The following is a 71688-nucleotide window of genomic DNA, read 5'->3' on the forward strand; positions in this document are numbered from 1 at the left end:
TCTGCGATGGTGAAGTTTGAATCTTCATTGCTGCTAAAACAGGTTTGAATCCTGGTTGCGTCAGAAGTGGATCAGGTGTAAAAACTTTTTCAACTTAAAATTGTAATTGTTTGCTACTGTATCCATTAAAGAAGGAAGCAGCCAATAGGATTTACTGGCTGTACACTGTGTGCCTGAGCTGAGATGTTCAACATGGAAAAGAGAAGCTGTTCTGAAAAGTAATTTAGTTAACTGTGGTTAAAAAGACACACTCAAGAAAACAACATTTAAATTTGTTCTTTTATTTTCATACTTTGAGTCAACCCGTGACCATGTAATTCCAGATTACAATCAAAACTTGAGTTTGTTCATTTTAAAATTAAGACGAACATTTACAGAATTAAACAATGTATTATTCCCCCATTAACACATGGAAACACAATTTTTTTTTTTTTTACAATTATGTTTCGACATAATACTATAAAAGGACCAAAAAATATGATGTTACACAAAATGGCGTTTTGTAAATAGTACATCTGCTTCTGCCTAATATTATAAGTTAACAAATCCAAAGGAAAAACAATAAAAACAAAAAGCATTTAGCATATTAACATTATTACTATTACAAAATAGCACCAATTTATACATTTTACTGTTATCATTATTTCAAATGCTTAAGTATTTACAGAATACTTGTAAAAAAAATATTGATTATCAGCTTATTGCATTCATAGTTTTTAATTTTATAATAATTGGGTGAGAGGAGATGTATTTTATTTTTATTTTATTTTTTTTATTTAACCTTAATTTTACCAGGAAGTCCCTTGAGATAAAATCTCTTTTTCGAGGGAGACCTGGCCAAGAGGCAGCAGTACAATAAGACATATAAAAACACATAAAAACAACATAATAAAATCAATCGTATAAACGCACAAATATGTTAAAAGATTTATTTCAATTTCAAATTGCCTTCAAAGCTTCACTCTAATTCCCTTTTAGTAGTTATATTATATTTATCTGATTCTAAATATTGTTATGGTCAAGAACAGTGTTAAACAGTACAAAACGAGTGTTTCTGTGTAAATTGATGTGATAAAGGTGCACTGTGGTAAAAAATGTCCTCCTGTTTGGACATTTCTGGTTCTGTAAAGCTGTTTATGGCACTTTCTGGTATGAAAGGCTGGCGGTAGATTGAAGGATGTAGAACAGCAGGTAGATGTTTAAAGCAGTTACTATATGTAACATCTCAGTGTATTGCTCTTTACTCCCTCTGGGCTCAGAACCTCTCCTCTTTAATTATGTCCATGTCTGTTTTCCTGCTGATCGTGTCGATGTTGATCTGGTCGACCTTGAACCTCTTCCTCTGAACACTGTTACGGAGTCCGTAGCCAAAGTAGATAACTAATCCTAAAGAGAGTGGGGAGTTGAGATCAGCAGCAAGGTTGATACATTTTTTAAACGATTTAAGCTAAAGATAAAATTGGGATCTTACCGATTAACATCCAGATAGCATATCGGACCCATGTGGCAGAACCTAACTGCACCATCAGGTAGACGTTGATGAACGTGCTCAGTAAAGGTAGAGCGGGGAGAAAAGGCACCTAAGATTGAACAGAAAATGAGTTACAAGAAGCTTTTAATCATGCTCTTAACAAAACCTTGATTTTAAGCCTTGGCCTGCTACAGATTCTTATGCTGTTATAAGTTTGATCACAGATGAAACCATTTTGTTTTTTAAATCATATTCCTACTGAATATGAAGCACTAAATGGTTGTACTTTAGGTTTGCACCAAAAAGAAAAACAGTCATCAGATATTTGCAGAAACTGGTTGTGATTTTTTGGGATTGCTGTACAACTCTTGTTGACTTCATTTGAATATACATACTGTATCCTGCCTATGATCATTCCACTCCATCCAGAGTCCTGACTTTGACTAGGCCACCTTAAATCATGAATGTTGTATTTTGTTCCCTTGCATAACCAAAGAGCCTTTAGGTTCCAGGAAATTACATTTGGTGTTTCTCCTCTAAGAGGAGTCTGGAAATTAGGGTTTTTAGCATTGGAACCCTTTTACAGATGCAGCTACGATCTGTATTTTTCTCAATATGGAAACATTGCTGTGGATTTTGAATAACGCAAGTGAACTATGCTTGAGACCAAGAGGATTAGAAATGCCTTTGTTTCAGTTTAAAAAAAATTTAGTTTCATCTGCTGATTCCCATCTGTTCTTTAAAACTGAGTCTCACGTCTTTTACTCTACTTTTTGTTGTTACACAGATTGTAGGAACCAATTATTTTTTGTTAATAATTAAAAATGTTTTTGTGCATAATCTAGCTAAGTTTATTTTATGTTAGTGTTTAAAATCTTTTATGAGATTATGTTTTTTGGTTATAGTCATGTTCCATTGTTTTTGGTTAGTTATGATTATTTTGGTGAATAATTTTTTAGAAATAGGCAGTCAATCGTAGGACCAGCATGCATCTGGGTGGGCGTATGTTTTTTTTTTTTTTACCAGCGCAAGAGAAACATGGAGGAAAATGTTTGCCTTTTTTTGTTTGCTTGCCTGAGGAAAAATAAACTGACAAAACTAAAGGAGTTTACCTGGAACATTTTTTCTTTTGCCTGCGTAAAATAAATCCATGGTGCATCTGTGGCCTTTGTGGATTTCCACTTTTTTTTGTGTCGTCAAACTGGGCCACAACACAGATTACTACTGAAGCTTTTAATTAATCATCTATTGTAGTTCTGGGAGAAATCGGCTGGTGACGGTTCCCTCAACCCAAAGATGCGATCAACAGCCAATTTGGTCGTGTTTTTATACCAACAGGTTATTTTAGATGTGTTTTCCTGGTTATGAATCAAATACTCATTAAAATCTCCAGTTTCTCTGTACTCACATCCATCACCGTCTTAAATGTATTTCTCTGTAGCACTGGGTGGCAAAAACAACTATTTGTTGTTATAATTTTCTGCACCAATTAAGCTGAAGATATTGCAAACAAACCTTCGTAAAAGTGTTCTAGCAGTATTTGTCTGATATCTATTGCTGTGATGCTCTTGCTAACTACCTACCAGCCTGCAGTCTGCTGCTTAACAGACAAGGTAATTAGATTTTGCCTTTTCAACTCCACCAAGCAGTTGCAGTTAGCAGCATTATCTTAGTAAGATGCATGACTAACTCTTAGTCTCTAGGGATTGACTATATATAGTCTGTGTTTTGTAAAAGAGAGAACATTAAGTTCAGCAAAAGGTTGAGGGTAAACAGTGTTGTCTTCTCAATAGCTTTGTTTGCATGGACACAAATAATCAGGGAAGACCAGATAAGATAAACATTTTTCATGTAAACATGTCAGACTGAAGACTTTAATCCAATTCGGAGTGTCATAATCTTCCCTGGTAGCTGACCTTAATTATTCACGTCACTCACCTGCCTAACTCTCTCGGAGTCAGCCCAGGTATCGGGGCCAGATTATTGCTTGATGTTTGTATGTTTGTTTCGTTAGTCTGAGTTATTCCAAGGTTCATGTCCCTGTCCCTGTCCCTGAGGACCAGTGGATTGAGAGGGTTTGGTGTTTGTCTTGTCGTTTCCTGATCGTGTCTTTGCTCTTTCCCGCTGAGCAGTCTCTGTTCCTGTTTTTGCTCGGCAGAAGGAAAGCTAGTTTTAAGTCCAGTAATCCTGGCTCCTAGGTGGAGACCAGTTTAAAGTTTCTGCATTTATCCTGGTACCATGTCTTGTCTCTGTCCCTCAACCACTTAGCGTGCCTGTCTGCATCTGTTTGTTTCCATCTCAGCTTGTTGATTGACTCATCGAACTCTGAACCTGCCTTCACACTCTGGATTACTGGAACCCTGGATCAGTTTGTTCCTTTGTGGCTTGGAACAGACTGACTGGGCTGCGGACTAATGGATTCCAGAACTGTTCTGTCTGATCTATTTCCCCTGACCTGGATCGGTTTCCTCACTAAGGTTGCTGCATCGGGGACACTTTGGGCGGCTCCTCACTGCTGCTCCTTTGGCAGTCCATCAGCTGGATCCTGTCTTCCTCGGAGAGGATGGACTGAACTGTTAAACCAGAGTGTCAGTGTTGGGGGGTCCCCCGTCTCCCCCGTGCAGCCACTGCGGTTTGCAGACCCACAGAAGCCCTCTTCTGTTCCATTATGTGTCTTGAGTTGATAAATGTTTTGAACTTTCCCGCTGTCTGTGTTCATCTACTGTCTCCTGGTCCTTGGTGGGGGAGGTGGCTCTAAATGTAATGTGTGGATAAACATGCCAACCTGCCCTCTACCCCTATAGTGAAGAAGTTTTGGCATAAGGTATAATGTCACCAAGGTCCATAGTGAAAAAAACCCGACATCAATTGAAATGACTGAAGAACCAGAGAAAAATAAATGAGCGGCGCAGCACAAAGTAGCTAAAGATGAGGGTGAGCAGAGAAATATGGTTCTGTTTAAAGAAACAGGCTATTTCTTCTTTTACTATTACAGCGTTTGCGGAAAATGTGCAAAGTGATTGAACGCTTTGTACGTGTATAAAGATGTCATGATCGGATCATTTTACTCAGTGTCCATGTAAACAGAGCTAATATATTCTAAAAAGGAAAGACCCGTTCTCCCTGAGAGTCTGACTTAACTTTGAACCAGTATGATGAAACCAACCTTGAGTTCAGTTGCTCTTACCATAAAGGTTGCCTTTGTGGGATTCTGTGGATGAATCCATATAAAGGCTACAATGAGCAGCAGGATGAAGGAGAAGATGCAAACCAGGACCACGCTCCATGCCTCTGCATTAACCAGAGCGTCTATGGCTTGAGTCAGGGTGAGGCACAGTGCAAGCACACACACAACTGGAAAGATGAATAGGAGAATGATCAAACTTAAAACTAGAAAGGGTACGATACTCCTAAAGAACAGTACGTAAAGAAAAAAAAAGTTTCTTGCACCCCTTACCAGAACTGATAGTCAGGATTGTGACTCTTCTTGATGTGACAGAGTTAGGAGATGACTGACGCCTCAGGAATCCAAACTTGGAGTTGGATTCTTTGATCTGCAGATCTGTGTCCTCAGATGGACCTGCCTGGTACCTTTATATGAACGTAAAAGGAGCCATATGTTCAGAGTTTTAATATTATGCTTTAGCTCTGTACAGTGATCTCAGTGATTTCAGAAGCAGAGATGCACAGAAAAGTGCTCCTGTGATCTTAACTTGTAGTTTTAAAACTCACAAATCCAATTTTCTTGATCTGCACAGATGTTTTTGGAGTAGAAGTTGAACTCAAACTTGGTTATTTTCAGTATCAATCAGGTTTTTAACAATTACGTCAACGAAAGCTCCGGGAAGTAAGAGGCCAACCCTATTTTCTGAGACATGATAAATAATATCTGTGATTCATTCAGATCATGGGAATGAGAGTGCAGGACTCTCTTCCAGAGAGGCAGGTTCTTCTTCAGATCTAACCAAGAGCCTTGGCAGACAGGGGTGCTGCACAAGCTGTGATGAGCTCAGTTATTTCACCCAGACTGATAAGATGACAAATTCTAATGGCTGTGTATTAGTAGTTACTTGAAGTTTTGTAATCATATCTATTCAACAAGAAAAACTCAGCTTCATTCAGCCGGGAACAAGGCTATGCCCAACTGTTGTGTCACGTGACCAAATGAGCTAATTTCATTGGCTAGAAGCTGCTCAACTGCATCGAGGGTCTATTGCTTTGGCTTGAATTCACCAAAAGGATAACACATTTTTTGCAGTTTTTTGCAGGGGTATTTTTACTCGATATAAATACAGTGTAAGGATTTCAATGTGTAGAAAAAATTCAGTGTTTAAAATTCTGTGTTAAAAAAAAAATCTGTGTTTAATATTCGGTGTATAAAAAAAGGACGATTGCAATGAGTTTTTCTTCCATAGGTAAAAGACTTGTTTAGGACGTCTAAGGATAAGCCTACATGATAGCTGCATATGGGAATGTTGGCATACTTTTGGAAGTTTCAGAGAAAACAGAAAGACCTTTAACTAATTTACACATGATGTGAAATCGTATTTCATATCGATTTTAAATGATGAGCCGCCAACTGCAGTGATAAGCTCTGTTTATTTCTGTTAATATGCTTAGAACACCATTATTGTTCTAAAAGAGAAATTAAAAACAACTAAATGTGGTATCTACAGGTCAAACCTTTACAAAGACAAAAATATAAACTTCAAAACAAATAAACATACCTCAGTATCAGGATGCATATGGCTACAAGTGTGTAAGCAAACAGAGTACCAATGGACATCATTTCCACCAGAGCTTCCAGGTCGAACAGAAGAGCCATGATGGCTGAATATAGTAAAGGAAAGAGAAACATAATTTAAGTTGGAGTCATGGTGATAAAAATTGAATGTTTAAGAGCAGCCAGACTTTCTGTACCTGCCACGACTCCAGATGATATGGTAGCTATAGCAGGACTGCCCTTAGCAGTGACCTTGGTCAGAGGCTGGAAAAGCAGCCCGTCTCTTGCCATGGCGAAGAGGACCCGAGGCATGGGGAACATGGAGCCCAGCAGACTGCAGAGGACAGTGCAAACAGGGTCAAACAACAACATGACTCTGGCTGTTTGTGCCTCACAAACAGGCAAACAGAAAGACTGATTATTGGGATTGATCATGCTGGATTTACATAAAAGTTACTTAGTCAGCGTTCTTTATCTTGACCACTGAGGTGACTGATATGAACAGTGGCCCTCTTGCTTTGGATCCAAGGCCCAAAGTTGTTTAGACACTCGCTACGGGCCATTTTAGGGGTTCATTAGGTTTTTGATTTTGTGTTTTGTTGTTTTGAACTTTCTCCTTATTCACTGAAATGTTGCATTGTTTAGTTTACCTCTCAGGGCTCATCATTTACTGAGGTTTGTTTCCTGTTTGAGTAATTCTTTTAACTCTTTCATTATGAGTTATTCTTTTTAACTCCACTCTCAGCCACTGTCACCACGTTTTATTGTTTAACTGTTTTCACCTGGTTTTCATAAAGCTTTTAATCTACTACGTGTATCTATTGGCATAGGTTTTAGTTGGTTTTTCTAAAAGAGCTTTTAAGTTTATTTTGCAAAACTATTCTGTTCATATCTTCCCCAGCTAATGTTTTCTAAAGTTTATTTTTGCCCTTTTAATCAAAACTTTTTTTTTCTAATCTTGCTTGTCTGCATATTGATCTACAAGAACCACATTTTGACTTAATGTTTTTCTAATTTCTTTAGTATAATTTTCTATCTTCTGTCACTGTTAATAATATTCGAAAAACACTTTAAAAAAAAGCCTCGTAAATGCATAATATCAATCACTGAAATACCAAAAATATTCCACCTGTCTTCTGAAATCAGAGTTATGTCTTTGAATCTGCTCCTAAAATTAAAATTTGGAATCCCAGTCCAACAGGCTCACTAACATTAGCTAACTAGCAAGCTATAGACAGGGATGGTACTTTTCCGTCTCTTATTTTTTCCTTTCTTTCTGCATAAATCAGGGTGAGAAACAGATTTCTAATGTAAAAATTCTTCCGTTTTCTAACATGTTGAACTCATCTGGTCAGGTTTCCAAGGGCAGATTCATCACCATCAAACTAGGCTGTTGATGCATTTAATCAGCAACCGCTGCATGAATGTCTAACCTAAACATCTCCCTAATTTAGGAAAATTCTTGCCTATTTTGCAAACCCAAATGGAAAAGCAAATGACATAGGAACTGTGAGCCCAAATTACATGTGTGATACTTTATTTGAAAACAGCTTCTGGTTTCTGCATATATAAGTAAAAATTGGGTGAGTAACACAGCCCAACCGCATCAGTTCAACCATGACTCAAAGCTGATGTTTGTATTAAAAAATAATAGGCATTTTTTGAACACCAGTAATAAAAACATGCTTGCTTGTTGTGGCTGCTTTTTCATGTTTACATTTTGACATGCTGCTATATCTATTTTAATTGTACTTATGTATTCACTATGTTCAGAAGAGAATTAGGGCCACTGGGGAAAAAAATTAACTAATTTTTAAATTTTATTAGTAAGAGAGTTTAGTAAGAGAAAAAAGTCAGAATTCTGAGAAAACAGTCAGAATTCTGAGATTAAAGTCAGAATTCTTTTATCTTATTCTTTAATCTAAAAGCACAAACACTGCATTGCACTTAGTTTGCAATTTTGTAACACACATTTTGCAAAACTGTGGGCACAATCCACTGCACAACACTCTGTTACCAAATTTCCAACACACTCCTAGCAAAATTATACACATGTATGGCTATCATTAACACTATTTTGCCAACTGTCTGGCACACTTTTACATGTGAAAACTGTTTTAGATAATTAGTTCACTTTGCAATCAGCCTAAGCACTATAAATAATAATAATTGATAATGACACCATCTTTCAAAATAGGCAATAAGCATTTCTTCATGAAGTTGTGTACTTGCACGCCACAGAATAAGAATGAAACAAATTTACAGAGTTAGCTATAAGCCAAAATGGTGTTCTTCACCATCATGCAACCATAGGCCCATACAACACTGCACACGTTATTGCATTTCTGGACACATTACATGACATGCTCACTGTTCAGAGACCAGAGCATACCCGATATGTCATCATATGGGACAATGTTATCCTCATCAACAGGTAGCCCTTTTACAGACAATGGAGGAGGCATGTGGAGATATTGACCAGGCATCATGTCAGGCCTGGATATGGAATTCAAGGAGATATTTTCCCCGGTGCCTTGGACTGGAGGATGTCGCATGCGATGTGGACGGAATTTTGTGGCCGGACCCAGAAAGACGACATGATGTAGGCTGATTGTTTTTTGTGAAATTACTATTTTGTGTTCTGACTTTGTCTTGGTTTTGATAAGTGTGAATAAACAGCAATACTTGAAATTTGGATCCTTGTATGTTTACATGACACTATGACAAGAGTATGACCTCAAACTGACATCTGTACACAGAGAAAGGGAAAGCCAGATGTGTTTTGTATTCATACCATCAGTGTGTAGTTGGCACATTGTGTACTTAGTAGATGATGGTTTGTGTTTACTGTTTGATACAAAAACACCATTTTTACAAAGGTGTGAAGAGTTAATATAGCTGTGTTCGCTTTTGCAAGAGAACTGCAATGTTTTGATAATTGGGTGAAAGGTTTTCTTATTTGTGTGTAGAGTTTTGCAAAAATAGCCAATAGTTACAAAAAATGTGCTTACAGTTTTTTCTGAATGCTTAAGCGCTAATCGTGATTCTTGTAGCACAATTTCTAAAACTATTAATACGTATAGCAAAACCACTCACTGAGTTTGCAAAACTAAAAGCACAAACACTGCATTGCACTCAGTTTGCAATTTTGTACCACACATTTTGCAAAACTGTAGGCACAATTCACTGCACAACACTCTATTACCAAATTTCCAACACACTCCTAGTAAAATCATACACATGTATGGCTATCATTAACACTATTTTGCCAACTGTCTGGCACACTTTCACATGTGAAAACTGTTTTAGATAATTAGTTCACTTTGCAATCAGCCTAAGCACTATAAATAATAATAATTGATAATGACACCATCTTTCAAAAAAGGGCAATAAGCATTTCTTCATGAAGTCGTGTACTTGCACGCCACAGAATAAGAATGAAACAAATTTACAGAGTTTCTTTCGAGAGAAACATAGAACATGTAAAGCAACTGTGATATGACTATGTGCAGGTAAGCTATAGTGTCAATGGTTCTGAATTTGGAAGTGCATACTGTAGTGCTGTGCATGGGCCTGATGTGATGCATTTGTTTTGTCTTGTCCAGAGAATGATGGAACTAGAAGCAGATGCCATGGGACATGAGCTACTTTTTGTAGATGAAGCTGGTTTTAACCTCAGTAAAACCAGGAGACGTGACAGGAACATTATTGGACATAACCAATACATAACATAACCATGTGTGCAGCTATAAGCCAAAATGGTGTTGTTCACCATCATGCAACCGTAGGCCCATACAGCTCTGCACACATTATTGCATTCCTGGACACCTTACATGACATGCTCACTGTTCAGAGACCAGAGCATACCCAATATGTCATCATATGGGACAATGTTAATTTCCATAGGGCTGCTTTGGTCCGCAACTGGTTTACAGACCACCCATTCTTCATGGCACTCAACCTGCCTCCATACTCTCCATTCTTAAATCCCATTGAGGAGTTCTTCTCTGCCTGGCGCTGGAAAGTGTACGACCGTCATCCTCATCAACAGGTAGCCCTTTTACAGGCAATGGAGGAGGCATGTGGAGATATTGACCAGGCATCATGTCAGGCCTGCATACGGCATTCAAGGAGATATTTTCCCCGGTGCCTTGGACTGGAGGATATCGCATGCGATGTGGACGAAATTTTGTGGCCGGACCCAGGAAGACAACATGATGTAGGCTGATTGTTTTTTTTGTTTTTTGTGAAATTACTATTTTGTGTTCTGACTTTGTCTTGGTTTTGATGAGTGTGAATAAACAGCAATACTTGAAATTTGGAACCTTATATGTTTACATGACACTATGACAAAAGTATGACCTCAAATTGACATCTGTACACAGAGAAAGAGAAAGCCAGATGTGTTTTGTATTCATACCATCAGTGTGTAGTTGGCACATTGTGTGCTTAGTAGATGATGGCTTGTGTTTACTGTTTGATACGAAAACACCATTTTTACAAAGGTGTGAAGAGTTAATCTAGCTGTGTTCGCTTTTGCAAGAGAACTGCAATGTTTTGATAATTGGGTGAAAGGTTTTCTTATTTGTGTTACTTATCTGCTTACTGTTCAGAGACCAGAGCATACAGCACCCGATATGTCATCATATTGGACAATGTTATCCTCATCAACAGGTAGCCCTTTTACAGACAATGGAGGAGGCATGTGGAGATATTGACCAGGCATCATGTCAGGCCTGGATACGGCATTCAAGGAGATATTTTCCCTGGTGCCTTGGACTGGAGGATGTCGCATGCGATGTGGACGAAATTTTGTGGCCGGACCCAGAAAGACGACATTATGTAGGCTGATTGTTTTTTTGTTTTTTTGTGAAATTACTATTTTGTGTTCTGACTTTGTCAGTGTGAATAAACATCAATACTTGAAATTTGGATCCTTGTATGTTTACATGACACTATGACAAAAGTATGACCTCAAATTGACATCTGTACACAGAGAAAGGGAAAGCCAGATGTGTTTTGTATTCATACCATCAGTGTGTAGTTGGCACATTGTGTACTTAGTAGATGATGGTTTGTGTTTACTGTTTGATACGAAAACACCATTTTTACAAAGGTGTGAAGAGTTAATATAGCTGTGTTCACTTTTGCAAGAGAACTGCAATGTTTTGATAATTGGGTGAAAGGTTTTCTTATTTGTGTGTAGAGTTTTGCAAAAATAGCCAATAGTTACAAAAAATGTGCTTAAGCAATCAGAAAAAACTGTAAAATGTTACATGGATCAGACTATATCTTTAAAGATTCAGGGAGCTTAAATCTGTATAGATTTCCTCCAAACATTTGCACACTGCCTTGAAATGAAAACAAGTGTTTATAGTGCCAACAACACATGACCTGTAGATCTCACTGAGGTTTCAGACCTGGTGGACAGTGCACACAGCGATCCCACAGCCACGGCATATTTGGCCGGTCCCCAGCCGACGTACTCAAAGGCCACAGGCAGCGGGCTCTTCTCATTCAGCATGTAGTAAGGCATCATCAAGGTAAGGGCAGCAGACACCGCAAAGTAGGCCAGGAAGCAAATCAGAAGTGAAACCACAATGCCCACAGGGACAGATTTCTGAGGGTTCTTCACTTCCTCACCTAAAAAAAAAACAGGAAGAAACAAATGTTCATATTGATTTGAATAAAAATCAGTAAAATACGGAAGCTTCATGACGGCTGCAGCAATACCTATTTGCACTTATCTTCTGCAAATGAAACAGCTAACTCTGCAAAATGCTTTATAGTTTAAACATGTCATAAAGCCACTGTACAATCATGCAGGTCTACTAAACAATCCCCTAATTCACGTTATCACAGTTTTCATTACACAGTTTTGCTGATATATTTAACTACCCGGTTTGTTACCCTTTACAGCACCACTCAAGGTATCAGCAGTACAGATGGTAGTCGTAATACTTTGTTTTATTGTTTTGAATAGATCATTATCTGGTTTATTTGCTGTTTTTTATCCAAATGTTTGAATTAAATGATAATAAAAGGTCAAATCCTCCTCTTACCTGTTGTAGCAATGCAGTCAAACCCAACAAAGGCGTAGAAACATGTTGCAGCTCCAGCCAGGGTGCCGCTGAAGCCATAAGGAAAAAATCCTCCGACTCCATATATGCTTGTAACATTGACTGTGTCGCTCAGGTTGCTGCATGAACAGAAGGCAGAGTTTTATGTTCACTTACAGTCAGATAACCAGGGAGGCAATACTGCTCTTTTTACAGCCTAGTATTTTTGACTCTTCAATTATTTCTTTATTATTTATTCAAAGAGCCTCTGGGTTTTTGGAAGTGTTCTTTATCAATGCTCTTCATTATATTTATTCCCTTGGATTTTAGTTGCTCTCCTTTTATTTTTAATTGAAGATTTAATAATTTTTAGAGCAGAGTTGTTGTTTTACATAAGCTCAACATAAAAACTCATTTTAATTCAGATGTATTGTTTTTTGGGTTATCTTTTTGGTCACTACTAACTTGCCTAAAGACACAATTTGTGCTTTGTTTATTTTTATTGAATATTTAAAAAAGTATTTTTGCTCTGAAAAAAATTCTACTGGTTCTTTGGCTTTTTAAGTTAAAAAACAATTTAACTATCTGAATTTAAATGCAGGTCCAGTGTCATGTCTTTTTATTCGAAGTTACTCTTCCTGTTTAGCACCAAAAAAAAAAGTCAGACACGCTTTTTGTCCAATATGTTCCCTCTTTCTAATTTTTGCAAAAACAAACAATATGCTACTATGGTCGGGTAAAACAATCTGATTGAAAATTGGTGGAAAGAGTCTAAAAATACCTAAATAAGTGCAGATAGAGAACCTATGAGGAAAATGTTTGTCTGCTTTAGTACTTTACACCAAAACACACACAGACATTCATATTTTGTTATATTTATTATATTTTATCATTATATAAAGAAAACCCCAAAAATGTTTGAACTGTAAATCTACAGTCATATGTTTATATTACTGTTTTTATTTATTTATTTTTACTATTTCTCAAGGCTGCACTTTTAAAAAAGATGAAATTGTCCAGAGAGATGTTCTAAACAAAATTTCTTTTTGTTTTACACTTGTGTAAACAAAAGTCTAAGTCATGTACCAATCAACAGATTGTTAGACAACTTTAAGGTAAATGCCTTGCCAATGGGCACATCAACATGTGGCAGCAGGCAGTTGGAATTAAACTCAATTCTTTTGGGGATTTTTGTTGCTAAAAGGCTCATCCTGATGGACTGGAAATCAACCTCTCCTCCCTCCTTTCAAAGATGGCTGACTAATATGACCTCTGTCATACAAATGGAGAAACTCCGGTTTATGAGGGCTAATTCACCTGAAAAGTTCTCAGCTATTTGGGATCCATTTCTGACCCATCTGGATATGATCAGAACAAGGTGAGAGCCTCACCAGACCATTTACCTGGGACTTGGTTGAGACAATGTGTATATTCGGCTTATTTGTGACTGTCAGGTTTGTTATTCTTCCATTCATTTGCCTGTTGTAACCGTTTATTATTATTTATTTTTATGTCTGACCCTGATTGTTGATTGTTGTTTTTGTCTATTTCTACTGAAAATTGTAAAATAAAATATGTATATAAAAAAAACCTCAATTCTTTCAGATTGCAGGATGCCTACACTAACCAATAACCATAGTTTAGGAGTTAAATAATAGCGGACAAAGCAAATACATTGGAGCAAAAAAACTGAACATAACATTTAGATTCATGAATTGTAACATTTTCTTAAAATATTTAATGTATTTACAGAGCAAAATAAACTGAAGCACCTTGGTTGAAGTGCAGGGATTTGAAATGGTTTGAGATTTATGAAAGAAATGTAGACAAGGACTAACTGGCAAAGTTTGGATGGGGGCGAATAAAAAATGATTTATCTCAACCAGACACATTAAACATTACTTGTTTGTTAATTAGGTCTATAAATATTTTTTTTTTTTATAATCAAAGTTAAAATTTTTGGAGCTTTAACATTTGATATTAGTCATTCATAACCAAACACTGCTGAGTTTAGTCAAACTAAACTACAGCTGGACCTTACTGACCCAGGACTTTATTAGCAAAATAATGAAAATAGTTTTTGTTTTTTTTAACCCTGCGTTTTTTTTAGAGTAAAAGATCCGATTTGGAGGAGCCTCCAGATCCATGCTGGAATTCATTTGCATTTGGCTCTTACTTAAACTGCGCTGTGGCGTTTATCAAGTCGTCTTCACTGATCTGCCAGTTGGAGATGTTCCCTTTGATAAATCCAGAGATGATCACAAACAGCAGCACCAAGATGTTGATCGCCGTGAAGATCTTGTTGATGTTTGTCGACTCTTTCACGCCAAACGCCAGCACGCCTTCACGCAAAACAGATTTTTTTTTAAATATCTTTAAATGGATGTTTAATTTGCTTATATCAACTGAGCAACTTCAGTTTGTACCTGAGAGCAGCAGGACCAGACCAGCTGCAAAGACATCTGGATAAGGCGCCAATCCAGGGAGGCCCATGGCTGCATTTTTCTCAAAAAACTTGGAAATGACGCCTCCAATCAGGTCATCAAACGTCCCACTCCACGCCAGCGCAACACTTGATGTTCCTGAGCAGAAAAAAAGGCCATAAAATAATAATCCTGAGTCACCATTTTAGTGCTGTTGTAAATGGAAAACTTAGATGGGAACATTTCCTTCCAATAGTTCAGTTAAAGTCCTGTTGTCTAATCAGGTGGCAAAAAAATGATGTGCTTTTTCTGTAAGATAAGCTTTTAAGAATTTGCTTTTCAGGCAGTGAAGGGTCAAAGAGCAAAATCAGAGAGCTTCCCTGTTGATCATTTATCTGTTCTTAAGAATCACATTAAAAGAAATATCTGTTTTAAATTAGGAGTTAATTAGTCTTTATGAAAATCTAAAGTTTAACAATAATTAGAAGGGAGAGAATACTTGCCTATGACATAGGAGAGCAGCAGATTCCAGCCGGTGATAAAAGCCAGCAGCTCTCCAACAGTCACATAGCTGTAAAGGTAAGCTGAGCCCGTTTTGGGAACCCTGGATCCAAACTCTGCATAACACAGTCCGGCAAATATAGAAGCCAAGGCAGCGATGAAGAAGGAGATGATGATGCTTGGTCCTGAAGTGTCTCTGGCCACCTCTCCAGAAAGCACGTAGACCCCGGCTCCCAGGGTGCTCCCTACACCCAGGGCAATCAGATCCAGCGTGGTCAGGCATCGGTTAAAGGTTGACTCTTCGCCATCCGGCTCGATGGGCTTCCTCCGAGAGAGGCTCAACAAAAAGGACTTGACCACACCGCACGGCATGCTTCTGCCTGTTATTTGGACCAGGATGGAGAGGGGATTATATATGAAGCCACAGACAGGAGAGCAGGTTGATGTTGGGAAAGGAGAGGAACATTTGAGGAATACTGAGGGGAGATAAATCCCCTTATAGGAAGAGGAGATCAGAGGATATGTCAGTAAATGATTGTCAGCTCTTTCTATCTAGAAGCATCACTGATTTACTTGCATGATCTTTTTTAATGGAAAATGTTAAATTAATCTTAAAAAAATAAAAGCATCAAGAAGAAAACATGGAGAAAACAAGTAGATCCTTAACAGCAAACATAAAAGAGTAATTTAGAAAACAGCTCACTTACGTCTTTGTAGGTCTCTGTCTCACAGGTGTGCTCAGAGGACCCGACAGAATCCGTCATTCCCTTAAAACAATATATTTCTTTTATATGTGACCTCCTTTATCTGCAGAAGATATGATAGTGCTGATGCCTGGAGTTTTTCTTTGCTGTCCACAGGACCGAAAACAACGACCGTTCACCGATTGCCCTTTAATCAGTCATTGGTTATATACACTATTACTTCTCTGAGTGGCTTTGGGGGGGGGGGGGGGGGGGGGGGGGGGGTGTGCAGCCGTCTTGCAAAGTGGGCTCACTCCACTCATGCAACAATCACGTGAGAGATAGTGTAGCTTTTCAGAACACCATTTCCTGATCAATCACTGCTGAAATCAAATAAGGAAAGAAAAGCAAGCAGCAGAGTTAAAAAAAAAATTTTTTTTAGTGTTTTTATGTAAAATGCATTGGATCTGGAGTTAAAAAATTCAATAACAGCTCAGTCTGAGCATCACTGGGTTGAAAATATCAACAGAAATATGATTAATATCTTGGATCAGAATGTTTTTAGTTTTATTTTTCCACTTAATTATCCAGGAATAAACAAATGATCTAGAGATTAGATTCAATTCATTAAAAAAATATTTTCTCTCCTGTTTCCTGTTGGATATTCACAGTAAAACGGTTTAAGATCTGCAGCTTTGATTAGGTTCTGATGATAATGCATTCCAGCTAATTCAATACTTCAAGGTCCATATTTCTGTAAGACTTTGACGTTTCGCTCCCTGGAAAAGAACAAGAAAGCTGTGAAGGAACAGCACATTCCCAGCGTGTTCACTCCCCTTGATTAGATTTGCAAACCTACATTGTATCTTTCAATCATCTTGTTTGCTTCTTGCCTCTCAGGAGCCGTGCTTCCATCTCTAACCTAAAGAAACTTCTTTTTTCGTTTTTTTTTTCTGTGGAGGACAAAGCAGCTTTCATGGCTCATGTATGTGGCGCCTGCAGAGCTGCTCTCTAAGAGGTAGCATTTACCTTCTTGCCTCCTATCATGGGATTTCAGCTCACCTAATCCCTCCTGGCATCCGCTTCAACAGGCAGAAAGGAGGCGAGCAGGAAGGCAGCCGACGCAGATGGTCAAAGTACCTGTGACCGAATCTGCACTCAGGCCGGATCTCTCCAGCTGAGATACCGTTTTCAGAGAGACGAGGGGTAATGCTTAACTAAATAATAGCTGATCTGCACTTTTATGATCACAGGGTTAATCATGATCCCGTTGATCCTCAACTAATGTCCTCTAATGTAAAAGATATGGCTGCTTCTTGTGCATTAAAGGAAAATTAGATAAGATAAGAATTACCAGAAAAACATAATCATTTACAATGACGAAGTTTTAAATTTGACTTTCTTTACGTACTGTACATATAAGCTCTTTACCTTTATCTCAGATCCTAAGAGGAGAAACCAGTGCCCTGTGCTGTTGCGACATTGACAACACAAATATCCATGCTGATGCCTTGGATGAAGCAAATTGCTGCCATATATACAAGACTGGCCTGCGTGACCCTCCCACTCAACAGAGATACTCACAAAGTAGCCTTTGTGCTCATTATTGCATGAGGGCAGAGTGAGAACTGTGCACCGTAAACCGTTGGATAAATATGTATCTCGGATTTAATCACTTTAAGCCCTATTCATTGTGAAATAAACTTAACTTAAAGATGCAACAAAACAGATGTCTGAGGCAGTTTTAAGATTTCAAGACGAAGGTTTGTTTTTGATCTCGGTTATTATAATTTTTAATCAAATTACGTTTTGCCTTCTTCACATCTGGTAAATTTTCGAGTGCAGCGCAGTGTGAGAGCAGAAGAGGTCAGCAAACAACAAAAGCTTTTCTTCTCCATGCTTTCCTGCCTCAGTTAGTGTTTTCCTAAAATGGGCTTTTTTCTTTTACTCTAAAATAAATGATCAAGTAATTAAATACAATAAAATTGCAGAAAATATTTTATATCTTTTTTTATAACTTTACTTTTAGAAGCCACAAGAGAAAACAAAAGGCTAAATAATGTGTGGATAGTCTATGAGTTACATAATTCACCTCTGTTAACTTGTTGGGGTTTAATGTTTGGTAAAAAATGCAAATACTTTTCAATCAAAATGTAATTCTCCAGTGGAAAATCCATTTTTTTCAGATCTGTAGTTGAGAGGAAGCTACATCAGTGGCTTTGTTGCATTTTCCAACCCAAGTTGACCAATGTGAGGGGTCAGCTGTCATTACATGAGCAATACCTTTTGCAATTGGCTGCTAGACTTCCTCACAAACAGACCACAGTCAGTCCGGATTGGACAGAACTCCTCTGATGTCATCACCCTAAGCACAGGCTCCCCTCAGGGCTGTGTTCTGAGCCCCTTGCTGTTCACTATGACGTCAGACGACCGCGCCCCATGTCCACCACCAATTACATTGTGAAGTTTTCAGACGACATCACGGCGGTGGGCCCCATCAGAGACGACAACGACCAGGAGGAGGACTACTGAGAGGAGGTGGAGCAGCTGGTGGGCTGGTGCAGAGATAACAGACTGATCCTGAATGCGGAGAAGACGAAGGAGATCATCATCATTGACTATTAAAAAGAAAAATTGCCTTCACCACGCTCCACTGCTCATCAACAGCTCAGCTGTAGAGGTGGTCAGCAGCACCAAATTCCTGGGAGTGCACCTCCCAGACCACCTGGTGGGACCACTTGCCCCACCCATCCTCACGACCTTCTACAGAAGCACCATAGAGAGTGTTCTGACCAGCTGTCTCACTGTGTGGTGTGAAGGCTGCAGCACCTCAGACTGGAAGAAAGTGAAGAACAGCAAAGAGGATCATCGGGGCTCGTCTTCCCTTAATTAAGGACATTTCATCCCAGCGCTGTGTGTTCCGAGTCCGTAACATCATCAATGTCCCCTCACACCCCCACCATGAACTGTTCTCCCAGCTGCCCTCTGGGAGAATTCTCCGCAGCATACACTGCCGTCCAGCAGGTTCTGCAACAGCTTCTTTCCTGCTGCCATCAGACCAAGGGTGTAACTTTGTGAGGAAAGTTGGTGGGGACAGACACTCTTGGGGTGCTGGATGATTACTTCACAAAAACGCTTTCAAAAGGGTTTATATTTTCCAAAAATTTGCTCAAAAATGTATTTATTGAATGCTTTCCTATTGTTGAGAACACAAAATCATGAAAATACACTGATATTTTATTTATAGATAGTTAGACATTAATGTATAAGAAAAGGATGAATAACAGCCTATTCCAATGCCAACAGCAATATATCATTCCTCCATAGTATGCACACAATTTCAGTTTCATTCATCCATCAATCAATCCATCCAGAAAAATGTGGATTGATGGATGGATGTTTTCCCTTTCAGCTACATTAGTGAATATCCTCCTTGAAACACAGCAAAATCAAATTTAGAATTTGTCTCACATATTGCCAAACTCTATGTATTGAAATTATTGTGGGGACATGTCCACACCAGTCCTTCAGAAAGTTACGCCTGTGCATCAGACAGCTGAACTGTTACAATTCCAATCCAGACTTTGCATCACTACCAACATGGCTGATTTTTCATAATCCCTTTCAAGAGAACACAACCCAATTATCCACTGCATTTTGCAACACATTTATTTATTTGCATTGCACTGAACCGTTCCATATTAATGCATTTTGAACCATGACTTTAAACTGTTTTCCTTTTTCTCCCACACTGTTTACATTCTGATCAATACTGCACTTTTTTTTAAATAAATGGTAATGTTCATTTCACTGTTGAAAAGCTATACTCATCAAATTTTTGTTTTGTACACGCTAAAGTTAGTCTAAGTCTTTTTTTTGTGTATTTTCTGTGAAACTAGAGGATGCTTTATCACTGTCTCATCATACCCAATAAATGTGATGAATAAATTATGCTGCTTTCTTTTTATATCATAAAATTTCCCTTTGGGGTCAATAAACATAATTAGTCCATTTTAGTTGTGTTTTCCTATCTGTTTTTTCAATCTTTACTTGTTTTTATTTATTTACTTTCCTTCCATTTTACTGTTTAATTCATGTAAAGCACTTTGAATTATTTGTTTACAGAGTTGTGCAATACAAATAAACTTATTTTTCCTAAATCATTTTTGGAGTGAATTGAATTGAATGCTCAGCCTTCAAGATTTATTGAAGAACTAAGTGTAAAATATATTTGTGAACTTTTTACCTGCTGTATTTTTACATGTTATTACATTTGCGGTGCTGTAATATGTAACTATACCGTGTTTATATTTCTGTGGTAGCATTAAAGCAGAATCACAGTGGATGTTTTCAGACAAAAACAAGCAAAATTTTTAAAAATCTTTAGACAACTAGACTGTGTGTCTAAAGATCCATGTCAAATATAGAAAAAAAATACCATTATGGTGTACATGGCAATTTATATTTCATACAAAGATAAATTAGACATTTAAGTGGTTTTTGACAAAAATACAGTAGCCTAATGATTATACTTAGATAGATTTATTTTGTCATTTTGTATACACAAGTGTATACAAAAGGAAATTTTGTTTAAAACAGCTCAAGACAATTTCATTTTTTAAAGTGCAGCCTTGAAAACAGTAAAAAAAAAAGTTGCCATGGCAGTGCTCCAAAGCAGCGGCGAAGAACAGCTTCTCTTTGTCATAGTTCTGGTTCTGTTATGTTTTTTTTTTGAGTCCTCAGTTTTACTTTGCTCTATGTTTTCTGGTTTTAGTGGTTTAATTCTTATTTTGTTGTGTTGTCTGGTTATTTTTCAGTTACTGTCACAGTCTTGGTTCAGTTATGTTTTCTTTTGAGTCCTCAGTTTTACTTTGCTCCATGTTTTCAAGTTTTAATGGTTTAATTCTTATTTTGTTGTGTTTTCTGGTTATTTTCAGGTTTTTATTTGTTGCCCTCTGCTGCCCTCTTGTGTTCTCCTTTTTTCTCTAGCTTTTTTCCTGTCTGCTCTGTCCACACCTGCTCCCAATCTGCTCATTAATCCTCTCTTTGTTTCAGTCTCCCATAAATACACCCTCTGTTCAGTTCCTCAGTGCTGGTTCCCCGTCTAACTTACTTCCTGCAAATCCGTCTCTCTGAGTTTTCCTCCTCGTGATAGTACACCCCCCCCCCCCCACCCCCCCAACGCCTCCATGGTTTCTGGTTAGTTTGACTTTGTTTTCATGTTTGATTTTTTGGGGATTTTGGATTCCTGCCTCAGTTGATTGTTCACTCTTCATTAAATCATCAAGAAACTCACCTCTGCCTCCCTGTCTCTGCATTTGGGTCCTCACATCACACCCAAATCTTGACACTCTTAATGATTATAGCAGGTAATTATAGCTTTGTAAAAACTTTATTGACAACTGTCTCTTTTCTCATTGTGATTTGATTTTGCAGAGTCCTGCAGGGATCTGTTTTGGGGATTCTTTTATTAGTGTCTTTGTTTATTGTATATTTTATTTAAGACATTTGTTTTCTTGCTGAATTGTTACGTTACTAACAGAGAAAAAAAAGGAAAAATAATATGTGGAGCTTGAAATTATTCCCACTTCTAATGCTAATAGATTTTTCTTTGTCTGTTTATTTAGCAAATATTAAATTGGAGGGAAATGAGATCATCTGAGTACGATAATTTATCCCAATCAATTAATCATGTACATTTAACATTAAACGGTGCTTTTCTCTGGTTTACAGTCAGAACAATGCTTAGAGCAGTTGGGATATATAAAAAGATACATTCCTAGAAACTAACTTCTTTTTTATCTTCATTTTAATACTGTAGAAGAAAAAAGGTTTCTTTTGCATCTCTTGCATAGCAAATGTAAAAATGTATGATATAGGACAGGTAAATATACAGCACCTCTGGTTTACTTGCTATACCAGCTTTATCTAGTACAATATAAACAGTGCTGTGACTGAAAACAGCAACATAATTCATAATAATAACTGAGTAATTTCCCTCTGGGATTATTAAAGTATTTCTGATTCTGATAACTTGGCCATTAAGTTATTGGTATCTCTGGTTTGCCTTTATGTATATGGGTGTGTGGCCATGTTTTTGTTATGTTATACGGACGATTTCCCAGGCATTAGCTGCTCAGTGGAGGTTTTTAGAGCAGTGCTTGTGCTCTGAGAAGGTTGTGAGTACCTGGTTCGATCCCCACAACCGGCACTCTGGGTTCTTAAGCAAGACACTTAACCTCACACTGCTCCCCGGGCGCTGCACAGTGGCAGCCCACTGCTTCCCAAGGGCATGGGTTAAATGCAGAGAGGCATTATTTTGTTGCTTGTGACAGTGTAATGACAATAAAACGCTGGGGAAAAAAATACTTCATTTCAGGGACTTATAGGTACTTGTGGGGACTAAAGACTGGTCCCAATGAGGTAATGTTCTCTTCTTGGGGTAGGGGTTAGATGTGAATTGAGTTTAGATTAGGTTTAGTGTTAGGTATGTATCGGCAATGGGTAGGGTTAGGATCTGGGTTTGGCCATAGAAATGAGTGGGAAATGATTGATTTGAAGTGAATGGAAGTCAGTGGAAAGTACCCACAAAAATAGTGTGACACAACATTTGTGTGTGTGTTGGTGGGGGTGTGCGTTCATAGTTGTATGTATATATGTTGTCCTCAGTGTTGTATAAAGTACTGAAATGTCGGAGTCAAGTAAAGGTATAAGTACCTCTCCAAAATATGACTTTTGTAAAAGTCCAAGTCACTGACTGAAATGTTACTTGAGTAAAAGTCTTAAAGTATCTGAAATGTCTTGTAATTAAGTATAAGAATTACTGTAAAAAAAGATGTACTCAAGTAATGTAGTGAAAAGTATAAGTAAAAAGTAGTTCAGTTTGGATGACATTTTTTTTACATTTTGGTAAACTTAAATAAACTTAAACTGAATTCACTTAAAATAATATAAACAACCAAGTGTAGGATAAATTAAGACTGGCTTTGCGAAACAGGCGTATCCTATTGGTGTTGATGAACAAGCCCAGGCAAGACTCGACTTTGTAGTTAGTAGGTGGGGTCAAAACACTTGCGTTTCTCTGGCTCGTTTTTTTTTTCTTCTTTTTTACTTAGTAACTAAACCAAACATTGAAAATGTATCGGCGTAAAAGTATGCGATTAAGTTTGTGAATGTAGTGAAGTAATTGTGAACGTTCTCAAAAAAAATGTATACTCTTGGAAAGTATAAAGTACTCCAAAATATACTTAAGTACAGTAGTGAAGTATTTTTACTTCGTTACTATACAACACTGGTTGTCCTGTGATGGATTGGCGACCCGTCCAGGTTGCTTACTTTTCCTCCACAGACTGCTGGAGATAGGCACCAGCATTACCCTGACAAACATACAGCAGATGGAGGGATGGATGTTGGGCGTAATTAATGACTATATCAGATTTATCAACTCTTATGCACATCTGTTACTGGAAAACTACTGGTTCTTTGACATCTCTCTTTCCTAATTACGCAAATATTGGCAGCAAGATAACATCTGTAACAATCTGATGGCCTGTTGACAGTTAACTGACGCCGACTTTATCACTTGTAATCTCAAAATCACTACTGAGGAACAGAGGTGTTACATGTGCAAGAAAGGCAAAGTGCAAAGCGGTGGGATGCACAGGGGGGTGGCAGGCGAGGTGGTCGCCCCAGTGCTACAGTTCCCTCTCTGGAGCCGAAGCGGTACTAAAACGGCCTCTCTCGAGCCAAAACACTTGCACTGGACTGTGAAAATGTGCAATGAATCAACTCTTATTTGACACCATGTCCTCTGAGTAATTAAGCAAATTTCAAAGTAAAACAAAGTTTTACTCCATAAGAAAAACAAAAGAGAGGGAATTAAAGAACAGGAAATCACGTGGACAGTCATCTTCAGCATCATTTCATAAAGTGCCTTCTATCAGTCCTTTTGCTCCTCTAGAAGGATCGGATAGTAGTTACATTTTGGACACATTTTGCAGGGGTGGAGCTAGATGGGAGGCCAGGGCTGGCCATGGCCACCCTTAGCCAATCATTGGCCACCCCTACCATTTATTTCCCTCTAATACAGATGGTGGCAACAGTAATACTCTCAAGTGGAATATTTAACAGATTTAAATTTTTCTTATATTAACAATTACTTGACAAAAAAAAAACACTGTGGTTAATTATGCACATCAATATACTAACATTAAAGATGATAAGAACAGAATTTAAGCAGAAATAGATTTAGTGTTTTATGGGGTAAAGAGAAAATGATGTGTCTCTGCAAGTCATCCAGGAGTCTTCAGTAAAATCATAGATAACTAACTATTTTAATAAATATTTATCAAAAAATCTATTTATGTAGATATTATATTATTATTATTTGTAAATATCAAGTTTATGCAGAATGATTACTGATAAAAATAGGTAATGAAGGTGGAAAAGATGTTCACCCAAAACTCAAACCGAAAAGAATTTTATCCTTTATCTAGAAAGCACGGGTTTTTGAATAAAGGGAAAGTATAGTTTGTCTTTATTTAGAAAATATAATTGTTTTTCTTATGCGGAAGAAGATTCTCAGTCATCCGGGTCATAGTCATTCCGTAAAAGTTTAAAAAACAATCCACTGGACTTGGTTTCCAAGGTTTGAAGACGTTTTGCTTCCCCTCCAGGAAGGTATATACAGGTGCTGGTCATAAAATTAGAATATCATGAAAAAGTAGATTGATTTCAGTAATTCCATTTAAAAAGTGAAACTTGTATATTATATTCATACATTACATACAAACTCATATATTTCAGATGTTTATTTTGTTTAATTTTGATGATTACAAATGACAACAAATGAAAATCTCAAATTCATCATATCAGAAAATTAGAATATTGTGAAAAGGTTCAAAATTGATGGCCCCTGGTGCCACACTCTAATCAGCTAATTAACTCAAACCACCTGCAAAAGCCTTTAAATGGTCTTTCAGTCTAGTTCTATAGGCTACACAATCATGGGGAAGACTGCTGACTTGACAGTTGTCCAAAAGACGACCATCGACACCTTGCACAAGGAGGGCAAGACACAAAAGGTCATCGCTAAAGAGGCTGGCTGTTCACAGAGCTCAGTGTCCAAGCACATTAATAGAGAGGCGAAGGGAAGGAAAAGATGTGGTCGAAAAAAGTGTACAAGCAAGAGAGATAACCGCACCCTGGAGAGGATTGTGAAACAAAACCCATTCAAAAATGTGGGGGAGATTCACAAAGAGTGGACTGCAGCTGGAGTGAGTGCTTCAAGAACCACCACACACAGACGTATGAAAGACATGGATTTCTGCTGTCGCATTCCTTGTGTCAAGCCACTCTTGAACCACAGACAGCGTCAGAAGCGTCTTGCCTGGGCTAAAGAGAAACAGGACTGGACTGCTGGTGAGTGGTCCAAAGTCATGTTCTCTGATGAAAGTAAATTTTGCATTTCCTTTGGAAATCAAGGTCCCAGAGTCTGGAGGAAAAGAAGAGAGGCACTTCATCCACGTTGCTTGAAGTCCAGTGTAAAGTTTCCACAGTCAGTGATGGTTTGGGGTGCCATGTCATCTGCTGGTGTTGGTCCATTGTGTTTTCTGAGGTCCAGGGTCAACGCAGCCACATACCAGGAAGTTTTAGAGCACTTCATGCTTCCTGCAGCTGACCAACTTTTTGGAGATGCAGATTTCATTTTCCAACAGGACTTGGCAACTGCACACAGTGCCAAAGCTACCAGTACCTGGTTGAAGGACCATGGTATCCCTGTTCTTAATTGGCCAGCAAACTCTCCTGACCTTAACCCCATAGAAAATCTATGGGGTATTGTGAAGAAGAAGATGCAATACACCAGACCCAACAATTCAGAAGAGCTAAAAGCCACTATTAGAGCAACCTGGGCTATCATAACACCTGAGCAGTGCCACAGACTGATCGACTCCATGCCACGCCGCATTGCTGCAGTAATACAGGCCAAAGGAGGCCCAACTAAATACTGAGTGCTGTACATGCTCATACTTTTCATGTTCATACTTTTCAGTTGGCCAACATTTCTATAAAACCTTTGTTTTTATTGGTCTTCAGTAATATTCTAATTTTCTGATATGATGAATTTGAGATTTTCATTTGTTGTCATTTGTAATCATCAAAATTAAACAAAATAAACATCTGAAATATATGAGTTTGTATGTAATGTATGAATATAATATACAAGTTTCACTTTTTAAATGGAATTACTGAAATCAATCTACTTTTTCATGATATTCTAATTTTATGACCAGCACCTGTAATTAAAGGGTTGCTCCTTTAACGACCGACCCTTAACAATCATAGACAGGTTTCAGATATTAGAGGCTAACAATGGAACCAAACGACCCACGCGTCGGTTTCAATGCGCATGTTTCCAAGCAATAAGGCCTTGTCTATATAAAGCCTCAAACTCACTGCAGATCCAGACATTTGGATCGAGAAAGCTTCCTGGAGGGGAAGCGAAACGTCTTCAAACCTTAGAAACCAAGTCCAGCGGATTGTTTTTTAAACTTTTACGGATTGTTTTGCTTGTTAATTTTCCTGTAGGAACAGTGTAGATTGACCGTGAGGTTTTGGTGCCACCCCTCAGTGTACTTTGGTTATTGCCTGGCCACCCTTAACTATTCCTGCTAAGGCTCTGATTTTGGACACTTGTGTGTCTTCAGATTGTCTCTCTGTGTCTTTCTGCCCCCCCCCCCCCCTCCCACAGCTCTGCTGGCGTGTCTCCTGACGCGACAGAAATAGAGCAGAGCAGCTTCCACAGCTGCGCCGTGTCACAATCTGACTGCAGCTCCCACGCAAAGTTCACACCATGAAAGTCAAAGAGGAAACGTGTCGATCTTGACTTTTTTTTCCATCTTTTTTTATTCAGTTGAACTCTTGATGTCAAAATAAAACGCTTCCCATCCACCTTTGTGCGTAATATCTCCAAATGAGCACATCTAATCAGAAAATTCTTTTTTTTATTATTATTTCTTATTTAAAATTTAAATTCATTTATAAAAAAACGACATTGTTTTATTGCTCTTTTAAACCCCAGAACTGACAAATGAAGATTTTACGCACAGCGCGCCGCAGCCTCTGCGTCAGAGGAGGCGTAACGGGACCTGATGATCGGCCTGTGGGGGTGGGACCACAGCGTCTGTTTTTTTTTCTTTTTTCTTTTTTGAGGCATCAGGAGCACCGTAACCCAGGACCGACCGACCCTGCACCGCCAAGGTACTCCTCTCTGTCTAATCTGGAGTCTTTAATTAGGTCCGATCTGCACCGGTTTAGTTAAACTTGATATTTGCTGCGTCAGAAATCCAAGCTTAAAGTTTAGAGGCTTAATTTGTAGCTCGTGTTGGTGAGTCTGTGTCAGACCTGCTGCAGAAATGAAAACACTGGAGAAGCGAATATATAATAAGTTGACATTAGTTATAGGAGTGAGATGAAAGTAGGTGAGAAAACGGGACAGTTGAAGCTTATTCTGCAGTGTGGGGGGCAGAGAGGGTGGGGCCCTTTATTTATAGAGCCCCCCCCCAGAACCCCTTTCAGACACTGATTGTGATATTAAGTTAACGTTCCTTTCTATTTTGGGTGGAGCTTCACATAAAAACCCTCTTTAACAAAACTAAACAGGGATTTTATCAATTTTATGTAAAATAATTTCAGCTCATCTCTTGTTATTTTTATTTAAACATAAACGCATCAGCTTTTCTTGTTTAAGGTTTAAATTATTAATAGCAACATCATTTCCAGATGTTTAGTGACCAAGTCTGTTGTCTTTGAATGGCTTCTTTATAGGTGGATGTATGGTAGAGTGAAAAGTTTCCCTGCAGCCTATTTAATGTAGTTTCCATGCAGTGACTCGGTTTTGCTACAGACAGAGCCCTATTCTTTGCTTTTGGTCCAGCTGGGTTGATTTGCTTAATTAAAATGATTCTGGGAGTTACAAAAAAAAAAAAAGGCAGCACCCTAAAGGAGAGATTAAAACAGAGATTGATAGTTTGCATTAGTGTTGCACAGATACCACTACCAGTATCGGGCGGGGCCCCAATACAGCAATAAAAACGGTATCAGTATCGGCGAGTACCAACAAATAGGGCATCGATACCATTTTGAGAAGGAAAAGTTTATTCAACTATTGTCACCCATTCCAGGTAGGCAATAAAAAGTTTTACTGGATCAGTGTATTCTCATTATCAGTTCGTATGAAATCGTACGAAAAGTTATGCACAGTAATTTCGTAAGTTTTTGACGTTTTTTTCGTCGTATTTCGTCGTATTTTTACATCTTGCCATTAGACAAGATATCCTTGCGTATGCGCATCTTACGCACCATTCAATAACATAGAATTTAACATACAATTAACCCTAACCCTAAGATACAAAACAGCAAGCAACCTAGTCAGAGACCTGAAGAAGTAATTATTGCACTGTTTTTCCCAGTTTGACGTCCGTCCGCGGATCTGCTTTTTTTCGTCTGTCTGGCTGTGCATGTGCACTGATCTGTTTTTTTGAGGAAAAACGTCAAAAACGTACGAAATACTGTGCATAACTTTTCGTACGATTTCATATGAACTGATAATGAGAATATGCTGATTCACTTTATTTTAGTCTTTTTCCTGCTTCACAAAGGTAGGCCGCAGCTTAACAAAGCCATGATGGCAATTATTTTACACACAGACATTAATTTCAAACAGATGGTATCGGTCTGCAGAGCCAGGTATCGGATATCGGTATCGGGGCCAAAAAAAGGAATCGCCGCAGCACTAGTTTGCATAGCTGCTTCTAAGTCAGCATTTCTCTTTCTGTCTCTCTTCAGGTCTAAAACAGTAGATTTCCCAGCAAGAGTAAAACACAAGACCAAATCCAATCATGGTAAGTTAACACATCTATTCTTATAGATGCAATGAAAAATGCTGTGTTTTTTTTTCTGCCTGTTTCAGAGCAAAGATGGCTTCAGCTGTGTCATTGTGGATTAGAGCAGGAGCATAGAAACAATGGTTTTCAAGTTTTGCCACAGATTTGTAGTTAGATATAAGTCTGGATTTTGAATGGACCTTTTTAATAGTTGAACATACTTTGATTTTCAGTATTCCGCTGTTGGTTTTTGTTGTTTTTATTTTTTATAATGGTTCTGTAGGAAAAGAAATCTCTGCCACAATGTAAAATTATTTCTTTTTTTCCAGTATTGCTCTATATTGACCTGCCAATCCTTTCCTTTGCTCTGACCAGTTTTGCCGTCACTGCAAGGTTCATATTCATTGTTAGTTTTCCACTACAGTGTTTACACACTATGGTGGGTTGTTAAAGGGCTTGATGCAAACTGCATACATTTCCTCTTATGTTTTTTCTTTATGCCATGCTTCAATAAAAGGTAGAAATCTGTATTGCATGATTGAAAACAGCTGTACTGTAGACAGATTCCCTCCTTAAGCTGTAAATCTCTGCAGCTGCTCCAGATGTTGGCTGCTTCACCATAGAATACTTCTGAGTATTTGGCTATAAATAAGATTAAATAAAAACAATTCACACTATTTCAGTTTTTATTTGTTAAATGAATTTCTAAACTATGCGTCGTTTTTCCACCACGTTACAAACATTAATTACTTTGTGATGCGCTATCACATAAAATCCCAATAATTATCTTTATTTGAATTCCATTCAATTATGTTTACTTATACAGCACCAATTCCAAACACATTAATCTCAAAGGACTTTACAGAGAAAATGTAAATCAGACCATACAGTCAGATTGGTAGAAAGTTTTCTAAATACAGTTGATTGCATCAAACCATTGATTCACTCCTCCTGGATGAGGATGTAGACATTCGACATTCACTCTCACTGTTTTGTTGACTCTTCAGCAATCCTTCACACTGAGCATGCATGTAGTGACAGTGGAAAGGAAAAACTCCTTTTCAGCAGGAAGAAACCTCCAACGGAACCAGGCTCAGTGCGAGCGGCCTTCTGCTGAGGATGAACAAGGGTTCAAGGAGACAGAAGCAGACATATAAAAATAACATAGAAGCACTAATTTATAAATAGCTCCTATGTTAGGGTTAAACTAGCTCCAAAGATGGCTCCGTCTAGGAGAGAAACAGTTAACCAGATGAGCTCTAAGCCCCTTTTCATGTCCAAAGGGATAAAAGACAGCAAATACAGTTAGTCAGAGTGAAAGCTGAGCCCTTAGCTATATCTAGGAGAGAAACAGGATTAAGCACTGAAAAACAGGCCCAACTCTATAATCTGTCATCCGGCTCGTATTGCGCTCCAGGATGCTATCAGAGCAAAACAGGAACAGACCAGATGAAGCTGCTATGATGAGAAAATTCAGGGAGAACAAAAAGTTGGGGGTGGAACTAACAAATCGTGCAGAATGGGAGGATAGAGTAAAGCAGAATGATAAAAAGTGTTCCTTTTGTCCTCCAGCAGTCTAAGCCTATAAGAGCATACATAGAGAAATAGCTCTGATAACCTGAGCCGCTCTAACTCTGGTATGAATGCTTTTTTATAAGACAAGACGCAGGTCATCGATTCCTCGTGAAAACATGAAGGAGATATTGTGTCTTGCTGACATGGTTGGTTTTGTGTCCTGTTGAATGAGGATGAGGACAGAGCCTGACTCAGCTGCTGTCACCTGGCACCAAGTGAACCCATCGCATCATAAAGCCAGCAGTGTAGGGTGTCACCACTACCTGCCCCGTCTGACAGACACAGCAGACAAGAGGATTCCAAAGCTAGTATTCTAAGGAAGTATTTAGGAGTCCTCAGAGAAAGAATTCAAAGCATGATCTGCAATGGACCAGGCTTACCTTATTAGGTACACACTTTAAAACCTCCAGACCAAAGATTATTTCCAAAAACAAAATGCTACTGTATTAGAGGAAGAAGTGTGTAGACAGTATTTATGAATATGCAACTTGATTTGAAAAACGTTTGTCGCTAGGCTCACATATTTAGGACCATGTTGCTACGTGGTTGAAGTAGTTCAGCTGTCGTGCAGAGTGATGGTGGCCGGAGCAGAGTGTCTGAGCCTGTGCTTTCAGCAGAGAGGAGCACATTCTGACTGCATGCTGTAATGCTGCAGTAATCTCAGCGACTGCTGCTGCAGCAAGAGCTATGACTAAACAGAGTGTGTTTAGTTCCAGCATTTTGTAAAGAAAGTGAAGGGCGTACGGTCAAGAGGGGGCCCAGGTATACTTATGTGTGTCTGTCAATGTATTAGAGCTATTGTGTTTCAGACCCTTGTAAAGACAGGTGGTCTGTGTGCAACCTGACCCCTGCCACATGCACACATGGGTGGAAGCATAAACTAAACACTGTTTCTTTCTTCTGAAACTGAGGTCCAGGTGGTCAAATGCTGTTTAACGGAAACTATAAACCTTTGTTATGAAAAATCAGATGTATCTTTATCTTTATTTTGTACTCAGAAATGCTAAACACAGGATGTTGTGTCTATATGTCACTGTGTGTCTATACAGCCTTGCAATAGCATTACCTTCCCTAGAAGCGTTTTTACTGTAGAAAGATAAACTTCTTTATTTTACATTTGGAATTTCATGTGCTACGTTAAGTAGTGCATAACTATTATCAACATAATCAATGAGCAAAACAGCCTATGGAGCCTTGATAACTCTGGAGAGGCTGCACAGATGAGGAAATCAACTATTAGTCATTTACTGCAAAAATCTGACTGCTGTTGCCTTTATGAATAATTTTAAAGAAGAAGCAGAGAAATACCCAGTTTTCCACAAGGTATGCAAGGGAAATCAAATGTGTAATACGTGTTCAGGCCATGTGAGTCTAAAGTTGCCCTCTATAGCCTATATGCATAATGCTCAGTTTGGTGCAAAACTGGCCACACTACCCTGAAATCACCATCCCTATAATCAAACATGGTGGTGGGAGGATCATACTGTGGGATGTTTTTTTTTTCAGCAGGAAGAAGGAAGCTGGTCAGAGTGAAAGGGAGGATGGACATATCTCAATGGGAGACATTTTTAAACCAAATTTAAAACTTTCCATTTTATTTATTTCTAATAGTTTATTCTATTAGTTTGAATTTAGAATTAATCATTAACTTTCAAGAACATTCAAAAAAAAATGCATCAAGGTTTTCCTTTAGGACTAATCACTATACCCATCTATTTATGAGCTTTCATCAGGTCTTATTTGGAATATGGCTTATTTTTCTAACTGATAGACATTATTCCAAAAGTTTGCCCGATCCTTAACAAGACGCTTTTTATAATGTATCAATTTAATTCAGTTTATTTATATAGCAACAATTCACAATACCTCATCTCAAGGCACTTTACAATTCAACCAGATCATACAGTCAAATTTATTCAAAGTTTTCTATCTAAGGAAAACCAGTTGATTGCATCGACTCAAAGGCAACCCCTCACACTTAGCATGCTTGTAGCGACAGTGGAGAGGAAAAACTCCCTTTTAACAGGAAGAAAACTCCAGCACCAGACTCAGTGTGAGCGGCCATCTGCCGAGGTGACTGGGGTTCAAGGAGACAGAACTTGACATGCAGAAAGGAGCAGAGATACAAAAAGCAACTGTAAAAGGAAACACAGAGCTATGTCAGAGGATGAAGAGAGCACATCCTACCAATCACAGTTAGAGAAACAGGAATACACTGAAAAACAGGCCGGTACAATCCATCCATTTACAGACACGCTTATTCCCAAGTGGGGTCGCGAGGGGTGCTGGTGCCTATCTCCAGTTGTCTACAGGCGAGAGGCTCGGTCCACCCTGAAAAGGTTGCCAGTCCGTTGCAGAAACATCTCCAACATCTATTAACAAAGGTGTTGAAAGCAGCAGTACAGCTGATATTTCACTCAGGATGGAGTCACAGCCAAACAAGAACAGACCAGAAGAAAAAGCAGAGAGCATAACATTAAAAATTGAACTAACAGATTCTGCACTGTGGGAGAATAGAGATAGAAAGAAGCGGAATGATGAAAAAGGAGCCCCCATGTCCTCCAGCAATCTAAGCCTATAGCAGCATAACTATAGAGCTAACTATATAGCTGTATCAAAAAATGTTTTTTAAGTTCACTTTATTTTTCTTGAAGGTGTTCAGAGGAACAATTTCAGATGCTCCTGACTTTGATCCCACTGTTGATGCTGAGACTCTTTACAATGCTATGAAAGGCATTGGTGAGTGACTCATTCTGCTATTATTACCGATCAGGGAGAGATGGGTTTTCCTATAGAATAAGTTAATTTATATAAATTAATAATATAGTTGCTTTGTCTTTCACAGGTAGTGACAAAGAAACCATCTTGGACCTGATCACCTCTCGGAGTAATGCACAGAGGCAAGAGGTCATTGCAGCGTACAAATGCAGCTTTGGGCAGGTAGCCACACAAAACATTTAGACTTTTTTGCGCTTTTATGTCCAAAGCTTTTTTTTTAAGAAAGCATCATCATCATCTCTTCAGGATCTGATTGAAGATCTGAAATATGAGCTCACAGGAAAATTTGAGCGTCTCATTGTAAGTCTGATGAGAACCCCTCCCTACCACGATGCTAAGGAGATCCATGATGCGATCAAGGTACGTCATTTACTCTCCCTGTGGTAATTATTTGATGTTGCTTCCGCTGACGGTGACTTTTTCACGCTCTGTTTTAGGGAACGGGAACAAACGAAAGATGCTTGATAGAAATCTTGGCATCTAGAAACAACAAACAGATACAGGACATGGTTGCAGCCTACAAGGATGGTAAGATGTAAAATGTGTGATTTTTTTAGCCTGGTTTATTTCCATCTGACAGCTTTTTGTTCCCCTCCAGCCTATGGCGGGGACATGGAGGAAGATGTTATCGCGGACACATCAGGTCACTTCAAGAAGATGCTGGTTGTTCTGATTCAGGTGAGCACAGTGAAGAGACGGTCACAGACCTGCCGTTAGTGCTTTACATCCCAAATGCTGGAGACTGAATTTGTTTTTTGTGATGTTTATCAGGGGACCAGAGACGAATCGGGGGTGGTGGATGCAGACCTGGTGCAGCAAGATGCACAAGTGAGAATAAATAAACAAAGGATGCCTTTCTGTTACTGAAATGAATTAAAATGGACTAAGATTTGCAGGAGGGATAAACATCTAAATAAAGCTCAGCAGTTTTCTATGAAGCAATAGCTTTGGAGGTTGGAAATTACAGGTTTAGGTTGCTATTATGTATTTTAGATATGTCGATTCTTAAAGTGTTTCATGTGACTGTAACCTCTCACTTTCTCAAACATAAGCAAATTTTACCTCCAGTGCCTATGTACAGTACAGTTGTAGCTATTCAAAGTTCCCCCACTTTCCTTAATGGGTCCTTGGCTGGTCAGCTGCAATTCCTATTTAAACATCAATATTTGTGCTAACATATTCTTTCTGTCATGATTTGTGGACATTAAGATCTAAAGAGAAGCGTCAGTTCCTGGTCAGACCCTGTAATTCAGTGAAAGGGTGGAGACAGAGTAAAAGGGAGGGGATTTTGCTGGGAGTTGGAGGGAAGTGGGCTGCCATTTGGATGGTGTCTGACTGGAAAGGGCCATTCAGAATGGCTGCTACTGTAAGTGACTCGCTGTAGTTGGCATTTCAGCTCCAGGGACGCTTAAAGGGATAGTTCGGTATTTTTGACATGAATCTGTATGGCATCCCCATCACCAGTGGCATGCAATCACACTGACTTACCCCTGGCAGCGTCCTGTGTGTGATAACTCTGCTCACAGGACGCTGCCAGGGGTAAGTCAGTGTGATTGCATGGCACTGGTGATGGGGATGCCATACAGATTCATGTCAAAAATACCGAACTATCCCTTTAAGTTTGAAGATCGCAGGTTTTTTTCCACTCAAGTTAAATTACAATCTAGTCACCCTAAAAATGATCAAAAGACAGAATGTTCTAATTATACTGCCACCTGTTGCCAAAACACAGAACTGCAGCACTTTTCCGCTTGTTCTCGTAGCTTGCACTCATAGCTTGCACTCATACTTAACGAATGTGAAAAGGTTCAGTCTAGGCAACTGGAGGTGAAGATTTTTAGAAGACGCTCACCTCTCACCATTAACCTCGCCCATGTGCCCTCCCTTGCCAATCCAGTTGGCGGGATAACAGCCACCTTTTGTCCTCCCTAATTCTTTGTAAGACATAAATCTAAATGCTCCCCATCGTTGGTTTAAACTGAAGAAACCTATTGGATGAGAGGAGAAATTTCTTCTAGAACAGCCGTCACCAACCTTTTTTGCACCACGGACCGCTATATGTCAGACAACTTTTCACGGATACAGTTAAACTACTCAAAAAAGTCTTTTTTATATATTATAGAGTAATTGGTTCAGGAATTTAATGAGTGATATATATATATATATATATATATATATATATATATATATGTTGTCTTAAAACGTTTATGGGATTAATATCAAATTCTTGATGTTTTTGGAGCATTAGCGACTTTTATTTTGAAAGTGGCCTTGACAGGAAATGGTATGAAGGTAGAGGGGAAAACATGGGTCCTATGCTTCTATACTGTGTAATTACAATTTATTAGTTATTGTTGATCATTTTATTTCACATGTTTACATTTTAAATAAACTTGAATGGAAATATAGATATTACTGGACTAGTATCAGAAATGAATGCTTAATATGTTCAAATGAAAGCTAATTAACTTCCTGAGCAATTCATTCTGAAATATTCTAAAGTTTTCTGGTGTTTTTAGTTCAGTACTTTGGAGATGAAAAAAAATTGCTTCATTAGAGAAAATGCTGGTCTGACCCTGTTTTGATAATGTCCTCAGATTTGCTTGGTTTTAAAGTAAAAATCTTCCATGTTATCCTTGTTCTCTCACCTCCCTGTAGGACCTGTATGCTGCAGGGGAGGAGAAGTGGGGGACAGACGAGTCAACATTCATCATGATCCTGGGAAACCGCAGTGTGACTCACCTTCGAATGGGTGAGCCCGGGTCATAGGCAGTGATGGGACTAACGGCGTTGAAACTAACGGCGTTACTAACGCCGTTACCTTGTTTTAGTAACGAGTAATCTAACTAATTACTTTGACTGTAACTATAACGCAGTTACCATTGCAGGCACCCCGTTACTGCGCGTTACTCAGGTCGCACAATGAACCTTTTTTCATGATAGGACTCGTGCGCAGCTGCGTGAAGCTGACACCCCACCCACGTCAAAAAAACTCTGCAAATAGACTGAATGGTTAGTGCAACGTTAGTGCAGATTTGTGCAGAAAAAAATATTGTTTGTGCTACTTTTGTTTAAGAGATATTAAAGATTATTTTTTTAGGTCATCCAGAGGTGCGCGCCTTGTCATGAGAGAGGGGAGGATGAGATTCCGTCTGTCAGTTGGGTAGGTGGGTGTTTCTGCTGGTGGGTGTTAACGTACAGCACACACAGAGAGATGGAGAGTGAGGATGACTCCAGCAGCAAAACAGCGTTTTCCACATGGAAATACCGGTGTTACGTAGAGCTGCGTTTCCCCATCACATAACTGTTTCCTCTGCATCTCCACACAGCGCAGGCGGCAAGAGTCACCGCGCAAGCGACAGGAAACGCGCATGCTCGCTAAAGGCGCGCAACAGTCGCTCTGTGCTCGCGCCACAGGAGAACTATGGAGAGCGTGAACGATCAAATGAACCTGACAACAGCCAGAAATGATAGCCTATATGGAGAAAGGGAGAAATCTGGATGGATGGATGGATGGATGGATGGATGGATGGATGGATGGATGGATGGATGGATGGATGGATGGATACTCTGCCTTCTCAACCTACTGTATTTTTTATTTTAAACATTATTTGATGGCCTTTGTGGCAGGGATGGAGATCCATATTTTATGTCACACACAGAGTATACATCTAGATAGATAGATGGATAGATAGATGTTGCAATATCTATAACAACCCAAACACACAGGATTTCAGAATTAGACATCCCCAGTTATTAATTTCATATACTCACCGGATCTGAATGTCCTGTTATAAAACTTCACACCGCGTTCCCCCTGATGTCATTTACGTTGAGTTGCAATAAATGCTAAACTGTCTGCAGGTTCTTGTCTTTGTCGTCCGCTCTATTCAGCTGGCTTTGGAAACACACGGCGAGAAGGTGGGGGTCGGGTGGTGAGGTTTACGAGGGCGAGAAACGCAAAAGTAACGCAATAGTTACTTTTACTAGTAACTAGTTACTTTTATTGTGGAGTAACTCAGTTAGTAATTCAGTTACTTTTTGGGAGAAGTAACTAGTACTTATAACTAATTACTTTTTCAAAGTAACGTGCCCAACACTGGTCATAGGGAGTTTAGCAGTGGGGTGAGGCATCCAGCCCACCCCCACCGTGACCTCGGGTCTCTGAGGCGGTGAAAGCTCTTGAATTTCTGCCAGCTATGTGATACTCATACAAGATGTTTCTAAAAACCTGCAGTGTTTAGAACAGCAGTGTATGTATTCAAAGCACTAATAAAACAATAATTAACCTTTGATTAAGCTTTACATGTGCAAGTATTTGTTAAAGCTGAATTGGTACAAATATTTATAAGTTAAATAAATAAAAGCTCCTCCTGTCCTTATGATATCACCATGTTTCACATTGACAGTTTTGATGAGTCAAAGTTAGATCAACAAACCCAATACAAATGACCATGAGTCAAGCACAGTGGTGGTAGCATTATGCTGTGGAGGAGGTTTATTTTTATCGGATTGAATAGTGAAGTAGGACTAGCTGGTTTATTTGAACTTCAGTTAAAATCAACATCTTAGCTCAGGGGTCTGCAACCTGTGACTTCGGAGCCTCATGTGGCTCTTTGGATCCTCTACAATTGCTTTCAATAGTGGCTAAAATAACATAAAGAAACAAACTAATTAACTATAATAACAAATACCAGTCTTAGTGGTTTTATAAAGAATATTTTAATTGAATTTCCACAACATAATGATATTAAAAGCTCCAGAACTATGTTTTTAGAGCTCGTTTTCTTTAAATTAGCTTGTAAACGATGTGCTTTATCATCATTTTTTTTTTATCAAATAGTATACTCTATTGAAGAAAGTAAATCCTTCATCTTTATGAATCATTTTATGTTTTTCCTTATTTTAAAAGATAAAAATAAAAATTAACTGCTTGTTGTTTAAGATGACAACAGATTTCCTATGAAAGATATCTAATATAAATAAATAATAGGTTGTGTGTGTGTTTTTTTGTTTTTTGTGTTTTAAAGTCATGCCATATTTTGCAGCTGTAAATAACTTTTATTAAGCCGGCCTTGGGGCAAAATGGCTATTTGATTATGAAAGGTTGCAATACTCTGAGCTAACTTTTCTTTTTTTGCTGTTTAAAGGATGCTAACATCTAACCTGACTCCGCCAGATGGATTTGCTCCACATATCCATCTGGAAACCTTCCGCTGAAGTAATTTTGGGAAGGGGCGAAAATACTGGTTAGCTGACTGGCCTATGTTGGTGATAGACGGGCCAAATAAACCAATCAGATCAACGAAGCATATGACGTACTAACAGAGCGACGACGAAGAGGAGCCAATTGATAGATCAAACTCTTTCCGAAACCAGTCAGGAGAAGAGCAAAAACATCTTTTCCTCTGAGAAAAGCCTCCAGAGCAGTGTTTTGCTCTTCTTTCAGTGAAGAAATACTCTGTAATTCGGATAAAACTTGCTCGATAGCCACGCTAACGCTAGTTTCATCGGCTGAAGCCGCCATGTTCTTTAGACTGAACCGTCGCGCTTCTCGTTGCGTCACACCTCAACCCGCCTCAAAGCCAACGCTGATTGGACGTTCGTTTGGTGAACTGCTCCAAATTTCCTTTAACGGAGAGTCTCCAGACTGATCTGCGAGTGAAACCTTGAAAGCTCGCGAGATCAGGATAGTCTCACGAGGCTAGCTAACATCCCTAAAGAGTTTGAACTCCATCAAAATATGAGGAACTGTTCTGAAAAACTCAGTTCTGACCTTTCTAGATAAACTTTGCCAATTACAAAATGCGAAGCAGTCAAATTTCGGGGCAGAAAAATATCATAAGCTAGCTAATGGGTAATGCTCATCTATACATATTTTTCTGGATGTGATTTGGTATGATCAGGTCGGGATTAGCAAAGACCCGTAAAATATTTAACCAAAACAGCAGCATGTTAAGTAGAAATGTTTGTAGACATTTTCTTTATGCATCAACCTTTTGTCACTGGTAAAATCATCTTTAAAATATCAATATTAAACAAAGAAGCAAAAAATCGCAAAGTAATAAAGTCTGAATTACTCGTTTCTTTATTCAGTTTTTGATGAATATGAGAAGATTGCAGAGATATCCATAGAGGAGAGCATTAAGAACGAGCTGTCTGGAGACTTTGAAAGGCTCATGCTGGCTGTTGGTAAGAAAGAAAAAACACATTTCAGACATATTTTATCTTCCAGTGGAGAAACAGTTGTTAATATAACCTGCTCCTTTTCCGTGTATTTTCTCCCAGTCCAGTGCATTAGGAGCGTTCCCATGTTCTTCGCCAGGCGCCTCTACAAGTCAATGAAGGTATGAGCATGTTTGCCTCACCAGTTGTGGCTACGGTTTCCACATATGGGGCCTTGTTTAAGAGAATGCTCAACATTTAATTTTCTATATTTCCTTGTGTTGTCTTTTGTTTTCAGGGCCTTGGTACAGCTGATAACACCCTCATCCGCATCATGATTTCTCGCTCTGAAATCGACATGCTGGACATTCGAGAGTGTTTCCGTCTCAGATACGAGAAGTCGCTTTACAACATGATAAAGGTCAGGAAGGAACCAACGTTGACACATTTCAGAACGTAGCTCGTCTCTGATGCTAATTTGTCTTTACTGCATCTTAATCAGGACGATACTTCAGGTGATTACAAGAGGACTCTCCTCAACCTGTGTGGAGGCGATGATGAGTAAGTTACAACCTGGCTGCAAATGCAGCAATAACCAGTAGAGGGTGCTAGAGTACCAACTCTTAGCTTATATTGTTAGAGTACATGAAGCTCAATGAGCTGTAGAAAATGGGAGCAATATGTGTGCAAATTAAGGTTGCACGCACAATTAAACTCCTGAAGCTGCGTGGGGGGGGACTTTATTTTACAACTTATAATTCCTCCTAAAAGTAGAGCCAAGCTTGAAATTTTGGCTTTGCTGAGTGTGCAATGTTGTGTCCGACTGACTGTTACAGCTTAGCTGGAGAGTTCTTCCCCGAAGCCGCTCAGATAGCCTACAAGATGTGGGAATTAAGTGCCATGACCAAAGTGCAGGTTTGGAACCCATCCGCCCTTTAGATGTGTCACTGCATGTTTGCCCCAGCATTACCCCGGAACCTCAAACACCTGCTGGCTCAAAAATAATTTGCTTCTAAGTGAGCCATGAGCTTGTGCTGCAGCTATGTGTGCACAGTGAGGGCTTTGTTTCACCTTGGATATGATGGGAATGCTGTGTACCGATGCACAAATAGGTTTTGTTTGTGAAACCCTACATCTGCAGATCAGCGTAGCATTGGAGGATGAATGTCAGGAAGGTCTCAGCATTGTTACATACAAAAGACTGTCTGAGTAACGCTTTCATTCCTCGTGTTCCTCAGCCTACCGACATTCTCTTTGCTTGTGTTGCTGTGAATTTTGACTTCAGGAGGGCGCCTGCCCCCTCAAATGTCAGGAGATTATTATCATATGGCTAAGACTGCTGTTTCAGTTATAATCAGCTAAATAATCTCTGAACAGGTCAAATTTTCCCTTTTGCATGTTGTGCTGACCTTTTTTCTTTTAGCTCTAAGCTTGCACATATTATGTTTCTAATTATGGCCGTTTGAGTTTGTACCAGTAGCTGTCTCTCTTTGATCAGCGACATCTGTCTATTGATGGCCATTCTTCTAATGTAGTAAATTCGATTTCCTCAGCTGAGGCCCACAGTCCGTCCTGCGCCTGATTTCGACCCTGCAGCTGATGCACAAGATCTGCGGAAAGCTATGAAGGGTTTTGGTAGGAAGCACTAATACAAATTTATTTCTATTCCGAAACTTGCATGCTTTCATCTAGAGGGTAAAGCTGCGTTAAGTTTAGTCTTTTTATTAATTTACTTGATTAATTCTCCAAGGTTCAAATAATGATACAACTAGGGATGCAACTAAGTAATATTTTACAAATCAATTAATCTGTTGATTTTTTTTTTAATTAATCGATTGATATTCAAATTGCCAAAGACTAACTTTTCAGGAAATTAAACCAGATGAAACTCAAAATTGTCCACTTGTGGAGTTCTGGATAAAGCATATTGACAGAAGAAAACATTTTCTTTATCTTAATTGCAGAATTTTTATATATTTTTTTACAATCTTGGTATATTTATCGCTCTAAGTGGGTCACTCTGTCAGCTAAAGGTATGTTTTAGAGTCTCTATACTGCAGTTAAGGATTAATGGATTACTGAATTAGTTGATTATTTGAATAATCGATTAATCAGATTAATTTTTTCTGCCCTAGATGCAACACAACTTAAGCACATCTTAGAAAAGGAATATTTGGGTTCACAAGTTGGTATTGATAATAATTGAACTTTATTATTCTCAAAATTACCTCTGCATTTTACCCATCCCCTTAAGGAGCAGTGGACTGCCTACTCAAGACCCAGAGTTGCAGTCCAAGTCCAATTAAGATGATTGATTTTTTTATTATTATTATTATATTTTTTTTATTTTGGAGCAGGGGTAAATCACATAAGGTCAAAAAAGTAGACAGTGCATAAAAAATTTAGTGCAGCATGCATTCAGATGAGGCTTGCTTGTTAGATTTGAAGTACCCTTTAAAATGATAGAAAATAAAATATTATTAATAATATAATAAACAATAATATGAAATTAATAGGAAAGCGTGAATGAATAAATATATACATCATAGAAATAAAATTAATGATAAGAATGATAAAGATATTAAATGCAATAATAAAAAGACACTTATATATTATATTATATATAATATAATATTGGAGTGGTGGCCTAGTGGTTAGGGCATAGCACTTGGAATCCAGAGAATCCACAGACTGCTCCCTGTGTGCCGCACAATGGCAGCCCGCTGCTCCCCAAGGGGGCTGGTTAAATGCGGAGAGTGAATTTCGTTGCTCTGTACTTGTGACAATGTAATGACAATAAAAGGCTGGAAAATATTAAAAACTATGCTCAACATAGTTTTCACTAAACCCACATTCAAGTATTAAAACTGTTTTTTTTAATCTGACTGATTAAAAATTCGAATTTTAAGTTTGATCTTTTTTTTCCATTAGCTCCAAATGTAAAATCATCATTAACAGAAATAAATGCTTGAAGACATCAGTCTGTGTGTCATTAATCCAAATAATTAGTTTCCTTATCAAATGTTTCTGAAATAAACTTTTTAATAATGTTCTAATTTATTAAATATGACATATAACTGTTAAATATCCCTTATCCTTCTGTTCAAAGTTGAATACAATTATCAAATCATTTAGTCAAAGTGATAAGTAAGACTTTTAGGCCATTCATATGTAGCAGCGATTAAGCATGGTGGTGGCAGTATTGTCAAGGGGGCTGTTTTTGTTGCTGGGGGGTATTGGCTCCAAATTGATTAACTTTACCTTAAATCATTGGTTTTCCAAAACAATTGGCCTCAAATCACTGAACAAAATTGACCAATCATACCTAAAGGATGTGTTCCTCTCATGAAACGTATCACTATGAATGCACCCTGCCATTTCTGAGAAGTCAAATATTGCTGCAAAGTTTCTGGTTGATTTATATGATATTACACTAAACATTAATATCTGAATCTATGCATTATTTAAAAATACAAAAGGTTTTTTGTTGTAATATTCTCATTTGAAAAAAGAATGACTCAAAGAAGTCCTCAGTGGTGTCTTGAATGGGTTTATGTAAATTTCTGATTCCTGGTCATAAAGTTTCTCATACAGCATGTTTCATGGAGTATTTTGTTAACAGATTCTATTTCCTCTTACTTAAAACAGGAACAGATGAGGATGCGATCATTGACATCATTGCACGAAGAAGCAACGCCCAGAGGCAGGAAATCAGACAGGCCTTCAAATCCCTGCTGGGAAGGGTGAGCGAGAGCAACAGTTTTTTAAAAAAGGCCAAAAACAATGACGTTTAAGACTGTTTCACTACAAAATAAAGCAACAGTGGGATTAAGACATAATGAAAGTTAATAAAGGACTTCCTGCGGTTAATGTTTGAGACCTCCCTGTATTCTCTCGCTTCCTAGGATCTGATAAAGGACCTGAAGTCGGAGCTGTCAAAGAACTTAGAGAGGCTGATCATTGGACTCATGCTGACCCCAGCAGAGTTTGACGCCAAAATGATGAGAAAGGCAATGGAGGTGACGTATGGATGAACTCATAGCCTTTAGTGATATATAAATGACTTTGTTGACCTCAGGTGAACTTTCCATACTTAAAATTATCCCCTGCACAGACAGGAAACATAGAGATGATATAGATACCTCCATAAATACTATATAGTTTGCAGTTGCACTTTAAAATGCCTAAATCTATTTTTTATAAGGTGAGTTTGCCTCTGTTTCACGCTTTCACATGTGTTGACAATGACTGGGTTTGATAAAGGTTGATCTAAGACAAATAAAGCTTGACCAGGATCCAAGGCAATCTTACAACCTTCCACAATGAGGAGGAATTTTAAGGGAGATGGGGAAAAAATGTCCAAAAGGTTATTGTTTGTAAACTGTATGAAATATTGGAATTTTGGGCACACTCAGTCTCTAGAAGAAATTTAATTTAATCTATTCAAAGATTTTGCTTTACAGATTTCCCCTGGATGTTGATGATTAATGAGGGAAACACAGCATAGTTCAATCTATAACAGGCTTTTTAAAGTTTAGACCTTTACTTTAACATGATTGGATTCATGTCTGAATGAAGATTTAAATTTGGTTTGCGATACTTATGCCATTACTCAATATGTATTTATAACCAAACGGGTTTATTTATGACTAATCTGGTGACGCTTTCATTTCCTCAGCAGTACAGAGCAGAGTCCTCCGTGGCTCTAACCAGGCATGATACTAGTGCAAAATACTGTTTGGCAACTAGAATGGTCCGATGTGAGTCTTAGCACAATAACATTGAGTAAAAAAAACACAGATTAATGAAAGAAAAAAAGAAGCATTAAATAATTAATATGAAATAGATCATTAAAAGTTATTCCATCATGGTATGAGTAAGGGAGCATTTATACCACCTCTGGATTATAAATTTGAATTTTTTTTCATACTTAAAGCAAAAAAAAAACCAACTCACATTTTATATGACGTTTAAGTAAAAATGCAAATAATGCAAAAAACATATCTTTTTGACAGGCTGCTATTTAGGGCCTTAAACTAGAAATCTAACAAGCTGATAATATTAGAGTTAAATTGGTCAATAGTTGGACAATCTGAGTGTCCAATCTGCAGTAAGGTGAAGAACAAGTTTTCAGCCTGTAGCTTCTTATTCTAACTACATCCATCCATTTTCTGTCACTCTTATCCCTGCTGGGGTTGCGAGGGGTTCTGGTGCCTATCTCCAGCTATCAATGTGTGAGAAGCGGGGTCCACCCTGAACAGCTCGCCAGTCCAATGCATGGAAACACAGAGACAAACAGGACAAACAACCATTCACTCACACCTAAGGAGAACTTAGAGAAGCCAATTAACCTAACAGTAATGTTTTTGGACTGTGTGAGGAAGCTGGAGTACCCAGAATGAACCCATGCATGCACAGGGAGAACATGCAAACTCCATGCAGAAAGAGGGAATTGAACCCATAACCTTCTTGTTGCAAGGCTACCCACTGCACCACTAATGTGCCAGATTTATTTTATTCACTAAGCAAATGGACAATGGCAGTGAACATTTTCAGCTAGTGCTCAGCAACAGTAAAATAACAAAGATTTTAAACTGCAGGAAGCATTTGAATAGAATTTTAATATAAATTTATACCGGTACAGCTTTCTAAGTTTATTTATGTGACTGCTGATTACAAAAGAAAACAGAGTTTGGAAATTGGCTTATTTAAAGGGTTACAGTCCATGTTCCTCAACCAGCTTTCAGACTAACAGCTGCTTTATTTATTTAGAACAATGATGCTAAAATGCAGTTAGTTTACTAATGTCATCTTGAACAAGTGAATATCCTTTACATATTAAAATGTATACAATGTGAACCACGTATTGGTGTAAAACACCCAATTGGTACTATTAGCCAGCTAGTTAACCCAGAAAACAAAAGATCTGTCTTAACGGTTGTGGTCGCGTTCCTGTCCTTGATCATTTTGAAGACATTCCACAGTAAAACTTGACAACTTAAGTTCTGGTCTAGTGGCTTCTCAGATTCCCCCTCCCCATTTTGTCCTTTGAAAAAGCAAAACAGTGACACCTCATCCCGCCGTTGGGCTAATTGGCTGTTCTAAACCAGATTTATCAGGGAGCCATGGGTGGGGCCAATGTTTTTTTTAATGGGGGCTTCATTAAGTGAATCAAAGAGCCATTGGCTCCGGAAACCTCAGATCTAGCAGACGAAAACAGTGACTCTATCTTAATATGACTGAAGCTAAAACTGGAGTTTCAGTGGGCCTATTAGTTGCAGTTTGTGTTCTGCTGCACATTATGATGTATTTATCGTCTTTTCTTGTCCTATGTTTTTGAGCATAAGCATGGGCAGTAATAGACGGGGGCAAATAGGGGCCAGTGGCCCTGTAGAACTGGCCCCTATTTGCCCCTGTCTATACCTGCCTATGCTTATGCTCTTGAACTGATAACTGCAGCTTTGTTAGCAGGGGAAACAGTTTCTCTGAAGAAACCATTTTCTGCTTTTTCATTTTCATGTTGAGCATAAATTAGAACCCTCAAACACAACAAATACAGTAAAAGGTTAAACATGTTGGAAAAAAATAATTTTGTCCATTAAGATATATGTAAAAAAAGTAATAAGCGTTCTGATATACAGAGAAAAGGGGAATCAGTGTAAAAACGTGAAGGTTGCTGCTGATTGTTCTACTTCCCCTTATTGTGTTTTTTTTCTACACCATGGAAGTATTTCTATCAGATAACATTTAATGACAGCAATTTATAGCAATGGCAATAAAATAGTTATCGAAGAGACACATTAGCACAGGACAATCGGAATCAGTGTAAAATGATTAAAAATTATTTAATAAAATTATGTCATGAGCCGAGGACAGATGGACCCAGTATTCAAGGAGAGACAGTCAGTAGGAAAGTTCAAAAAAAGTTTATTTAATAAAACAAAAACTAAAGTGGAGCTGTGGCTCGCGGACACTGCTGGATGGGGAGCGGGGCACCGCCCAATCACAGACACTCTGGTTTAACAGTCCAGTCCAAGAATGTCCCCTAGTGCTGCAGTCCCAGAGGACATGCTGGAAGCCGACCCTGGTCAGGGATCCAGAACAGACAGGAACAGGATCCAGATCAGGCAGGAACAGAAACAGGTGGCAGGATCCAGACTTCCAGGCATCCACAAGCTCCCAGGAGGGTTCAGAGTCTGACAGGGTCCGAAAGCGTGACCAGGTGGTCACGCACAGGAGCAGATCAGGTGCAGCTGAGCAGGCTCAGTGGAAGAGGGTAGACGAGACAGGACGTGGAACCAGAACTTGATGCAGGACCTTTAAACTGGTCTCCACCTTGGAGCCAGGCTTACTTGGATAAAAACTGAACCTCCCCACATATAGAGCCAAAAACCCAGAGGACTCAGCAGGGGAGGAAAAGTGGACGATCAGGAGACGAGACAAACACAAAACCCTCTTTCCACTGGCTGCCAGGATCCAGGACATGAACCAAGAAAATAAACTAAACAGACAGGCTAACAGAAAAACAGTTAATGATCTGGCACTAAATGCTCAGGCTGAAATGAATATAACCAAGAGGAAACAGGTGAGAGGAATAAATTATAATTGAGGCAGGGAGGGAAAACGACAGGTGAAAGGAATTACTAATTAAGGGAGAGCAAACAGGCCAGATCATGACAAATTACAAATACATGAGGCTTGTTCTTTTTTTACTACTTTTTTACTAGTAGTCAGAATTCATAAAGAATAACTATCAAACATAGACATAAATCCATACAGGATGAATAAAGATACGGTTTTGATATGGTTAGTTTATGATTAGGAGGTCTACCATTAAAATTAGCTAAAACACAGATATCAGTATTAAAGACAACATCACAAGCGGTAGTGAGGTATTATTTTGGAAGTTATTTCCACAAATCTTTAATTTTTTAAACCTTTTACTCCATCAACAGGGAGCAGGCACTGATGAGCATGCTCTGATTGAGATCCTGGTCACCAGGAGCAACGAGGAAATACAAGCCATGAACGCCGCCTACATGGACGGTGAGTCTGGAGTTTAAATCCATCTTCTGTCTCTGGATCTGAGAAACGTTTACAGAACGTACGGGTGACTGTACTTCACAGCCTACAAGAAGTCTTTGGAGGATGCCATTCATTCAGACACATCGGGCCACTTCTGTCGAATCCTCGTTTCTCTGGTGCAGGTAACCATCATCATCATCATCATCTTTATGATGAGAACTCAGTCTATGTATAATTTCCACGCCCACTCACTGGTTGAAAGTCTGGTTAGGTCTCTTAGCTTTGTCTGACTCTCACAGACACAAAGAGCCTCCGTGTATTTCCCTCCCAGTGTCTTGACATACTTTATTGTATGGGAGACGATGGTGTTTGTGGTTATCCACTGACATTATGCAGCTTTGAGGTGGGTAGCTCAGAACTTACCTGACCTTATTTGTCATGGTCAGGGTGCAAGAGAAGAAGGGCCTGCAGATGTGGAAAGAGCCTGCGCTGATGCTCAGGTGGTGCATTTTATGACTCAAGCTTTACATATATATATTAATATAAATATATATATAAAAAAAATAATAATTTTCATCCTCTGCATTCTTAAATAATAGGAACTTGCAGATGCAAGTAATGCAGAATCTGATGACATGGAGATGAAGTTCATGAGCATTCTGTGCACCAGGAGCTTCCCCCACCTCAGGAGAGGTAAAGGTCAAATCTGAATCAATGGAAATGACCTAATAATGATTCTAAATCTCTTTGACCCAGCTTAAAGGTTTGCATTTTCTTAACTCGTGACAGTGTTCCAGGAGTTTGTCAAATGCACCAACAAGGACATTGAGCAGATCATCAAGAAGGAAATGTCTGGCGATGTGAAGAATGCCTTTTATGCAATAGGTAACTGAAGCATTAGATTTAGAGTTTCACTATATTTGACCTCCAGATCGGACTTTGCTGACTTCATGTGTTATTAAGTCTTTTGTCATTCTCTGTTTCATTTTCAGTTTGCAGTGTGAAGAACCAGCCGTCTTACTTTTCAGACCGCTTGTATAAAGCCATGAAGGTATTAATCACGGGTTTTTCATAGAATATTTTTTCTTCTGCATATGATTTGGTACCCATTAATGCACATTAAGATGCAAGTTATAATGATAACGGTTTGGACTCCTTCATTCTTTGAATAAACAGTTGGTTTTCATTTAAAGGCACACTGCAGACTTTGTGCCCTGTAGAGTTGAAGCATAGCAGTTAGTTTAAATGATTCATCAGGCCAATATATAGTGCTTAACACTATCAGTGCTATGAGCAGGCTTCTTCTCTTGAAATATAGTATTTGTAAGTTGGGAGAAGACGTACCGTCGTTGGCCAGGTCATTTGACCTGGAAGAACACCCCGTCCGACCCAGCAGGAGCTGGAGCTCTGCAGCTGGTCCTCCCCGCCATGCAGCGCAGTCCAGCCTGTCCCGGCGGTGCTCTCCAGAGAGCAGCAGCGTTTCTCAGGCCCTCCGAGCTGAATCTAGACGCCCAGCGTGGTCCCCAATCAAACAACATGGAAGGATGGCCGGCTGACTGGTGACTTTTGCAACAGTTAAGCGGCCCTTGTGGCCAATAAAAGGCTGCGTATACTCCCGCAACAGTGTGTCACAGTTAGCTTGTTGCAGGTATGATGCAGATATTTTTGATTTATGCCCAGTTATGAAGCGTGGTCTCCACTATGTTATTCCATGGCACAACGCAAGAGGGACAATCAAGAACTAGCTAGGATTGTGGGTGTCCGTGTGTCGCTTTGACAAGCTTGTTTCCCGTCTATAACCCCTCATCCAACGCCGGACGACCACCAATGAGTCTTCCCGACAGACTGAACGTGGCGCTGCATGTTTTGGTTTCGAGTGCAAACCAACAGACCGTCTCACAGAGCTACAAACCTGCATCCTACACTTTGTCTGGAATAGTGTCTGAGGTGTGCCAGGCATTGTGGACGGCACTACAGCCAGTTTCTGCCACCAAAACACGAAATACACATAGTGTAGGGCAAATGTAGAATTGACCAATCAGAGGCCTCCTTTCTCTCCTCCCTATGACACTGTCTACGGCACTGTCTGCGGTCGCCTACAATTTTGGGAAGGCAGATATGTTTTTCACAGTTAACGCAGATATGCGTTAACTGTGAAACACACGCAGACGACCTGGTTTCTGAGCATAAATCAGGCTTAAGGCCCTGTTATACTTCCACAGCAGTGTTGCAGTGAGCTTGTTGCAGATATTTTTGATTTTGCCCAATATTGAAGTGGTGGTCTGCGCTATGTTATTCCATGCCACAACGCAAGAGTGACAATCAGGAACTAGTTGTGGGTCTACTGTAGATACGGCCGAGGCAGTGAGGAAGTGAGGCAAGTTTGTGCAACAATGGAGGGACATGAGGGCCAAAAAGAGCGGGGATCCAGGTGTTCTCAAGCACCTTGTTCTTCTACCTGCTCCAACTTCTCGTGTCGTTTTCCAAAATGGCGGTCATTCAAACAAAACAATCCATTAATATACCAAACAGGAAATAGTGCAGATGTAGAATTGACCAATCAGAGGCGGTCACCTACAATTGTGGAGAGGTGCAGCAGAGTGTCGGCGGCAGGGGCGGGGGCACATTTGCATTCACTGCGACAGACATGCAGACGACCTGTTTTCCGAGCATAAACCAGCCTTAGGGGTGCTAGAGGTAAAATTTGCAGGTCTTATGCCCCTAGTGGCCAAAAGTTACAGAGAAGAGAGCTACTTAAAAGGTTTGAATAAAATGGGGAAGACGTATGAAACAGTGCAACAAATGACAGGAGGAATTCTCTATATTTTTAAATGAGAACCAAAACCAAAAATTCAATGAATGGAAAAAAAAAAAAAAAAAATTCATTTGAAGTCTCAGCCATTGCTCAGCTCCACGGTTATCAAAAGTCTAGTGGAGGTGTGACCTATAGTTTTGAAACTAAGAGCTATTGAGTCATACAAAGGCTACCCGCACTGACCTTTGAACCCCAACACTTCATCTAAGTTTCATGTATGAATACATACTTTTAATGCTCTTCCTTATAGTTATTTTTAATTTAATATAAATGCAATGGGATCCAGAAAAGAAACCAATGGAATAAGATAACATCTGGTGCAGCTCATTGAGCGGTTATGCTATTTCTGGAACAGGCTCGTGGTTGCTCATGTTTTCCTTGGGGTCTACATGGTGCCTGCGGGCACTGTGTCAGTGAAGCTTGGTGGGATACAATCATTACTGTAACAATTATGAAACACCCATGTGATGCTAAGCTAGTGGGAGAACGAACCCTCAACTGCCCACTGTTGATTATATGCTGATTAGTCCTCAGTTTGCCAAAGAGTACAGTGACTGCTCCAAAGAGAAACCGTTCTTTCTCTCCACCTGTCTAGAAAAACCCAAGCACTAAATTTAAGCCATGATGTACAGGGAGGCATAGCTATCCTCATGGGAGGATGTTTCTGTTTAAATACATGTCTAGATGAGCTAGGAGCTGATTAACCCCATCAAGGCAGATTTAAAGCAGTTTAAGGCCCCATCCACACGAAGTCAAAATGAACACGTAACGCTAATATTTTCCAGAACGTTTGTCGTAAAGACGGAGACGTAAAATAAATGTGATCGTCCACACGAATGCATGAAAACGCTGCAAAATGTATGCCAGGCCTGTAAGTGGCGCTGTGGTGCCGAAGCAAAAATAGGCGACGAAATGTTGGGCATGCACACTAATATTTAATATTTATACATGGTTGCCCTGCGGGTCCATTTTCGTGGTTCAGTCAAATTCAGGTGCTGAACTATGTCGTCGATATTGCTCTGTTCTTCCTGGAGATATTCCAGAAGAAGAAGATTCTGTTGTAAGCCCGACAGCAGGGTGAGTAGCATGAGCAGCAACCATTCAACACAGTACAACGCCATTGTTGTTGTGATACTGTGTCGCGCATGCGTGTTTAGATGCGACGCTATGACGCATGCGTGTAAGAAAAAAAATGCGGTTAGAGCTTAAAGATGGAAACGCGAAAACGCCGTTTCAAAATCTTCCCACTCTGAAGGCTTAATAAAAAAAGATTGTTTACAGACCCCCGAAACGCCGGCTTCGTGTGGATGAGAGGCTGGTTTGGTGAAAAATGTGTGCGTTTAGGCCAGGGTTTGGCTTCGTGTGGACGGGGCCTAAGAATTTAATGATTCTCAGGAATGTTAAAAACCTATTTTTTTTTTTCGAGATTTATCAGAAGAGCTTGAGTTTTTTAAAGAATAACATAGACATTGCTAATTTTGGGTTAGTTTTTTTTTCCTTATGCTTTAATGTGAAATTTATTCATTTGCAAGTAAAAGCCATTGTAAGAATTATTTAACTTGTTTTATTAATGAATACTCTTTTATTTATAACTTTGGGCTTTTATTTATATGGTATTAATAAGTTGCGTAAAATATTGTAAAAGCAATGTTAAACTAAAAAGGAATCGCTAAAGTTTCCATTGCTCTCAGACTTTGAAGTCGTCATTTTCAATTTAAATGTAGTATAAGTCTGAATAAATGAAGTATGCACAAATTTGTTCGTCAGGGTCTTGGTACGGACAACAGAGCCCTGATCCGCATCATGGTGTCCCGTAGCGAGGTTGACCTCTTCAACATCCGCAAAGAATTCAAGGATACACACGATGTCTCCCTCCATGAATTCATCCAGGTAGAGACTATGATTGTAAGTCTACGTCTTTGCTTACTAACACTCTGTGTTCATTTTGTGCTCACCCTACTTGTGTTTCTGCATGGTATTTTTTATTTTTTTGGTCTTTTTTTTCCCCTCAATGCCTTTCAGCTGCTTTCTGCGAGCATACGTTTGCAGAGCTTTGAAATGCTGCTAGTGTGGTGAGGTGGTGGGGTACGGTAATCTATAGCTTCCTGCGGTGGACTGCAGGCATGTGGCTACCGCACAGCTGTTTAGGAATTTCCCTAACCCAACTTCCTCTTTGTATTTGCCTTGTGATTGGTTGGCGCTTGCAGAGATAGGAAGTTCCTAAAGGCAGTTCTATAATAACTTACAGATGAAATAACTCTGACACCAATACACTAGCAAGCAGAATGCCCTGGAATAACTTTTACAAAATTATTATTATTATTAAACAATGCAACATATATTAATATCAATTAATACATTTCTAAAGTGATGCAACAATTATTTTATTTCCAATTTTTATTAATCCTAAGAGTTGCCTATATCCACTTTCATTGCCTTGGACATTTTTGGTGATTTTATTTGCAGATGATATGCTGCAATATGTGAGCAATAAAATAGTTTACCTGATGACATGAGAAGAGAAACTTCACCTCAAGTGGGTGTAATGTGAAGTGGGCACAATTGGGATTTATCTAAAATCACGTCAAACCACACAAGGTGTTTAAAGCAAGATTGAACATGCATGGAAGTGCTTTACTAAAACGTGAGAGGAACAACAAAGTACGGGAATTTCTTTTTTCATTAGCTTCTGCAGAAATGCAGCTGCAACAGAGTTATTGCATTGTTGCATCAAACTTCAACTTCTCTTCTAATGGTGTCCAATGCTTGATTGTGTTTAAAACACAATATTATTTATCTATATATGTGGTATCAACAAGGTAATTACTGAAATAAGGAAAACTCTTCTGAATACATTTAAAGGGCTTTGTTCCTATGGCAACACTAATATTCTTTGGTTACAAAAAGGAGTGCCATGGAGAAGAAATGACCATGCATGTACAGAAAGAGCATTTCAGAGACTAGGATTGCAACTTAACACCAGTTTCTTTTTACATTTTCATTGCTTGCTGCCTGCTTCTGTTTTTTCCAGATTGCAAAATAGTATTCAACAATTGACGGCAGGAGAACATGGAGAAAACACCTGTTAAAAATATTCTAGAAAAAAACACAGGAGGCAAAAAAAAAAGAACATGTTTTCACTATTTTTTGACACTTATCTAAGATTTCTATATTCAGAGCAATTTCTTTTAAGTTTATTTCTGTTGTAGTTGCTATTAATACCACAGTCACACAGCTACATATCTGTATCTCATCTCAGAGACACACAAATAACTACAGCTTTCAGTAGACAACAGTTTTTCCTCAGCTCTCTTCATCTACACTGTGCTCCTTTGTTTTATTATATTGAATGTCATAAATTCCCATGGCGTAATCATCAAGGTTAAATTGTGCCATATAAACCGCACAAACAGAAGCTCTGCTGTAGACTTTACTGAGGTGATACCTACATGTCAAGGCAGTTAACGGTGAAAAATGTCACTTTATTTTACTCTGCGCTTTGCAGATCCTCTGTCTGTGCTAATAAAGATTTTCATCATTCATCTTACGATGCTGAATGCTTAAAGCCTTTCCAACTTACCTTCTGATTAATTAACCTCCTCATTATTGGACCAATTTGGGACACTTATGGAGGATAAAACTTTAATCTGCAGCATATCAGATGATTATTAAATATAGTAATGAATGCACACACTTCAAAGAGTTCACATCAGCTTAATTCCTCTCACATAGGAAACATGATCAAGGATTTCTTTGATCATGTTGTACCTTGGTTAAAAAAAACAAAATGTGGCAGGAACTTGAGGAGAGAAATCACACATTAAAAAGCGCTACATCAAATAGGTACATTCATACTTACCAACTGTTTGCTGATAGGTTGACCGTGGGACAGAGTCAAGCTGACTGGGAAGTCAGTCAAAGGCATCCTGTTTCCCTGTTGTTGCACACATATGCCTAGCACTGAGCAAACTTCCAAAAAGAAAAAGAAAAGATTTCAAGCTACAGATTACATAAAAATAAGTACAATACAGTACTAAGTCAGTATCTGATTTAACTGATTGGAAAGCTGATTGGAAAGCTGATTGGAAAGGGTAATTCCACCTTTGGTTGCTTTGTTTTATTCTAATAACTATTTTAAAGCCTTTATTCTGCAGTTCTGCTGTTGAGTCAGCTCAAGGTAAACCCAATTTTTCTGTTCCAGCTCCATGATGGCCAAATGTCGCCAGATATTTGGGGTTATTTCCTGTAATTCAAACTCCTGCTGTGTCTGTTTCCCATCTATTTTCAGGGCGATACCTCAGGAGACTTCCGCAAAACCCTGCTGATCCTCTGCGGAGGAGAGGATTAAACCTCGTCACGTCTCTGCAGCTTCGTCTCACAGGCCTCGGTGACCACTGGACGAGCCCGTTCACGCAGCCAAAACAGACGTGCTTATCGTCAGTATCTGTTCCTAACTCCTGCCACTCCTCAGCCAAAGCAGGGCGTCCTGTTGGACGACGACCTCACAGTCTTTGTCTTTTTTTTTTATTGCTTCACCACCTTACTTACCCCACCTGGGAGGGTGTTTTTTTTATACAACACTAAATTGATTGTATCAGAGTGGAAAAAGCTTCACATAAAAGATTTTAAAAAGATTAGTATGAGCTCAAGGTGTGCCTTCAGAGAGCTGTCCGTCCAATTAAAACTGTGATTTGAGATATACCCCAATAAAACAAATACCACAAAAACTTTGCCTTTGACTTTGTATTATTATAGATATAGAACACCAAATCTGACATAAATGAAGATAAAATAGAAGTATGTATTTAAATAAAAGAAAGAAACCCTGATAAGTAAAAAAAAAACCATTTATATTATGCTTAATTTACCACATATTTTATCACTTAGGCTATTTGTTTTTTGTTAACAGATGGAGAAAGAAAATATAAAAACACAATTTTAAAAGAAAATAATTCTAATTTGAATTATTAAGTTAAGTTATGTGGTAAATATATTATACATGTATTTATTTTAATTAGTATTATTTTGAGTTTGGGTCATTTGTGTTTCCTTTATTTTTAATTATGTCAGAGTTGGTCCTCCATATGTTTATAAACCCCACATTGTTTGTTTGCATTTAGCATCATATATATTTTATTTCTGCAGGATAATAAATTGTTTAATTATTAAACAAGGGAACTAGAGTGTTTTAACATAAGGAAACACCCAGTCTAATTCAAGGCCTCTTATGCCAAACATGCTAGTAGATTTTACCATCTGATACCATAGATACAAAATAAACAAAAGTTTTGTGGATTAAAACATGCACAGAAACAAATGTATTTAAAAAAAAAAAGGAAGTATTTTTTGTGGCCTTTAAAGATAATTTAGTGTTTTGTTTGTACAGAGATGACAGCCGTTTGCTTTTGTGAGTGTCTCACTTGGTTGCATATGTTTGAGTGCAGCTGTTGTCAGGCCACTTTGAGTTAAAAGAGGAAAGGAAAAAAAAGATGTATGTGGTGAGGAAATCCCCTGCAGTACTGCCAAAATCCAAGGGAACAAATAGTCTGCAGCAAGTCAGTCACTTTGGTTTTAATGGCACACCCAAGCTGAAATTGTTCCATTTGATGATAATTGCAAGAGATTATGAGATAACTTCAATAGCACTATCAATATATCAATATATGCATTGTTGTTGAATTTCCCTTTTAATTGCAGGGGAAGTTTTTGGTTTTAGCTTTTTTATCTGCCCTGTTCTGTGGCGATGCTTGTGCTTAAAGCGGTTTAATGTTATCAAAGCGTTTATGTCCTCAGGGAAAGTTATGGGTGGTGCATTAGCTTTTTACATGTTTATTCTGCAGCTTTGATAAACTGATGGGATCATTATGACGGTCATGCAGTGGAGACCATGTGCTTCACTGCATGCATGCCCAATATTTTTGTACATGAAAGCATCATCTGGTCAGTCATATATTTAAAAGGCTGAAGAATAAAATGGATCTGTGTGTGAGGATGTTGTGCATGTTTCAGGTTTCTCCACCATGCATTCATGATTGCACCAAAAGAGGAGAGTTGAAGGAGGAGGGTGCAACCTACTGTTTCAACAAATAGAAATTAAACTTTCAAACTTTTCTTTGCATGTGTTTGCATTATTCGGTGAAAAGGGAGGCTGCTCATTTGGACACACACCAGGTTGTGTTAAGGCTGAGCCTGCAGTGTCAGGCCATTTTACTGGGTTACGGGAATTCCCCAAGTCTCAGTGAGATTGCTTCCCCCCCATTCACCAGTTTTCACCAGAAGCTGAATGTGTGGGTGAGTTCTTATCTGTTTTTAAACATTTCAGATGCAGAATATTGTAGATTTGCTACTATTGCTCGCACCATGTGATCTGTTTTCCCATGGTTGAGGTGGTTAAAGCCATTTTGTGTTTGTCACTAAATGAACTGTGCAGAAAAACAGCTACGAGAAGCATTTGTCTCAGTGCTTGTGATCTTCTAAGTGTTAAATTGTGCAGTCTTTCCTGATTATATTACATTGCAATTGTTTGTGAAATTAATTTGAGTTTCTCATAATAGTTTATCCATTTTTATAATGTTATCTTTGAAGAAGAAAAAAAAACCCAGCTGTGCAATTAAAGTCATCATCATTGGATATCAATAGCTTCCAATTCCCTGATCTGTAGGCTTGAGTTAAATAATGTCTTAAAGTTTAATGATATGTTTATATGAGCCGAATAGAGTCGAAGAAAAAAATGTCATGATTTATACCCTGGATGTTTTAGATGTTGATATTTGCTGAACAAAAGATTATTTTGTGTTAAGTTTCACAATCCTAATTAAAATCAGCTGCTGTTTCCTGGAGATAGAAGAATATAATCCTTGTGCATCATTGCGCACATACTGAGTGTCGGATTGAGGCCTCAAACTGTGGGTCACTCTTTTACACCCTCCTTCGGCATACCTCCCTCTCCCCCTTGCGAAAAAGGGTTCCAAATGGCTTCAGCAGTCAAGCTGTGGTGAAAAAGCGTGCAATTTGCTGCCCTACAGGATGAAGTAAAGGTTGACACTTCCCGTATCCTCAGGCTTTTGTTTTTTTTGCATTGGAAGTCCCAGTCATCACCCTGTTTATTGTTTCAGCACATCAGAGCACCCTTAGGAGGAAATACGTTAGACTAGCAAATACTGACAAGGTGTTTGGTGGCAAGCATGGGAGAGAGGAAAAAACAACTTTAGTTTGTTCGCCACATGATTTGTCTGTTTGCTTTTTCTTATGGCTACTGAATGGCTCTCAGGGGAACAGGTTTACACAGTTAGCAGCTGCAGGCTATCATAGTGTGAGGGCTTGGGCTGGGCCATACAGACTTAAAATCTTATTACCTCATTTTGTGGTACTGTCGTGATATCAATAAAATTGATGATAAAACCAATCTTAATTAATTTCTTGAATGTTTTCTTAGGTACCTTTATAGCTGTGACTGCATGCCACAGCAACCGTAGGCCCATAATCACTAGCCTCGTGAGACCATCCTGATCTCGCGAGCTTTCAAGGTTTCACTCGCTAATCAGTCTGGAGACTCTCCATTGAAGAAAATTTGGAGCCGTTCACCAAACGAACGTCCAATCAGCGTTGGCTTTGAGGCGGGTTGAGGTGTGACGCAACGAGAAGCGCGACAGTTCAGTCTAAAGAACATGGCGGCTTCAGCCGATTAAACTAGCGTTAGCGTGGCTATCGAGCAAGTTTTATCGGAATTACAGAGTATTTCTTCACTGAAAGAAGAGCAAAACACTGCTCTGGAGGCTTTTCTCAGAGGAAAAGATGTTTTGGCTCTTCTCCCGACTGGTTTCGGCAAGAGTTTGATCTATCAATTGGCTCCTCTTCGTCGTCGCTCTGTTACGTCATATGCTTCGTTGATTGGTTTATTTGGCCCGTCTATCACCAACATAGGCCAATCAGCTAACCAGTATTTTCATCCCTTCCCAAAATTACTTCAACAGAAGGTTTCCAGATGGATACGCGGAGCAAATCCATCTGGTGGAGTCAGGTTACATAATAACAACTAATCCTCAAATTTATTATAGGCTTCTTCAGGACAGCTGCTTTTTGTACTTCTTCTTCTGTCTCCTTGAACCCCAGTGGGCCTCAGCAGATGGCCGCTCACACTGAGTCTGGTTCTGCTGGAGGTTTCCTCCAGTAAAAGGGAGTTTTTCCTCTCCACTGTCGCTCCAAGCATGCTTAGTGTGAGGGATTGCATTAGAGTAAATGAGTCAGTGCAATCAACTGGTTTTCCTTAGATAGAAAACTTTGAATCAATTTGACTGTATGATCTGGTTGAACTGTAAAGTGCCTTGAGATGACATGTGTTGTGAATTGGCGCTATATAAATAAACTGAATTGAATTGAATTATATTAAGAAGAAATAATATTCTTCCAATTTTCAAATATCACAATGGAAAATATTAAAGGAAAAGAAGAAAAATCTTAAAAGATATATATTTTTTTATTATTGCCAATTCTAATTTATTATTTAGGTGATATGCTGGTGAAGATTCTCAGTCATCCAGGTAATAGTCATTCCAAAAAAAAGACAAAAACAATCCACTGGACTTTGTTTCCAAGTCTGAGGACTTCTTCAAACTTGGAAAAAAAAGTCCAGTGGATTGTTTTTTAATTTTCTTTTATTGGGGTATATTAGGCGATAAAAGAAAAGTTTTGTCACGACGAGAAATGTATAGATAAAAAACATGATAAATGTCCACCCCTAGTTTGGGCTGTTGACAAGTCGACTAGTTAGAGGCATATTACTATTAGTTCAAATCAGGGGTCTGCAATCTGAGGCTCCAGAGCCACATGTTGCTGTTTGGACCCTCTACAATGGCTCTTTATAGTGGCTAAACTAATGTACTATAATAACAAATACCAGTTTTAGAAGCTTTTGTGTTTTTATAAAGAAAATTGGAATTGGATTTTCAATAGAAATTGCATTTAAATCACCAAAAATTAGTTTTTAATAGCTATTTTTCTTTTATTTAGCTTGGACATGATGTGTTTTATTATCACTTGTCCACATCAAATAACACCCAATAGAAGTAAACCCATTCTTTGTTTTTATGAATTGTGTTATATTTTTCCTTATTTTAAAATCTTAAATTATAAATACACAGTTGATAGTTTATATTGGCAACAGATCTCCTATGGCAGATATTTAATAATAGGTTGATATTTAATAATAGGTTGAGTTTTATTAAAAAGATTTCATATTTCCCATCTCTAAATGAGTTTCAGTTAGCTGGAATCATGTAAATGGTTCTTTGGATATGAAAGGTTGGCTTAAATCAGTATGATAGAGATTTAAGGAGGCAGAAACACAATTCAATTTAGTTTATATCTATAGCGCCAATTCACAACACATCATCTCACGGCACTTTACAGTTCACCAGATCATACAGTCAAATTGATCCAAAGGTTTCAATCTAAGGAAAACCAGTTGATCGCATCGACTCGTTGACTCGAATGCAATGCTTCACATATTTTAGTCTTTCTGTAGAACATTGTTTCCCAACCGGGGGGGGTACTCGTGTCTTAGTGGTCTGCGAGTGCATTGCAAGGGGTACATGAAAATATTTAATTTCTTAGGTTGTAAAATAAAGTAGTGCTGGGATTTGTTTTGCATTGTGAGGAGCCTACTGAAAAATTAAACAAGCTTTTATCAAACAATTTTCTTATCTGTTTGAGTTCACCTTCAGCTTTGACACATCCAAACCAAGCAGAGGAACAGACTGGATGTAGAGAACAGCCTGGGATCAGCAGTTTTCACACTGAGCTCATCTTTGATAAGTTTAAAAGTGATTATAAGGGAGTTACTCAGAGGAGCTCCAGTTTTATAAATACAGTTTTATAATATTAGTTTATTTTGTATTTATTTCAATTCCTTACTAACTTCCAGGCAACGTATTTATGTTGTTTTCTTTTTTATTTGAGATGGAAAGAATAAAATGATAAGAGTTAAATGCTCAAATTAAAAGATTAAGTAATATTGTTTTTATTTTATAATCAGTTATTGTACATTTGGACAATCATCAATACTGCTGACTGAGAAGGGTACAATAAATTTGGCAAAAGAAGGGTACAATAAATTTGGCAAAAATGGTTGGGAAACACTGCTGTAGAGAGTAGGTAAGTTTTTATAAACCTTGCCAAAATCCACACACCTCTGGAACATGTTTTGACCGTTTCAACATTTTGGTACAAGATACCATAGTTAAACTTCAAAACAAATTTGGGCTAACACAGAAGAAAAATTATCCAAGTTTTTTTTTTTTTTTTTACAGGAAAATATTCCAATGTTTTATTCAGCAGCAAATATCTCAAAATCTTGTCACAGTTTTAATACAATGTCCCAACATCTCACTGCACGGTTTTCAATCCGCCATCTGAAAGCTGAAAGAGTGCATTCCAGCTGCAAAGCTAACTTGACATGGTCGTCCACCTAAATTGGTAGGTCATTCGGACAAAGAGAGCATTTTAAAGGAGAATGTCAACTAGGGGGTTGATGTTGCTTGAGGACCCAAATGAAGAGATGAGTGAAGCAGAAATTAGTTCTTGTAGGTTCAATGAAAAGCCAAGGCAGACATCCAAAAATTTAAAATACAAAGAACCTAAAAACATCAGGGAAAACCCACTTGGGGAGTCAAAGACAAGGAAGCATCTAACAACAAAAACAAGAAATCAAACAGTGATCGAACATGAGGTGTATAAATAGGAGACAAACAAAGACCAGGCTAATCAGCAGATTGGGAGCAGGTGTGGACAGGGGAGTCTAGAAGGGAGCCAGGGGAAACGAGACTGACACAAGAGAGCAACAGAGGGCAAACAAGAAATACCTAAGAACTCAAATACAATCAAAAATAACTAGAATAACACAAAATGGAAATGAAACCAATAAACTAGGAAACACAGAAAGACATGAATCAATGTATAACTGAAAACTCAAAAAGAACCAAAAAGTTCCGTCATGAAAGAGAAGCCTGAGCCAAGAGGCTAATGGGAACTCTGGAGGAGCAGAAGAGATCCATGGCTCAGGTGGAGAAGACAAGGTTGTCCATCGTGGAAGGAATAAAGCTATCTTTAAAGTCGTAGGGAAGCATTTCCGAATTCTCCTGAGTGGTGCCCGACTTTATACGATTAAATAAAGTAAATCTGATTGGTCGGGATTGTTGGGGTGGACGGTTTGCAAGCAAGTTTTGTTGTGGCCTGTTTGTCGGAAGCATCTTGCTAACCAGTTAGCAACTTAGTGCTAGCAGGTTCCCAATGGGAAATTCCATTGGGACCAAGTAGCACTAAATTGGTGGCTTAGACACGACGCTGTCAAGGAACGCTATGGACAGCGGAAACATGCAAAAGAGGAGGAGAGTTTAGTGTCGGAGGTCATGGATGAGTCTCCTCCGTCATACATTTTTTATTTAGAGGAGGAAAGCGGGGACGAAGATGTTGTGGAAGAGGACGCCAGGGCGGCAGAAGCTTGGTTTGGTGTAGAAGGCTTTCAGCCGTACATGTTTGAGCCCTTGCCTCGCAACGCTGCCAGTTCTGTTAGCTCTACGCCTGCCGAAGACACAGACGTCCATCCCCGTGAACACTGGGACGGAACTCAATGGGAAAGGAAATTATTCTTATTTCAACGATTGCGTATTTTAGCTGCGACATATGAATCAAGATGCTATGACTGAAAAAATTTGATTGACAGATGAGCATTGATATATGATTGGCCGAATGTAGGTGTACAAGCTGACGTATAACTAACTGGCCTGCATAAGATAATGGACAAAAAAAGACAGATTTTAAGAAAGGATTTTTTTTTTAAATATACGTTTTCTACATTTTAGTATAGCCTGATAAAGAGTACATTTATATACATCTTTAAGCCAGAATGATTTGACATTTAAATTTGATTTCCCTATAACTTTAAAAGCAAATCAAAGAGGTCCCATACAGCAAACAATATGGTAAAATGAAACCAAAATAAAACTTTTTCCCTCAACCTAATCTAACTAAACGTGACATAATTAGCAAAGAATTGGCATAAAATATAATTCAATAGATCAGCAGATCTAATTAATTTTTCATTTCAAAAATATGTGCTTCTTTGCGTTTGTCTAATTCAATCTTAATATAGTTCATTTAAGTTTACTGATGTAACATTACAAAACAGGGAAACGTTAAATGTGTGTCAAAGCGTTTTTTTAGCTCTCTGTTTATTATTAGCTTCTTTTAAAGGACAGCAGTTCTCATGGGAGCTATTTGTAAACTGCTGTTTGCTCTGTGGTCATTTGAAGTTCATATGAACTGAGCAACTCAGTTGTGGCCTACGGGAAGTACTAATTGTGGTTTTCATTTAAGTTTTATTTGCTGTTTATCAGAAAATCATTTTTAAATGTTGCAAAAGTAGGCCTATAGGAAGGCAGGGTGTTTTCTCTCGAGACAAGGCTTTACACCCAATAAGACCACCAAGGCAGAAGTTCTAACGCCTTAATATAGCAAATGTCAGCGAGAACTCTATACGCCAGGAGAAAAGAGGAAACCTTAGCGTTCCTCTTGCGTGGTTTGGTCTGACCGTGTGAAGTAATTTCTGTATTACGGTGTACTTCGGATTTCCATTTAACTGAAGGTCTGTGCATCACGCAGAGGAGGAGATGTGATCAAACATTGCTGGTTTCTTAATTCCCACAAGATGTCACTATTGCTTTGAAGGATTTTTTTTTTTATTATTACTATTTCTTTACATTTTTTAAGGATTTTAAACACAATTATTTAGAATAACTTTTATAACATTAGATTATATATAAGGAATTATCAATTAAAACGATAACACATTCAATAAATAGCAATCCCCTTTTTTGAGACTTGGCAGGAAATAATTAAACCGCTCACTGTTTAGTTTTATGGCTAGTTTTATTACCTTTCATATAAACATAAAGTCAAGGTTTATTAATGTTAGTCATTTAATTCATATATTATAAGGGTCAATTATACACACAGTGATGTTTTAAAGCTACAGTGTGTAATAATTACAGGGATATACAGTCAGAAATGTAATATATTATACATAACTTTATTATTTATCATCATCTACGAGCTCAGCCTCTTAACCTTAATATTTGCGTTGCCTTAGAATTCGTTATTTATAATTACATAGGAGCGGGTCTCGCAGCCATGGAGGCAGACATCTTTGCGCTACGGCAGCGCAGAGCCAACAAACTAGCGATTGCGAGATTGCGAGCCCATTACGCTCGAAAGTAACTACGGCAAGTTGAGAGAGATGAACTGAGACGGTACTGAACACACAGACTAATGAAATACTAGCTGTAAAATGATCTATGTAAACAAACCTCATCACTTGAGAAGGTAGGTGATGCGGACATCTTGGAAGACATTTTGTCCCGTAACGCTCGCCGTACTGTTGGGGGGAGAGAAGCGGTGGGGGGGATGTTCATGTTGCTGCGGTCTGCAGTCTGGACGCTAGATGTCGCTGAAAATTACACACTGTAACTTTAAGGACTTTATTTCTATAAATTGGAACTTTTTGTTTAGAGATGATAAAAATACAACCTTAACTTAAAAGTTAGGAAAGTAAAACATTGGACAACATTGGGGTGTTGTCAACAAGAAAGTCAAATATCAGCAAGAAAGTTGGGGCTCAAAGCAGATGGCAGGCAAGGGGCCCCTCAGATAAAAAGGAAACAAACAAAACAACATATTTATTAACCTGCGTGAAAAACAGACCCGCCATATATTTTGGAGAAGTGTCCAGCAGACCACGCTTCTGGGACGCATTGAGGAAGCTGCTATTAATCGCAGCAGGGATGGTTGGCGGACGCTCTGCGGACAATCGGCGGAAGCTCGGCGGCGTTGGGTGCTTTCAGTAGAACCTTGGGGTCACACAGACATTTTAACTGAACATACACTATATTGCCAAAAGTATTTGCTCACCTGCCTTGACTCACATATGAGCTTAAGTGACATCCCGTTCCTAATCCATAGGGTTCAATATGACGTCGGTCCACCCTTTGCAGCTAGAACAGCTTCAACTCTTCTGGGAAGGCTGTCCACAAGGTTTAGGAGTGTGTTTATGGGAATTTTTGACCATTCTTCCAGAAGCGCATTTGTGAGGTCGCACACTGATGTTGGACGAGAAGGCCTGGCTCTCAGTCTCCGCTCTAATTCATCCCAAAGGTGTTCTATCGGGTTGAGGTCAGGACTCTGTGCAGGCCAGTCAAGTTCATCCACACCAGACTCTGTCATCCATGTCTTTATGGACCTTGCTTTGTGCACTGGTGCACAGTCATGTTGGAAGAGGAAGGGGCCAGCTCCAAACTGTTCCCACAAAGTTGGGAGCATGGAATTGTCCAAAATGTCTTGGTATGCTGAAGCATTCAGAGTTCCTTTCACTGGAACTAAGGGGCCAAGCCCAGCTCCTGAAAAACAACCCCACACCATAATCCCCCCTCCACCAAACTTTACACTTGGCACAATGCAGTCAGACAAGTACCGTTCTCCTGGCAACCGCCAAACCCAGACCCGTCCATCAGATTGCCAGATGGAGAAGCGCGATTCGTCACTCCAGAGAACGCGTCTCCACTGCTCTAGAGTCCAGTGGCGGCGTGCTTTACACCACCGCATCCGACGCTTTGCATTGCACTTGGTGATGTATGGCTTGGATGCAGCTGCTCGACCATGGAAACCCATTCCATGAAGCTCTCTGCGCACTGTTCTTGAGCTAATCTGAAGGCCACATGAAGTTTGGAGGTCTGTAGTGATTGACTCTGCAGAAAGTTGGCGACCTCTTCGCACTATGCGCGTCAGCATCCGCTGACCCCGCTCCGTCAGTTTACGTGGCCTACCACTTCGTGGCTGAGTTGCTGTCGTTCCCAAACACTTCCATTTTCTTATAATACAGCTGACAGTTGACTGTGGAATATTTAGGAGCGAGGAAATTTCACGACTGGATTTGTTGCACAGGTGGCATCCTATCACAGTTCCACGCTGGAATTCACTGAGCTCCTGAGAGCGACCCACTCTTTCACAAATGTTTGTAAAAACAGTCTGCATGCCTAGGTGCTTGAATTTATACACCTGTGGCCATGGAAGTGATTGGAACACCTGATTCCAATAATTTGGATGGGTGAGCAAATACTTTTGGCAATATAGTGTATATGCACCATTGGTTTTACCTTTGGTCCATCTCTTCCTGTTTCTTTTCTACCTTCGTATTTTCTCCCTTTTGTCCATAAAATCTTAATTTGGGATTCTTAGCAAGTCTTGCAATAGGGAGAATTATAACCACTGATGTGAAATAACCAAGTAACCCCCAAAGCCGGAAAATTTCCTGGAAATTCAAAACGAGAAAAACAAACAAGAAAAAAACACATATATATATATATATATATATATATATATATATATATATATATATATATATATATATATATATATATATATATATTATCTTGTGTGGTTTGGATAGGGCGACAGTGGCATTGGATGTGGGAGGTTTTTTTTTTAGTGTCCTGTCTGGTAATGTGGTGATAAGAATAGTTGTCTTGATGCCAAAAAGAGCCCAACAGATTTTACTTTCACCAGTGGAGCAGTATGGCAATTGCCACATTGTACCACTTGTTTCATGCATATAAATTGCTTTATTATAATTATGCAGGGAGTTTTACAGATTATATGGACACTGCAATGTAAATAGAACAGAGGAGGAAAAACAGAAGAAAAAAAAAGAAAAGATGAAAGAAAGAAGAGATAGAAAGCAGACAATGGCAAAACATTTTCAGTCTGCTTCATCACCTGCAACAAGATGAAAAAAGAACAGCACAACTGAAAGATATGGTACAAGACATACAATAAAGCAACACCTTGAAACTATCGCTGAAGTAATATTATTAAGTCTGACATGTACTCTGTGTTACCTGAAGATATGAATGTGGGCTTTCTGTATGGAAGTGAGTCCTGAGTACCTGGAACCAAGCTTGGTTCCGGGGGCAGACACTTCACCTGCATTGTGTACTAATGGTGGTCAGAGAGCCCGGTCTGTCAGTGACCCCCATAGCAGCTGTGGCTACAATGTAGCTTGCCACCATCAGTGTGTGAGTGTGTGTGAATGGGTGAATGACTGAATGTAGTGTAAAGCGCTTTAGTCAAGTCTCCTGACTTGAAAAAGCGCTATATAAGTACAGGCCATTTACCATGTTTTGATAACAGTACTGATGGTAGAAATGGCTTTCTTCTTTTTTTATATATTTTTTTACAATAAAACTATTATAGATCTGTACAGAAAAATAACCCATGTTTCTGTAGGGGAGTACCTGAACGTATTTTTTCCTACTTAGTGCACTGCACAGCAACTGTTTATCTATAATTATTTCAACTTCTCTTCTTGCTATTTAAATAGAATTTTACTTGCTTATGTTTAGCATAAAAACATAGTCTTTAGAAGGAATCTGACAATAACAAAGTCAAATAAAGCAAGAAGCATTGCCATTTAATTCCGTAAGAGTGACATTTTATATATGTTTGTATTTCTGGAGCATGTAACTAAAGTAATTTCCCTCTGGGATTATTTAAGTATGTCTGATTCTGATTGCCTGAATTCTATAAATTAAAAATGTAACCTCTAATAAAAGGTCTGGTCTACTAATAGAATGATTATCTAATATTGCATATACTGATGAACTTGAATCATATTGCTTTTTCCTTTACGCAACGGGTTAAAGAGCAGTAAGTCCTCCTGTTATGTCAATCTAGGTCTCATAATTCACAGGAAATAAGTGATGCAACAACAGAAACCCCCCATCAGCCCCTCTCTATTTATCAATGAAGAATACAGCAATTCAACGAAAACGGTCGGGTTTGTCCCTGTTATAAAAGGAGTTACTTTCTGATGTAAAAAAAAGGGAATTGTTTAAGTTGCAATCATTTACTTTCCAGAAAAAAATCTTGATTTATTTTTGGTATTAATTGTATTTGCTCTCTGTTATGCCATTTTTAAACGAGTGTGCTCTATTTTAGTATATATCTTGTAGGTAAGGTAGAGTTTTCTGAAAAAAAAAAAAAAAATTAAAAATAAAAATAACTGACTAAATATGGAATCATAAACTGCCTTTTTATTTTTTTATTTCTGTGTTTACACCACGGTCTGCCAGGCCGCTTCAGAGGAGAAGCCTCCCTCTGATTGGTCCGTTCGGCTGTCAATCACTGCTGTTTACATCAAACGTCGCGAGGTGGAATTTCCCAGGTTACGGCATAGAGTCAGTAGACTACTTCCGCAGTAGATGTCTGTCTAGCCACAGAGACGAGAGGCCACAGCGAGCTGAAAGGTACCAAACAAAAAAAACATCTTTGTCCCGTTTTTTTTCTCGCTTCGTCGTGTAACTCTTCTTTCCTACTCATTCTCCGCACCGATAGTAGCTCGTTTGTTGTAGAAATCTGTGAGTTTGAAGGGCTTTCTGCGCCGCTTTGTAGCCGACAGCTAACTAAGATGTCGTTAGCAATTTGCATGACAACAGCGAAAACTAATATTAGCCTTATTCAGTCGGTTAAGGTAGCTTCCAGCAGAGGAAACTGGCTTTTTATAAGGCTCGAATTTTAAATATCTGTTTAAAATTAGAATTTTAAATTTTTTTGACCTTTTTCTCCCATCTTCTTTTGTCTATTTTTTATTTTTTATGTTGGTAATGAGCCGTTGTAGTTGTCTTATTCAGCACACTCTTCCCAATATATTTCACCCCTGTTACTGGAGCCAAAGGAGGGAGGGATGTTGCTGCTTTTTGTTGTCACACAGGTGATCGTTTCTCTATCAGGCTGCAGCGATGGTTTTCTTACTTACATTGTTAGAAACCAGGAGTTAATGCGTGGGCTATGGTGGGCTTCTGAGTGGGTGTCTTGAATCATCGACCGATTGTTTGCTGAGACTTCTGATAGGCTGAAGTATGTGGATGTAGAGTTTTTCTCTTTCTGGAAAATGGACAATACACGTTTAAATGTGATGGAGTAGATATGATACATTTTTTACACAGTTTTTTGTAAAAATCGGTCTAAATTTCTGTAATCAGGACCCTTTTATGTTAACATCACCTCTATCTGTGCATGTTTTGTTTTCAGCTACATCCTTTTCTAAACTTGATGTGTTTTATTATATGAAATAAAGCAGGATTTGCCATCTTTCCACAGTTTGCAGGACCATGTTTAGGAAGTAAACCACGGCGATGGAAGGGAAAGGTCCGTATCGCATCTACGATCCTGGTGGGAGTGAGGTCAAGGCCAGGGATGAAGTTATAGGGGGCAGCAGCTATCGCCAGCTGCTGGAGGAAAACAGCATGCTGAGGGAACGGATGAAGGGACTCAAGAGTTTAGGTAGGTTCCAGATCAGGACATGTTTCTGTTGTCTGGGAAATGAGGATGACGCATTAGGGATTATCATTTAATTTATCTAATAGGAAATGGAAAATGTTTTGAAGGATATAACTCCACGTGTCTTCACTTTCTAGGCTGCATGCTGACACACACGTTAAAAAATTTAACTGTTTTTAAGCAAGCCCTATGGGCCACTGTAAAACCTCAAAAACGTCCATGGTTATCTTTGGATTTGATTACATCCCAGCACTGTCATTGGCCTGAATGCTTCCTTTGTGACTCACCTAGGATGTTCCTTTATTTCCCACTGAACATCTGTCATGCCCTATTTACCGTCTGCTCCTGGCGTTGTCGGCAAACCTTCAGCTGAAACTTCTCTTTGTCTTGTAAGGAGATTCCTTTGATCTTACAGGTGATTTGTTGGAGGAATCTCAGTCCGAGGCGTCGAGGCTTCGGCAGCGAGTGGAGGAACTGGTGAGGGACAACGAGGCTTTAAAGTCGGCCAGCTTTGCCGCCAGTCTGTGCGCGGGAGCTCCCGGCCACGCTGAGACACAAAGTAAGTCCAACAGATTTGATCTAAATGAGGAATTTTAACCAGTTAAATAAACCAGTGACGGATTAAAAAGGAAAAGCATGATTAAAAGGCATGAAGTGATTTGTATTGTTTTGTTTCAGACAAACCCTGTTTACACCCCGCTGCAGAGAAGGAGGAGCAGTCTAGCTGTTTAGGGAGAACACTTCAGCCGGAGAAGCCCCATGTATGTACTGAGCTTCATCACGTGACACATGGACATTTTTAAAGCGGTTACAGATATTCAGCCTTTTTTTTCCCTTCTTTTTTTGGGGATGGGTCTTCACAGGAGGCCTTATTGGAATCTGAAAGGGGGAATATGGAGAGAAGGAACTCTGATGCCTTGACTGTACGTCCCAGATCACAAGTACCCTTCCATGGCAAACATCTATTTAGATCAGAGGATCTCAATCCTGTTGGTTTTTACTTTAGTGAGAATTATTTTCTGTGGCTTTTGAGGCTAAATTCAGGATTTCCTCTCTATAGCAATTTCCTCAAAATTAGGAATACATTACTAGAGCATTGACTCACCTATGAACACAATACTGGCAGCTCCATCTGAGTCAGTGAAGGGAAATTCCAGGATTATTACGGACTAGAATTACCCAGATTCATTCAAATTTTTTTGATATTGTTAAGCACAGCTAATGTTTTAATTTATCTTTCTTGATCTTTTTTTTTTTTTCACTTTAAAATAATATTTTACCTGACCAGATTATTAGTGCTAAAAATAGATACTCCCACAGTGCGAAGCTTAAATGTAACTGGACAAACTGGTTTGAGTTTTAAGAGAATTTAGCTGCTACTTTCCATGAACAAGATAAAAAAAAAAAAACAAGATTGTTTATGTTTTACAGTAGGCTTTATGCGGGCTTAAGTGGATATGTAAAGATGGCCTCGCTCACTCGTCTCTGCAAAGATGACTGACTTTCTACCTGTGTGGGTATCTCCAGGCTGGGTTGGTGGCAGGAGCTGTTCCCCAGCTTCCTCAGGAGAACAACGAGCTGGCGAGCCAGCTGAAGAGGCTGGAGAGCTCTTTTAGCATTTTTGCAGAGGAGTCGAACCCAAACCAGCTTCTGGCTCACCTCGGCCGCATGGCGGTGGAGTTTCACCATCTCTCCTCCAAGGTCCAGAAGAACGAACAGAGGACCTCCCTCTTACAGGTACGAGACGTGGAAATTATCTGAGCACATTTCTAAAGCTTTTGGAAACGATTCTGTCGCCGTTTTATTTTAGATTATGTTACTTTAAGGTTAGGGGTATCATACTTTTATCAGTGAACTTCTAAAAAAATGTTTGGTGAATCAGTGCTCTGAGAGTTTTAGTTTGACTCATCCAAAGATGCGTTCTTTCTGACGTTTGTAAAAATATGCACAGTAATAGATGATCACCTTTAACATCATGGCTGATAAATCTGTGATTATAATCCTGTTTGTTGTTGTTGCCTAAACTTTATATTTGACTTAAAATAAAAAGAATCTGGGTTTTTTTCTGAATAGGATTTCTGTCACCACTTTTCAAACTGTTGAATTTATTCAAATCTCACATGAACATTTGACATGTGCTTATGAAATAGTTTATTTAAATACGATAAGAATAGTGTTTTAGCAGGTCCCCCTCCAAAGAAAAAAGTGTTTTATTTAATCATTTCTATTTTGAGGTGAAAAGAAGCCTTAGAAACTGTAAGATTTTCCATTTTGGATCCTAATTTTTGGGAAATAGTGTATTTGTGTGGCACGTTTATTGCTTTTACTTGAAAATTCCTTTTAATAATTATAGAGTTTCTGCAAAAACTAGTGATTTTTAACTCTAGACAATACATTTCTTATCTTCTTCACTTCTAACTTATAAGAAAAGTCTATATTTACAAAGTCTGGCTTAAAAGAATAAGGATTTTTTTTTATAGTAAAATCTCTAACATAGAAATGCACCAAAATAGAGTAACGTAGCTGTTAAAGCTCAAGGCTTATATGTCTAAGTCAAAAACGCCGCATTAAATTGGCTTGAGTGTGTGTTTATATAGTTAGATATACCTTATAGTAAAAAGAACTGTATAATGTGCTTCAGTTCTTTTTGGGGAATTCACATTGTTCTTATAGGACTGTGGTTAATAACGTGATAAATGTGAGCCTTTTGGTCTGCTTGGGTTTTCTAGACGCTGTGTGAGCAGCTCAGACAGGAAAACAATGAGCTTCGAAAGAAAATGGAAGAAGATCATCATATCAGGAATCGAGACCTGGAGCAGCTGAGGTAATGTTTCTCCTTCTCTTTCAGCTTCACTGCTCTCTTGTTATTCTTTCTCAGCTATGCTGAAACCCTTTTGTTCAGATGCTTGAAGGAAAATCACAAGAACTGCTGTGTTTTACGTCATTTTTTTGTGTTAATCTTCCCTGAAAGATGCTCCTGTTCTGATTTTTGAGACACTCCACCTCTTGTAATCCATGACTGGAGACTGCAGTTGCTTGCTTTCACTTCTGATGGGGGGATTATTTCAGTTTCCCTGCTGGGTCTTGTAGGTTCTTCCCAAAAGAAAATCCTGAAATGACCGTAGAGCATAAAACATCTTGGAAAGAATGGACTCTGATCAGAACTACTATCATTTTCACTTTCTTGCTTACGTAGACTAGA

At 38.7% G+C, this 71688-nt stretch overlaps 3 protein-coding genes across 8 annotated transcripts in view; 2 read left to right on the forward strand and 1 right to left on the reverse strand.

The window, feature by feature from the left end:
• Positions 1–794: 794 nt before the first annotated feature.
• Positions 795–17367, reverse strand: LOC119783229 (cationic amino acid transporter 2-like). Of its 3 annotated transcripts, none has more exons than XM_038284623.1 (13): positions 16720–16752; positions 15885–15944; positions 15180–15672; positions 14680–14835; positions 14430–14595; positions 12257–12393; positions 11615–11837; positions 6392–6528; positions 6199–6301; positions 4929–5062; positions 4659–4825; positions 1472–1580; positions 795–1386 (listed from the first exon to the last, which is right to left on the reverse strand). In XM_038284623.1, exons 1-13 carry the CDS (start codon positions 16735–16737, stop codon positions 1256–1258), a joined length of 2034 nt encoding a protein of 677 aa, XP_038140551.1. In that variant the 5' UTR covers positions 16738–16752; the 3' UTR covers positions 795–1255. The 3 variants fall into 3 exon arrangements, with proteins under 3 accessions (XP_038140551.1, XP_038140553.1, XP_038140552.1); XM_038284625.1 differs by lacking the exon at positions 16720–16752 and adding an exon at positions 17292–17367 and having other exon boundaries at positions 796–1386; positions 15180–15557; XM_038284624.1 differs by lacking the exon at positions 16720–16752 and having other exon boundaries at positions 796–1386; positions 15180–15557; positions 15885–16123.
• Positions 17368–27035: 9668 nt separating this feature from the next.
• anxa6 (annexin A6) lies at positions 27036–54829 on the forward strand. Of its 3 annotated transcripts, none has more exons than XM_038284626.1 (25): positions 27036–27119; positions 28707–28762; positions 32974–33058; positions 33165–33259; positions 33344–33457; positions 33535–33625; positions 33696–33775; positions 33869–33925; positions 35756–35849; positions 39194–39289; positions 39386–39444; positions 39561–39683; positions 39765–39823; positions 40099–40177; positions 40816–40897; positions 42911–43005; positions 43168–43281; positions 47218–47308; positions 47390–47469; positions 47734–47787; positions 47887–47980; positions 48077–48172; positions 48280–48338; positions 51870–52007; positions 54391–54829. In XM_038284626.1, the coding sequence occupies exons 2-25, from the start codon at positions 28760–28762 to the stop codon at positions 54448–54450; spliced, it is 1998 nt and encodes a 665-aa protein (XP_038140554.1). In that variant the 5' UTR covers positions 27036–27119; positions 28707–28759; the 3' UTR covers positions 54451–54829. The 3 variants fall into 3 exon arrangements, 2 of the variants coding, with proteins under 2 accessions (XP_038140554.1, XP_038140555.1); XM_038284627.1 differs by having other exon boundaries at positions 51870–51992; XR_005280766.1 differs by lacking the exons at positions 40099–40177; positions 43168–43281; positions 47218–47308; ... (5 more) ...; positions 51870–52007; positions 54391–54829 and having other exon boundaries at positions 42911–42970.
• A 12466-nt stretch (positions 54830–67295) lies between these two features.
• Positions 67296–71688, forward strand: part of tnip1 (TNFAIP3 interacting protein 1) — a 12824-nt gene continuing 8431 nt past the window's right edge. For both annotated transcript variants that reach the window (XM_038284569.1, XM_038284570.1), the window contains exons 1-8: positions 67296–67453; positions 68307–68489; positions 68902–69045; positions 69165–69247; positions 69350–69409; positions 70014–70223; positions 71216–71310; positions 71683–71688. The exon at positions 71683–71688 is cut by the window's right edge and continues 154 nt beyond it. In XM_038284569.1, coding sequence (XP_038140497.1) covers positions 68342–68489; positions 68902–69045; positions 69165–69247; positions 69350–69409; positions 70014–70223; positions 71216–71310; positions 71683–71688 — 746 coding nt within the window. In that variant the 5' untranslated portion in view covers positions 67296–67453; positions 68307–68341. The remainder of the gene's footprint in view (positions 67454–68306; positions 68490–68901; positions 69046–69164; positions 69248–69349; positions 69410–70013; positions 70224–71215; positions 71311–71682) is intronic.

This window comes from Cyprinodon tularosa, unplaced genomic scaffold, assembly GCF_016077235.1.
Source record: "Cyprinodon tularosa strain WSP-4 unplaced genomic scaffold, ASM1607723v1 ctg20, whole genome shotgun sequence".
NCBI classification, from domain to species: Eukaryota; Metazoa; Chordata; class Actinopteri; order Cyprinodontiformes; family Cyprinodontidae; genus Cyprinodon; species Cyprinodon tularosa.

Bases quoted from the DNA above. Each gene is read 5' to 3' on its own strand.
- LOC119783229 (XM_038284623.1), bottom strand. The intron at 14,836-15,179 runs GCAAGTATTCTC...TTTTCTGCTCAG, and splicing joins GCTGCTCTCCTATGTCATAG to GAACATCAAGTGTTGCGCTG. The intron at 1,387-1,471 runs GTAAGATCCCAA...CACTCTCTTTAG, and splicing joins TGCTATCTGGATGTTAATCG to GATTAGTTATCTACTTTGGC.
- anxa6 (XM_038284626.1), top strand. The intron at 33,926-35,755 runs GTGAGAATAAAT...ACCTCCCTGTAG, and splicing joins TGGTGCAGCAAGATGCACAA to GACCTGTATGCTGCAGGGGA. The intron at 48,173-48,279 runs GTAACTGAAGCA...TTTCATTTTCAG, and splicing joins GAATGCCTTTTATGCAATAG to TTTGCAGTGTGAAGAACCAG.